Source organism: Poromitra crassiceps (genome assembly GCF_964638095.1).
Source record: "Poromitra crassiceps genome assembly, chromosome: 1".
In the NCBI taxonomy this organism is placed as follows: domain Eukaryota; kingdom Metazoa; phylum Chordata; class Actinopteri; order Beryciformes; family Melamphaidae; genus Poromitra; species Poromitra crassiceps.
Genome location: NC_139623.1, coordinates 88,912,251 through 88,984,339, shown reverse-complemented (window position 1 = coordinate 88,984,339; position 72,089 = coordinate 88,912,251). Strand labels below are relative to the sequence as shown.

Here is a 72,089-nt window from a genome sequence, read left to right as displayed (position 1 = left end):
GACTATTGCTCGAGTGACATCACATCATTAGGTAATTAGGGCAATTAATCTGCCCTAATTCTGATGACCCAAATAAAAAATCCGGCTCTGGTAGGTCACCCGCAGGGGTGCTCTTTACACTTCCTGAAAGATTCAGGCTGATCGCACGTAGAAGAGGAAGGGACACCCACACAATGTCTTCACTTATTTAACTTCACTTAATTTATATTCCTGTTTGAGCAAGTGAAGACGGTGTGCGTGTGTTGCTTCCTCTTTCTAAGTGCATCTACTCCACCTACGCACCTGCCACAAGTCGTCTCAGGTGTACAAGAGTCTTTGGATGAGCCTGAGCGCACGTAAAATGAGATACATCTAACTACAGCGCCGGAGCGCCCATCGCTCAGCCCACCCTGTACATTCTCAGACCAGAAGTATACGCTTCTAGACCCGAGATGTACATTCTCAGACTGGATACATTTCTAGACCTACTCCTTCAAAAATAAAAGCAGTTAGTGCGAGCGAGGCCAAACACTGATGTTAGCTATAGCTAGATAGCAACGTCTGCATTAGCAAGCACACAAGCTAATGTTTGATACATTTATAATTCCCAGGGGACGGCTGGCTGGCTGTACCCCGGGAGCGGTTCTTAAGTGTGGGCCAGCAAGGTCCGGCCAGTGGGTAACGTAGGTCCCTGGAGGATGGTACTAGTACCAGGACAACAACGTTTAGATTGGAATACCAGAGGCACAAGGTCATGGCGGGGCGAGAGTCTGGGTGTACTGTAGCTTGGTAGAGGGGTGCTTAATAGTGGGTATGCAGTTGGGCAGATTCATGGAAGGTGGGTGGTTCCCGGAGGTGGTCTCCCCTGGAGAAGGGGCCTCTTAAGTCGGGGTAGAAGCGAGCTGGAGGGTGGGTGGGGTGAGGGGGCTGGCCTGGGTCTCAGAGGCTGACCATGGAGCTCAAAGCACAGGTAGGGACAGGCTGGAGGGTCTGTCCTGTGTCTGAGTCCGACCATGAAGCTCACAGGGTGGGTAGAGGGAGGCTGGGGCGCTGTCCTGGGGCTAGATAACCGGCCCTGGGGCTCATAGCTTGCAGATTAACCCCGGGAATGTGATCAACGGTGGGGGGAATTGTCTGTTAACATCGGTCATAAATCATACAAACATTCAATCATCCTAAAGACACTAATGCACACAAGCATATAGAATAACATATACCTACACCAATTTAAAAATAAAAATATTGAGTCTTTCATTTTTGAAGGAGTAGGTCTAGAAATGTACTCCGTTCTGAGAATGTACATCTGGCAGGGTCTGAGACTGTACAGGGTGGGCGGGGCGCTGGGCTCTTTGGCTCTGCAGTTAGATGATATAGAGAGCCGCAGGGATGACGTATTTTTGTAGTCGGAATGCGGAAGTCCCGGACTTCATGGTTCTTCACTGTTTCTGCCTATGGGATTTTTGAATGGGTTTTTGGCGCGATGCTTCAAATAAGGTCTCTGGGCTACGCAAGCTTAATCAAACGCGAACCAGTGTTCAGCGGGATAATCTTCACACATGAGGACCACTTTCATGAGCACGTGGGAGGATCACGCTATTCCAACGAGTTCCCATCCCTCCGAACAGGCGCCCCAGAAAGACCAGAGGAGGCACCACTTCAGCGACCAGGATATTGCATGTTTTGGTGTGGGGTTCCTGTATGAAGGAAACCCCCAGGGGGCACGGGGGGAACATGCAAACTCCACACAGAGAGGCCCTTTTTGACGACCCCACCCGGGCGGTGGGCACTCGAGGACATGCGGACGGGCACGCACTCCTCCAGTGCTCACAGCGTCCCAGGCAAGCCCCCAGGAATAGCGCTGGGCTGTGAAGCCATTTGAACATGGTGGCGAAGCTCTGTATTGCAAGTGACGCCATGCAGCCCAGAAAGGAAAATTCCCATCCACTTGCATGGAGACCCCGGCAGCTGTTAAGCCCAGGGAATTTTTTTCCGGGTGTCACTTAAAGATAACCACTCTTTTAATTATCAAAAAAAAAATGATGGGGCATTTTTTTCTTCAGAAGCCACTAAGAGCCGTATACGGGTGTATTTTCTGGGGCTTCATGAACGCGCATTTCATGAATGCGCATTTAGCCACGGGAACGTGGATCGTCAGTGTCATCACTTCCTTGTTGTGAACTGAGCTAATGCTCCGTTAGCTGAACTATACAGTCCGATTTTGCCTTTTAAGATATGAAGTAGTTATTTTAGACGAGTAGCCCACCGGAACATGTGTACAGATAAGTACTGATAACCAAAAATGGAGGTTTGGGATTAGGTGTGTTGTCTGTGCTGTTATGACATGGAGATAGAGACAGCAAGCTAACACTATTAGCTTGCCTTGGTAAGGTAGCCTACCCCGTGTTCTGTTGTGATTGATTGTCTATTATCTAATAAACTATTTTAAATGGTTTACACTGTGCGTGATTCCAATTCAATTCCCTTGACAGTATTGCCAGTGGCTGCTGTAAGCATAAGGAGGGCAGACAGTGATAACTGATTGCTGTTGAACACACACACAGTATGATTTGACATCTCAGTAAAAGTGCTGTAATACTAGTAGGTCCTTGACATATTATTTTGGTTGTGATCAAGTCACGGGAACTGGCATCCATTATCTGCAGACTTCTACATTCAATTGCTCCATTTAAAAATACATTACATTCATCGCTTTTCCATAAACCTTGATCACTGATTCTATTAACCTTTTTCATATCAAGGACCAGTGTTGGGGGTAACTCATTAAAAAAGTAACATATTACATGTAATATATTACTTTTAGCAGTAATTCAGTAATATAACTTATTACTTATAGGATTTCAGTAATATTATGCCAGTTACTTTGTCAAGTAACTCAAGTTACAATTTGAGTTACATTTTATTAAATCAAAGCACATACCGGTATTTAAAAAAAGATAACAATCATTTCCTAATCAAACTGTGTTTTTATGCAAATAACCACTACAGATGACAATAACAAAAGAAAATAATGACATTTAGAATTTTACAAGGCGGTTGACATTATGTTTCGGGATGGTTCCGGGGTGGCGATGTCATTCTGCTGCTGCTGTTGTTTTGGTAAAAGTAATGCAAAAGTAGTGTAATAAGTAACGAGTTACTCTACACAGAAAGTAATATTGTAAAGTAACTTATTACTTTCAAATGAAAGTAACTAGTATATGTATTATATTACATTTAGAAAGTAACTTGCCCAAGACTGTCAAGGACCCCTCACTTTTATGGCATCAACAACATCTAAGCAAAACAGTTGAACTATGCTGGTCTGTATCATCTAATCTGTTATCCTGCCTCCATTGGCTCTGTTAAATCAGTCCATGTAATCAGAAGCTATAGGACCGATATGGCTGTAGGACACTCTTTAAAGGACTCAAAGATACTAGTAATATTTAGTTACATTTAATCAAACAATAGATAGCCACATAATGCCATTAGCAATAATTGCACAGTAAGAGGAGATTTAGAAGTGGGTATACTCAATGATGACGGGAAAATAAGTGCTAACATCTTTGAAATGAATAACAGATACAACTTCAATAATACTTAATTATCCTGATCTTTTTCCCTTGTTATTCACTGATTGATGGCTGTGCAACAGTTGCATGCTACTTTCTGTGGTTAACACATGTACCGTTTGTATTTTAACTGTAAGATGCCAATGTGTTATTGCAAGTTTTGATAACACTAGCCCTTGACAGAACTAAACAAGTCAACTCGATGCAGCATGACACTGCACGTTTAGACTATCATTGACATTCTATCAAACTCAATCACAATAAAACTGGGTGGCATCTAACAATTAAAAAGTAAACACTGGGTAAAAACAATTAGCACATTATCAAGTTTTAGTCAGTAGATCCCATTAATGTGATGTCAACAACTCAATCAATCTATATTTATATAGCACCAAATCATAATGACCACTCAACAGTTAGACTATGGACTCAACAATTGAAACAATATATATCGGCTATTATTAGAGAAAAGGCAACATGTGATGGTGATGAAGAAAAGACACATCTTTGAAAGCTATCTTTCAAGTTTATTATGAAGACAAAAATAAACAACAAAATCCCTGGATCAATCCTGATCCTGGGCATCAGCAGCTGGCCTAGAGCAGTCCTCTCTCGGTCGTCACGTCAGTCACCCTGAGGAAACATTACTCACGGATAAGTAATACTCACGGTTAACGTAAACATTTGGAGCTCATTGTAGCTGCAAACTGCAACCGCAGGGCTAACCACCTCTAAGCTGCTCTAAAGTTGTCCGAAGTGAATTAGTTATCAATTAGTAATGATATCACATGCAGAAATGTCAAGAAACCTACCGCATCTCAACAATGGCTGGTCTTTAACTTTTCCAGGCTGTCTCGTCTCGGGCTGATCATGAATCATGAATCATGAATTATTTTTGAAAGAGCTAAAGCCGGACGACCTACTTACATTCTGGCTGACTTGACGCAGTCTATGCGCCTGGGGTTGGCTGGGCTGTGTGGCGTGCACTGCACTTGGACTGTTGGTCAGGACAAAAGGAGACATTTGAGGATGTTATTTTGGACATTGGGGAAAAAGTGATGGTCATTCTTCATCATTTTGTGACATTTTATAGACCAAACGACTAATCGATTAATCGAGAAAATAATCAACAAATTAATCGATAATGAAAATAATCGTTAGTTGCACCCATAGACTGTAAAATAATATGGACGTATCTATCCCATAAAATTTAATTTTCCTGGCTGAGTTCATCGTCAATGCTGTCGCCATCTTGGTTTTAGTGGTACGGAGGGGGTTGGGAAGGTGGAGCGTGGGATGAGCACCGATTAGCATAGCTTATGGGGGTGAGCTTATGTGCTGACAAACACACCCACCTTAGCTCGATGTGGAATTCCCCAAGCTAGCTGACTAGGTCAGACGAAACCTGCTAACAAGCTAGCTAACAGGCTATGGCTACATCCACGCCATCCACCTCTGCTCTCGTTGCTCCGGGTCTGTGAGGCAGTGGAGTCGTCCCACATTCACGTTACGGTAGGCTTAATTAACACGAAACTACAATAAAAGTTTAACCAAAGATGTATCTGTTATTGACATTATAGCTATTATAACGTACTAAGCATATAAATAGTTGGAAATTGCAGAAATATGGCCAGATATCAGCTACTGTGAAACAACATTAACGTTGATCAATGTAGCCATCCATTATGTAACTTTTTTATATATCATTCCCTGAAGCATATTATATTTTATTTTACTCCTACAGCAGTGTGGATCTTGGGTGAGTGCACGCCACGGTCGTTGGAATATGATATCAATCACGTTAGAATATGATATCAACCCATTAACGTTGTCAGGTTGAGACATGACAACGTTCGGCTTGATATATTCCCAATCAGTCGCATTTACGTTAACCTCTTAACATCTAGCTAGCTAGGTTGCATCTGGAATATGATATCAAGCCGTTAACGTCAGGTCTCAGTCTCAATCGGTCAGTTTCTGAAGTGCAAAAAAACGTTAAAGCAGCTACGAGCAACTTTTTCGATTGTTATTAAACAGTATGAATTTAATATCAATGCATCACATCTTACCTCTAATAGTCGACGAGACCAAAGCCGTGTGTATCTGAGATTGCTCCCTTAGGTGATTATTAAGTCTATAGTCTGTCTAAACTCGCGCCAACAGGGGGCTCTCTAGAGCGACCGGACCGGGTAACCCGGAAGTGAAACGCGGAAGTGAAACCAGGAAGTGAAACGCAGCTGCCTTTTTACGCCGTTTGCGCTGCCTAGCAACATAACATAAACAATGTGAACGCCACGCATACTCGCGGGAACATCTCTCGTTATATTCTAACAGGTTTTTTGGAAGTTATTTTGTGGTTATGGCCGAAGTGGCTGCTGCAAACCGTTTCATTTCAATTCCTGATCTGCCCTGGCTACAGACACACTAACACTGGCCGATTCACTCGGGGTTCAAGCGAGACTACTCTGCGTTGGTATCGTCGACTATTAGAGGTAAGATGTGATGCATTGATATTCAATTTATACTGTTTAATAACAATCGAAAAAGTTGCTCGTAGCTGCTTTAACGTTAATCGCAGAATGCCTGTTATAGCTAATACTATAATAAACTAGAACGACCGCAACGCAGACTTATGCCTCCGACATTAGTTCATTCTTGAGTCCAAATCGCCATTTTAGGCAAATTGGAAGAAATTCCGTCAAGGCGCTCCTGAGATGTTGCGTTACAGAGCTTGGAAATTGGGTGTGTGAGGTCACAGTGACCTTGAACTTTGACCACCAAAATTTAATCAGTTCATCCTTGAGTCCAAGTGGACGTTTGATGCAAATTCGAAGAAATTCCATCAAGACATTCCTGAGATATCGCGTTAACAAGCTTGAAAATGGCATTCGAGAGGTCACAGTGACCTTGACCTTTGACCTTTGATAACCATAATGGAATCGGTTCATCCTTGCGTCAAGTCATCCTTGAGGCCAAGTTAATGTTTCAAGCAAATTTGATGAAATTCGGTCAAGGCATTCCTGAGATATTCCGTTAACCAGCTTGAAAATGGCGTTGGAGAGGTCACAGTGACCTTGACCTTTGATCACCAAAATGTAATCCGTTCATCCTTGCGCACAAGTCGACGTTTGAGCCAAATTGGCAGAAATTCCATCAAGCCGTTCTTGAGATATCGCTTTAACGAACTTGGGAATGGCATTCTTGAGGTCACAGTGACCTTGACCTTTGACCACGAAAAACTAATCAGTTCATCCTTGAGTCCAAGTCGATGTTTGAGTCAAATTTGATGAAATTCCATCAAGGCATTCCTGAGATATTGCGTTAACAAGCTTGAAAATGGCGTTTGAGAGGTCACAGTGACCTTGGCCTTTGACCTTTGACCACCAAATTCTAATCAGTTCATCTTTGAGTCCAAGGCGATGTTTGAGGCAAATTTGATGAAATTCCGTCAAGGTATTCGTGAGATATTGTCTTAACAAGCTGGAAAATGGCGTTTGAGAGGTCACAGTGACCTTGACCTTTGACCACCAAAATCTAATCACTTCATCCTTGAGTCCAAGTCGATGTTTGAGACAAATTTGATTCAATTCCGTCAAGGCATTCCTGAGATATCCCGTTAACAAGCTTGAAAATGACGTTCGAGAGGTCACAGTGACCTTGACCTTTGACCACCAAAATCTAATCAGATCATCCTTGAGTCTAAGTAGATGTTTGAGGCAAATTTGCTTTTCATACTTATATGAATTCTAAGATGGAATCTATAAAGTTCACTTTGTGTTATGACATGGAGCGTATCCCTTTCTTAGATGTCTTGGTTAAAAAAGAAGGTACAGTTTTACACACTGAAATTTACAAAAAAGAAACTGATAGAAATACTTTCCTGCATTATAGCAGTTACCATTCTCCAGCTCTCAAGAAAAGTCTTCCGTATAGCCAATTACTGAGGATCAAGCGGATCTGTGACTCTGAGGAGACTTTCGAGTCTCATGCCATAGAGCTTTTAGACAGCTTCAAGAATAGAGGGTATAAGGACACTCTGCTTGATGAACATTTGCAGAGGGTACGCCAGGTACCACGGTCTGATCTATTAAGACCTAGTTTCAGAGACATCTCTACTCAGGGGCCTGCCATGGTGTCTATGTTTAGCCCTATTTCTAGCGCTGTCAAACAAGTGGTCAATAGATACAGGCACATCTTAGACAGCGATCCTGGTATTGCTAGTGCTTTTGAAACTCCACCCAGATTTTTCTACAAGAGAAACCGTAATTTAAGAAACTTTTTGATTAAAACAGATTTAGGCCCACCTAAAAAGCCCATGCATTTCATGTCGCGGTAATTTCCCATGCCACAACTGTGTCCACTGTTACAATATGTTGAAGGGCAACACTTTCACCCATCCTGTTACAGGGGTGGTGTTTAAGGTTAAAGGAAGAATTACATGTAGGTCCAAGTTTGTGATTTATCTGTTAAAATGCCCATGCAATTTACTGTATGTTGGAAAAACTAAAAGGGAACTCAAAACGAGAATACGGTATGTGAACACAAATGGCTAGGCACAATCACAGCACCAGTGATTTACACTATATGGGCTTGGAGGTTGTGGAGGCGCCATCTAGAGGTGGAAATAGGGATAGACTTCTCTTACAGAAAGAGTGCCAATATATCCACTCCCTTGGTACCCTCATTTCAAATGGGATGAATGAGGAGATAGTATTGACCTGCTTTCTGTGATGCTTTTTCTGTTTTTTCGATCTTTTTGATCTATTGATTGTTTGTACATCCAGATCTTGTCAGATCTGGTTTTGAGTGAAGATTGCACTGTAGGCAATTGATGATCAATTATGTTACATTTTTTTCACCTTTATTTAACCAGGAAAATTACTTGAGATCCAAGATCTCTTTTTCGAGTAAGACCTGGGTGAATGAGGTGACAATCACCACACCTGAGCCAGTGCTGCCATGATATAGTCACCTGTGTGATACCTGATTTGTTTGCTACTGCACTGATGAAGGGTTAACAGCCCCAAACGTTTGCAGGCAATTAAAGTTTAACTCTGAGTGCTATCCTCTTCTCTTTTATTCTTGACATTCATTGTAGGATTTAGCACCCAGTTATTAGTTGAGTTGAGTTGAGTGCGTTTTTTTATTTTTTATTTTATTTTTTTAGGCAAATTTGATGAAATTCCGTCAAGGCGTTCCTCAGATATCGCGTTAACGAACATCGTACGGACATACGTATGGACAGACAACCCGGATCCATAATGCCTCCGGCCTGGCTATCGCCGGCGGAGGCATAAAAAGATAATACTAATGGGTCATGACATTCACGTTAACGTTATAGCCTCTTAACATCTAGCTAAATAGGTTACATCTGGAACCACGCTGAAATGTGAGTGCATTAACGTTAATATTTCTATTAGGTCAAACACACCTTAACGTTACAGTCATGATCAAGTCTAGCATTTCGGTATATTCAGTGTGTGTGAAAAGGATAATGCTATACTCATGCTAGCATTATTAGCACAGATGGTCGTCTGGCTCTGTAAAACATTAGCTGACCACCGACAACTTCATTCACTCACCGAAACACCTTTCTTTGAGGTACGGTTAATACAACCAACTGCATCGCAAGAAGGCATATTTACTTCCCAATATTGACAAAAAGACTGCAACACCACAAATGATGACGGGACCGGCGAGAGGTCAGACAATTAGCCTAATGTTAGCATAGCTACACAGCCGGCTGTGCAGTATGGCCGTCTGTCACTCCACCGGGCCACACCCTTAATTATGCATAACTTTAAACCCTTATCAAATGTAAACAGGTTAGGGTTATAAAAGATATGACCCCCCCACAGGTGTTATGAAAAGGTGACATTAGCTATATAGACCAAAACCGTGTTTGTGTCCAGGCTGTAAATATGTTTAATTACTGTTACAAAGTGGGGCATTTTAACAGGAACAACGGGACTTTGGAGTCCTGCCTCAAGTGGGCATTCGAGGAATTACAGCTTAAACAAAGACTTAACGCATCTTCAGGGGAAAGGGGGTGGGGTTGCACCCCTACTGATTTTTCACTTTCTTCTTCATCTTTGCTTTTTTTCTTCTTTCCTCCTCTGTCCAGGATCGGGTAGCGTTGATATTAGTGTTGTTGTTATTGTTGTTACTGCTGTCGTTGTTGATGCTGGTGTCTCCTCTCTCTCTGTCTCTCTCTCAGGAGGAGCAGGGTGCAGCAGGTCAGTCTGCGGGGACTGACGCTCCCTCCAGGTCTTCAGGAGTAGTGAAGTCCAAGGCCTCCTCCATCATCATCAAGTCCCTCATCACCAGTACGACAAGTCTATACACATTACTGATATTAGGGCTGTCCCCAATGTCATTTCTACATTTAAAGCTTCTACACTGCGGGGTCGCCGCAGCTGGGCGTCCTATCGCCGCAGCTCGGCGGAGGGGGCGTGCAGCTCCTCGGAAATGTGACTCTGCGGCGTCAACTCCTTGTTGTGAGGAATGAGGAAATGCCATTTCCTTATTTAACAGTGCTTGTCCCTCATCTAGCAAAGCCTTCTGCAGGCTCACCGGAATGAGTTTTGAAATGGAGGGACAATAAAATGTCCCCCCCATCGACATGATTGCAAGTTCTTGGTAAACGACACGATAACGTTTTGCACGTGTACCGCAGCCAATGCGCCGAGTTACGTTTGAGTATTCACAGTCTCGCTGTCACCGCTCGTCGGCAGCAAGGCTCCAAGTCGAGGCTGCGCAGAACCTTGTCAGCGCCTTAAGCCAGACAATCCTAAACCCTCTTATTTATTTCTTCTCTCCAAACTTTCCCATCTTCTTCTTCTACATATCTATCACTTTAACTGTCTGTTCTTTTTTTTCTTGCTGCAGGGCAGGAACCCTCTGAAAACCAGCATGTTTGCCGAGTAGGGCAAAAGTATTTTAATTACCTTTTATGGTGTTTGTATGCCCCCCCCTTTAAATAAATAAACTGAAACAGAAGGGTAATCCAATAAGGGCATAAAATAATGATGAAATAAAAATCATGCGGTTTTATAGCAACATTATGCTATGACAGAAAAGGCAATAAATAATGAAAATGACTTTTGCAAAAGATCTGTCTCCGTTCATGTCAATTCATTTTCAGTGAGAGCTGTCCGTGTGGCAGCGCTGATGATGCGTCCATCTCTGTCAGATTCCCGTCCGTTTTGACTTACAGAAAGACAGCCCTGTTGAACTTTTTTCTGGACAGACTGATTCGTCACTGCAAATCAGATTTTTTTTTTTTTTTTATAGCATTGACATTCCAAAACAACCGAACGGACATAATAATAATAATAATAATACATTTATCTTTATATAGCGCTTTTCTAAATACTCAAAGTCGCTTTACAGAAAACACAGAAATAAATACTTTAATTTGGAAACATTCATGAAAGGTGGGGACAGTATGTAGAGTGGAGTGAGGTTAGGAGGAGAAGGCGAGGTTGAAGAGGTGGGTCTTGAGGGCCTGTTTGAAGGATGTTATGGACTGAGATTGACGGATGTGGCTGGGGAGAGTGTTCCAGAGGGTGGGTGCGGCAACTGAGAAGGCCCTGTCGCCCAGGTCCGGAGCTTGGTCCTGGGGATCGTCAAGCAGTTGGTGTCCCCGGACCTGAGGCTGCGGGTAGGGACGTGGCGGGGGAGGAGATCAGAGAGGTAGGGGGGGGCCAGGTTGTTGAGGGCTTTGTAGGTGATGAGTAGAATTTTGTAGTTGATCCGGTATTTGACTGGGAGCCAGTGGAGGTTATGGAGGACGGGAGTGATGTGGTCTCGGCGGCGGGTGGAGGTGAGGAGGCGGGCAGCGGAGTTCTGGACGTATTGGAGTTTGTTGATGATTTTGTGGGGGGAACCGTAGAGGATGCTATTGCAGTAGTCGAGTCTGGATGTGATGAGGGCATGGATGAGAGTTTCAGCAGCGGGGAGGGATAGGGAGGGGCGGAGGCGGGCAATGTTCCGGAGGTGAAAGAAAGCAGTTTTGGTGATATGATTTGCATGGGGGAGGAGGGAGAGGGTGGGATCGAGGATGAGACCAAGGTTGCGGACATGGGCGGAGGGGGTGATGATGGAGCCGTCGATGGTGAGAGAGAAGTTCTGAGCAGAGCGGGTGAGGGACTTGGGGCCAATACATAACATAAAGTTATCGATTAGTAATTCTGTCCATTTTCTAATGGATCAGTGTGGCCACAGCATTCAAATGTTGATTTAAAATTCATACGTTATGAATGAAGCTTCGAACTATTCGATACAGCCCTAATTAGTATTAACTAGACATTTTGCGCGCTCATTTCTAGCGCCATGCTCGCATGCGCAGTTGAGAAATTGTGCACCGCCGCGCGGAACCTCTGGCTGCCTTACTATAGTACTGTAGTGAAATATTAAACTGAGCTAATCATAATATCTGCACAGTTACTAGTCCTTCAGATTTTTTTTTATTGTTATGATATTTTGAAGGATGTAAGCTTCTTTCAGAGGAGAAAAAATATTTGTGAAATATGAAGTGATGAATATATACAGTAGCCCCCTGTTGTCTTCTATCTCTCTGTCTCACAGAGCAGACTCAGACTCAACATGACAGCATGTACAGGTTTGAGCAGAGGGCGGGGCTTACCGACACCGGTTACACGCCGCACAAGGGCCTCACGGCCGAGGAGACGCGCTACCACCAGCGGATGCCTGAATCCATCCAGGTAAGATAGAGCCTGGGCATTCAACCCCTGTCACATAGACCCAATAATCGGACGTCGACCAAAGGCGGAACATTTTGGCCGTTTGAAGCCAGATTTAGAGGAATATCTCATCTTAAATTAACATTAGGATTAGATTACGGTAGTTGTGATGTCATTATTCAGTCTTATGGTCCTTACACATCAAGAGCGATGTGAATATACGGCACGAAATTGCAATGCGAGTTTTGACCCACCTGTCAATCACAGCCACAGATGTGTACACGTCGGAAGCGAATATCTGAAAAATCGACCGTGGTTCGAAAAAATAAACACCGCAATAACGCTGGGCGAAACTTCGCCGTTGGGATGCACGGTTGCATTGACTGATATAGGTTCGGAAAATATTATTGACGTGCGAATTAATCGCACGAAAAAAACGTGCTCGGTGTGTAAGGACCTTTAGTCTGTGAAAGAGCTGTTGCACACCTAAAAAAAACTTTAAATCAGGTGCGTAGGATGGAAAATGAACTAAAAGTAGAGAAAATCCCGCATGACACTGACCTTACTGGTAAACTCTTTATTAGAAGATATATAGGGAAACAACGTTTCGGTGCTAGACCTTCATCAGGTTTTAAAAAGGTTGTTTCCCTATATATCTTCTAATAAAGAGTTTACCAGTAAGGTCAGTGTCATGCGGGATTTTCTCTACTTATTATTCAGTCTTAACCATCAATATTTGCTCCTTTTCTTGCTCACTCCCATGTTACTATCTGCTCTCCCTGCAGGGCTTTCAACAGGGTGATCAACTCTTTTGATCACCAGCCAATATGGCTACCAGATTTTAAAGTTACCAGCCAATTAGAATTTCCACTAGCCAAAATGTTTTTCTTGAAATAAACCAGAATATGAGTACCACTGAATTAATTTAAGCATATAAGTATCAGTAAAAATACTACATAATAAATACTATAAATTGCAGCATTTCACTGACACTCATAAATCGTGTTGATTTAATTGTGTAAAAATGGAGACTTTTATTTATTTAGTCAAGTCAAGTCAAGTCAAATTTTATTTATATAGCACCTTTCATACACAAAGGCAATTCAAGGTGCTTTACAAAAAAATAATCGAAAAAACAAGCAGCAAAGCAATGCACATATAAAAAACACATAAAAAACACAGCCGACAGTTTTAGTTAAAATATATACTCAAATTAACAAACATGAAACATTATTTCTGTTTTAAATAAGTTACAAGGCATTCTTCAGTATTATTATTACATGTACAGTCCATTTGTTGGAAATGTACAGGAAAAAAAAATTAAAAATTACAGGCCGAGAGAGGCAGTAGTTTAGTAGCAGTTAAAAGCAAGAGTAAACATAAAGGTCTTTAGCTTGGATTTAAAAATAGGCAGAGTAGGGGCAGATCTAATGTGTTCAGGGAGTTTGTTCCAGTTATGAGAGGCATAGTGGGAGAACGCGGCTTCACCATGTTTTGATTTGGTCCTCGGGACAATTAGTAGACCTGCTCTCCCTGCAATACCAATGCAATACCAATCCTACCAATTTATTTACATGTAAATTGGTAGGAGGGGAACACTTCAAGTGTGGTTACCAGGTGGAGGTTATTAATGTATCCAAGAGAGGGTGGTCCTCCCTTATTTTTTAGAAGAGATGGGGGATTTTATATAATAATATATATTTTTTTTTATAAAATATCAATCAAATGTTTTTTCTTCGTAAATATGCATGGTATTCTTAAAATGCTTCAACAACAGTGACACCTGTAGGGCACTGATGGAGCGGCATGCAGACAGTCTGTGCCAGTGGGTCTGTCTGTCGTGCCTTCAGGGGTACACTACAATAACATTCCCCTCTTGGGCTGTTCAATTCCTTGGTAATTTATCTCAGGCAAATCTATGATTGGTTGAAAAACACATGCAATTCACAGGGAACAGTGAAACCTAAACCGCCCTCACCAATCACTACCAATCAATTCATTTATTCAACCAAATTGGTTGTTGATTGGATAGTCCACCAAGCAACGCTATTTTTTCATATTAATGTTTCATGCTGCATAGCCTGTCATTTTTCCTAATAAAAACCGCAACCTTAAACTCCCACATTTTTAAACTGAAATTGGCCGTAAATCCATGGCTGACAGCGAGCTCATTTTTAAAGCTAGAGTGGTGATCTTTATACCTGAAAGTAGAAGAAATAAGGAATCGATTGGGACCAAGCATGTCAACCTAGCATGTCGGAAAGGGGGGGTAAATAACGCTCCAAAGTTGGTGAATTGGAATTTAACTAAACAAGTTTGTTGATAGAGGGGAAGCCGCACACGCACACTCTGGTTCCAGATGCAATAAAGTGTAATTTAATGCTATTTGACAACAGTTTCGGCCGTAGCCTTTGTCAAGTCTCATACAAACACAGTGCAAGACAGCCATTATAAAGACAGGTGGGCTGATTGTATGGACAACACCTATCCTGTGAAAGCACACCTGAGTGTGATTACAATGACATCATAGGATCAGTCATGCAGTAATAGACTACATGCACAACTTCTTTACTTCCTGAAATTAGTACAGCTTCTTTATTTCCTGTCCTACACTATTGGATGAACTGATTAATCAGGTGTGCCTGATCATTGTTGTGACTGCAGCACACCTGACATTAATCAGTTCATCCAATAGTGATGACAGGAAATAAAGAAGCTGTACTAATTTCAGGAAGTAGTGGAGTTGTGCATGTAGCCCATAGGCTACATTTTAGACAGTAGATTCATCAAAACATTGATGTCACAGGTAGGCTGTATTCACCCTATTCTCTGGACTTACGTTTCCCATGATTCTCAGCAGTTGCCGGTTGTCGACTTCCTGTTTAAAAAAAATTAACTAGCAAGGACGTGCGCGCCGCTGTCAAAGAGTGGGAACGTTTGGCTTATTTTATCCGAAATGGCTAAAAATAGTAATGTTGTGTGGTTGCATAGCGGCGATATTTTACAAAAACGATGTGAATGTCACTCGTACTGTACGGGCTTATTTTAGCCGAAATTGCTAAAAATAGTATGTGGTTGCATAGCGGCCGATTTTGTTTTGAAGGCTAAACGTCCAAACCGGAACTCTGATTATTTGGTAATTGAACATAGCTTTAGTGGTCTCTCTCTTTCAAGATTCAAGATATTGTCACTCCGTTGTACAATTATGCACGTGTGAAATTATTGTGCTGGGGGCATCATTACAAGACATAGGTAGGTACAAAGTCACAACAATTATTATGATTATTTTTCAGTCTCTTTCGCTATGAATGGTCCTGGGCGGAAACAGGCAACCGGCAGCTGGAAGCAGGGATGGAGGGTGTCATGGAAGCGCCCACGGTCTCAACAGGAAACTCGTGAATACCATAATATATCATGAATCTATGTGAATAAATAGATTTATATAAATAGTAATGACAGCCTAATGCATAGAGATAAATCCTGAAACAAGAAGAAAAAAGAAGAAAAGAGCATACAGTATATAGATATAAGGGTTTGTGGACTACACACAATCTGACCAACTCTAAATTGTGTGTCAGCTGTTTCATCCATCTTATTTTTCTTCAATCTGCATTGAAAATGTGCAAAAATTCACCAGCTTCTCGCAACAGTTGTAGCCTAAACTAGTGGGGTCAAAGTGGGTTCCCAGCAAAACGGGGGGATTATCTATTTTCACTATAATTCCATCCATAAGCAACACAATCTAAGCTAGTGTAGAAGTGAGTAACTAAACTAATAATAACCATAACAGCACAAATAATTGACAAAAATCTCGAAATAAATATACTCTGAGAAATGAAATGAGAAAACGAACAATTATTGATGGTTAAAACTGAACAATGATATCACAACAGTCTAATCCTAATGCTAAATTAAAATAAGATATTCCTCTAAATCTGTCTTCAAACTGCAAAAGAAAGAAAAAAAACGCAAAAAACAAAACAAGGGAGAGTTTCCTCCCTTGGTTTCAAGCTCAGGAGCCGCCACTGTTGGTTACCCTGTGTTAATCCGGGCCTGACTGTATGTAGCTTTATTTTTTATACATAATTTTGAGTGGGGTGCCCCTTTTTCACTCATTGTCATGACCTGGCTCCTAAAGCCATGACAAAAAATGGGAAATACACAGTTTAAGGTGCAAACAGAATGCAATTTATTTAAGAATAATTAAAGTTCTAAGAAAAAAGCAACAAAAACAACAATGGGATGTGTAAGTCAGTTAGTCAGTAGTGTAAGTGAGTGGATGTGTGAGAATGTAAATATGGAGGGGGTGTTGCAAGGGGTGTAAAAGCAACCAAAACGGCCACGCCGAACAAAAGTATAGGTCTGCTGTAAGCAGGGGAGAGCCTCCACTGAATGAGGAGCAGTCAGCTGATTAAGGCCATGTCCACACGGAGACGAGTTAGGTGTATCCGCTAAAGGTTTTTCTCGTATGGACGTTTCGTCCAGATGGAACCAGCATTCTGGGACTATACGTTCTGGGAGAATACGCTAATTTTTTAAACCGGGTCCCAGAGTGAACGAATCTGAAGACGCCACCCTTGCATTTCCGTGTTTACAACCCATACGCATCTTTCCTGAACCGATGACGACATAGCCCCACCTCTCTCTGCCAGCAACGCTAGCTACTGAGCCTCAGGGCTCCACACAGCTGACTCTTCCCATCCACTCCTTCCCTCCCTTCATCGGATATTTCCCAGAAAGCTTAGTGGCGACTACGTTTTTACAAGGACACAAACAAAATCAGGCTAAACGTGTTAGATAGAAATAATATTTATTTTTAATACAACATGCAATTCTGGAATATTTGAATTTTGGACGAAATGAAATTAAATGTAAACCCTGAGTGTAACACACATACTCGGGATGCTCTATATATAGCCCTCGCAAATACAACGTGAATAGTGAAGTGAGAGGTTTGACGACCACATGGTTGCACTGTGATGTCCACTCGTGTCCACTCCAACAAGACTTTAGCTTACTTGACGCCACTTTTTCAATAAAAACACATTTATGCCATGAGTTTATATAATGTATATTTATGTTGCATCATTTAGCCTGTGCTGTGATGTGCAGGAGCGGCCAATACGCTGGGATGTGTTTGCAACATATGTCTAAAGATCATGGAAGTGGATGATATCAGGAACGTTACCGATAGTTAACGCTCTATATTGTAGGCTACAGGGAGACATCAGCCCTGCTGAACAGCTCTGCATTTGCCTGTATAGGTTTAATCATTTTATTCATCGACATGGCAAACCTCCCCGCAAAGCCAAGGGTAGCTGCTCGCTACAGTGAGATACACATTATAGACTGTGCGCCCCTAGTGGTTGAATGCCATTATTGACGAGATTGTCTTATTCTCTGCTTTTGGTGTACTTGTGGCAGCGTTACAGCGCCACTTACCGGCCTGGCATATATACTACAGCGGTTTCAGTGGTATTCAGTGGTTTCATGTGGATACACACATTTCTTGAAACGTTTCCGTGTTTATGGAAAACCTTTCTTAAACGGAAAAAAAAAAGATCGGTTCCGTCTCCGTGGACATGGCCTAAGAAGCCTCTGGGGCACTGGCCAGGTGCTCCCAGTTGGCTTGATTGCTCCTCCTGCCTGGACCTGAGGGAGAACATACAGAGGGAAACAGACAAACATACACACAGGCCCAGACAGCACATAGAGGGCCGTCACACTCATGCACCTGCCCCCCAAAATGTCTGTGCACGTCACTGCATCTCAGCTCTTTCCTTGGCTGCAGCTCACTTTCCTGGTGCTGCTCAACGGAGGTCAGCGGCGACTATCACGACTATCCTTCAGAGGCTGCAAGTGGCATATAATGATGCTCTGAGAATACTGCTAAAAAGGCCCAGGTGGACTAGTGTGAGTGAGATGTTTGTGAGTGCTGGAGTGAACACACTGCAAGCTGTCTTGAGAAATGTAATGTACAGGTTTATCTGTTGGTTAAATGATTCTGAAAATCAACTTGTTGTGGTGCTGGTGAACATTGCGTACAGTGCCACACACTGCACATCTCAGCTTTGGGAGCACTGGTATAGGTGTCTTTTAAAATGAGTCACTAGACTATTTTTATTTTGTGTTTTCTTTTAATCTTTTCTGTATTGTGTGTATTTGACTGTATTTTTGTATGGACCTTGAGTCTGCAATAAAGTCTATCTATCAAGAGGAAGAAAAACTACTCGCCAGATTTTCATGAAGCCTCATGGAAGCGTTATTATGGAATTAGATTTGGGCAGACCACACCCTGCGCCCGCCTACGCAGCAGTCAAGTGCCGGGATTGGCCAGGAGCGAGCCTTTTGTTGTTGCCTTTTCTCAGCTCGAATCTCCCACACCACAAACACTCTGCGCCCAACCCAGCGATTTCATTAACCAACCGAATTACTCTTGATAGCGGACATTGAAATAAATTATGGTCACGCTAATGTGGCTTCATTGGATCAATACCACTCGACCATGCAACCAATATTAGTCTTTTATTTATTTTTGTAATTATGCTACCCAACTTGTACCCAGAAATCGGATTTGTGCAATGATGATCCCCACACTTGTCAAAAATAAATACTCCTGACAAATCCCGCCGCAAGACCGCTAGGCGGGCGCAGGGCGTGGTCTGCTCAAATCCACGGTGGGTTCCATAATAACGCCTCATGGAAGCGTGTAGCCAAGGAAGAGCCCGTTTTGGAGCGGATTCAACTCAAGCCTCACGAACAAGCAATTGGCCTTAAATGGCGGAGGTTTGCTCGTGTGAGCAAACAAGTTGTTACACAGCGCTCCCAGGGGGGTGTGAAAAGTCACCAAATTGGCAGCACTGCTTTGGAAAGTTGCGGTCTCGCACAAAATGTATGATTAGGACTAGGAGGATTGTTTTTGCAGCCTGCTTCAAACAGATATCTGTCTCTTGCTCTTGCTCTCTCTGCCTGTCTCCAGAGGGAGGGAGCGAGCGAGAGCACACCCGTAACTGTGAATTCTCTCTTCTCATCCTCTCTCGCAATGCCTCGACCAAAAACAACAACAAAACATCTGTGGCTAGCAGCGGCGTTGCGCCACTCCAGAATGTATATATGTACCGTAAATTCCGGACTATAAGCCGCACCTTTTTTCCCGTTTTTTGGCCTTTTTTGGCCCCTGCGGCTTATATAACGGTGCGGCTTATCTATGGATTTAAAAAAAAAAAAAAAAAAAAAAAAATCTCTCTTTTTTAGCACTCTTTCTAACTATAAATCCACTTCTGTTTTAATTTCCTCTCTTGCCCTCTTTTCACCACACTGTATGACACTGTGTGCACTGTAAAAAACAACACAGGTGGTGTTGTGTTATGTTGTTTTGTTGAAATGTTAATAAATGGGAGCTTCCTCAAACAGCCATCTCTTTCCCGACAATCCCCTCTGTGCATGAACCCTTACATATGGTAATTAAACATTAAAACACAATAAAAAAAAAAAAAATAATACCATTAAAACACCCGCGGCTTATAGTCCGGTGCGGCTTATATAAGAAAAAAATAGTCAACTTTGCAGGTGCGGCTTATACACCGGTGCGGCTTATAGTCCGGAATTTACGGTATATATCAGACATATTCTGGATTAGAAGTCGCTATATTGTGTTCCTTGACCTATGAAAAGCATTTGATACTGTCAATCATAATATCCTGCTGCATAAACTGCTTAACTTCAATTTTTCCATAGAGCTCCTCAACCTTATCAAATCCTACCTCTCATCCCGCTCCCAACTGTTTTTTTTGCTCATTTTTACTCATGGTAAATCTGCAGAAGAGGTCGCAACTAAGCTTACAGATGCTATGGTGAAGGTCACAGCTGGCTCAATCAATCCTGTCTTCAATTGAATATATCCAAAACTGTCTGTATGTTCTTCTCCAAAGGTCACAGTGCTGACATTAGGCAAGACATTCATATTTCAGGAGAGAAACTACAAGTTGTCCAGGTTTACAAATACCTAGGCATACATATAGATTCAAACCTCTGTTTCAAAACCCACATAAAACAAATCTGCAATAAAGTAAAATTCTGTCTGTCAAACTTCAGATTTACCAGAAACTCCCATCAACTGAGGCAGCCAAGTTATTCTTCCACTCAATGATCATCTCTCACATCACATACTGTCTGATAAGCTGGTCCAATACACACTCCACTGTCTTAAAACCACTGGAATCATTATACAAACAAGCACTCAAAGTTTTGGAAAGAAACCTTTCAGTTATCATCATTGCTACATCCCAAACAAATACAATCTGTTCAGTTGGGAAAATCTCATCAAATTCAAAAATGTCTGCCTAGTCTATAAGATCATGCACGGTTTAGCTCCTCCTCCCCTGTCTGCTTTCATCATCTCAAAATCCACCTCAACCAGAGCCACTAGAGGCGCAACCAGAGGGGACTGTACAATCCCACTCAGGAAATCTGCTTTTAGCCCGGCTGTATTCTTCTTCATATCTTCTCACCAATGGAATTCAATACCACAATCAGTCAGAGAATCTCCATCCTTCTGCTCATTCAAATACAACGCTAAGAAATGGCTAACTAATAACCAAACATGTCAACATTGTCTGCTGTTCAACCACCTTCATAGCTCCTCACTTACCCATTTCCATACCTTGTCTATCCTGTCCGTTTATGATACCTATGTGGGTTTTATTGTTTTTATCCTGTTTCACCTGTACTGTATGTAGGCTTCCTTCTTTTTCCTAACAATGGTGTTTTTTGTTGCTGCTGTTTTTGTTTTGTTTTTGTTGTTTTTTTTGTCTTTTGTCTTTTGCTTTTGTTTTTAACTATTGCAAGTTTTTCTTTCTAGGATGCCAATCAACACCAGGCAAAGGGGCTGCCGACGAAAATTAGCCTTCTGGCTAACTCGGGTATATTTACATGACTGATTGTCAAATGTTGATTAATGTACACTGTCCCTTCACAATAAATTGATTGATTGATAGGAAACCTTTTAGGTGAGTTAAATGGTCAGCAAACTCTGCTTTGTTTCATGTATCCGGTTTGTATATCCACAGTCCTAGGTCTCACGCAGGCGCAGAATGTACGTGCTAGTTGCCCATCGGCTGTAGTCTTTGCTTATTTTTATTTTATTTATTTTTTTGCATTTAATGCTTTATTTGACAGATAGATAGTCAGAAAGTAATGGGAGAGAGAGAGGGGAGGACATGCAACAATGCAGGCCGGATTCGAACCTGGGTCGCTGTGATAAGGACTGTGCCATTATGGTACGAGCTCTACTCGGTGAGCCAGCAGGACACCCTGCAGTTAGCCTTCATTGGTCCTTTGAAGTTGGGTTGGTGTGTTCCAGCCTTAAGAGAGCACAACGCATTACATCATTTTGAATCGCATCTGAACAGTCCCATTGAAATGCCACAGCCATTGAAACCAGTCGGACTGAAGGCTTTGTTGTTGTTGTTGTTGTTTAGAAGCTGCAAATCCAGAGCATGGAGGAGGCCAGAGAGGAGCGACACAGCTCCTCTGCGCAGTCCACTCCCTCCAGCACACCCCACAGCTCCCCCAAACAGCAGCGCAGGTACTGCAATGCTTACTTGTTTTCACTTTTAATCCTGTTTTATTTTGCTTTTGGTTTTTAAAACATTGGGAGATATTCTGAATATCTCTCATATCTAGGGATGGGTACCGAGTACCAGTATTAATTGGTACCCGTTCCGGATTGGTCGGTACCAGGAGTATCAATAAGGTCCTGGACGTTCGGTGCTGCTATCGGTGGCAGACCATGTGAGTGGAGTGGAGCGTGGAGCGGAGTGGGGGGATTTTGGCTTGAGCGGTGAGCGGGGACCAGAGTGGTACCGGAGTGAAAGTTGGAGCAGCACCGATCACCCGCTCAATCCCTCTCCAGTTTCGATCACAACATGTTCAAACGAGAATGCATCGGTGCGTGGCCGTGTGCATGCCCACTATTTTCTTGCCAGCTGCTGTGAGACAAGAAGGAAGAGACTCATGCCATGGACCCTGACTGAAGACAGACGGAACGTTTATTTATTCATGTAATAAAAACATGTTCAATAATAGCCTGAGGAGTCTGAGTCAGACTCCTGGTAAATCTATTAGCTATAGCCACGTTAGCAAGCAAGCTAACGTTATCCAATAGAAAGCCAAAACCACAATATCACAGCACCTAATACAACAAGCTAATGTAAAATGAACCGAAAACACAGCCCCAACTCTACAGTCCCCCCACCCCCCCCATCCCCGACGTTGGTCACATCGTTGCTGTTTGGCCAGATGGGCTTTTCTTTACTGGACTCTGTGTCGGTTGTTTGCCAATCTGGGAATCCATCGGTTAAACAACCGATGGATTCGGGCCTCTGGGGGCAGCCTCGTTTCAATGTGGTGCAACAGGAACTCAAGAGGCGCGGTCGGCAGAGGAAGAAAATCCCTTTCCGCTCCCTGCAAGCTCTGCCATTGGCTCCAACCTCGGTTCTGCCCATTAATGCATTTCTTTTCCGCTCCTTGCGTGTCGCTCTCAAATCCGTCCGTTGCTATGAAACAACAATAACAACTCTAGCTCGTTGCTAGTAGCAAGTAGCAACTTGCTATACGCTGAAAATGGTCAGTTTTGACTACACACCGGTCACGTTCACTTCATTTTGATCGGGTGAAGCGCAGCATGCATGCAAGTGCTGTTACACCCCTTGGGCCTTTAAGCCTCCGTACATTTCACGCAGACCACGAAAAAGGGAGAAACACTGGTGTATAAAGTCTGTATGCAGTCTGGTCTGTAATGTTATGTAATGTGTGTGCGTGTGCGTGTGTAGGAGCTGGTTGAACAGTACAGGCTCAGACCTGAGTGTTGGCTCTAACAGCAGTGTGGACCTGGGAGGAGATGCAGCAGCAGGAGTTCCAGGAGCAGGAGTACCAGGACCAGCAGGGGTACCAGGAGCAGGTGGAGGAGGAGGTGCGGTGGAGCGCTGGGGCGTGTTCGGCCCACGGCCACTTGTCCACACGTCCACCTCTGACCTGGGATCAGAACACACAGCAGGTAAACACCTCTGACCTGGGATCAGACCACACAGCAGGTAAACACCTCTGACCTGGGATCAGATCACACAGCAGGTAAACACCTCTGACCTGGAATCAGACCACACAGCAGGTAAACACCTCTGACCTGGGATCAGACCACACAGCAGGTAAACACCTCTGACCTGGGATCAGACCACACAGCAGGTAAACACCTCTGACCTGGGATCAGACCACACAGCAGGTAAACACCTCTGACCTGCGATCAGACCACACAGCAGGTAAACACCTCTGACCTGGGATCAGACCACACAGCAGGTAAACACCTCTGACCTATACTATGTGCTGTAGTTAGGTCGGATCGAGGTCAGATCATGTTCCCACCACATCTATTTGGAATTAAAGTGCTAAGAGTTTAATTGTAGGCAATGGAGAACATGACACTACTTTGGAAAGTCGTTACAGTTGGAGCATGTCTAAGATCATTCGGAAGTTTGTTCCAGTTGTATGCGGCATAGTCACTGAATGCTACCTCACCATGTTTTGTTCTGACTATTCTTGCTTAATGGTTCATAGTCCAGAACCAGCTGACCTAAGTATTCTCAATGTTCTGGTGGGTAGAGTTCTCATTTTCAGCCCGAGCCCGATGCGACCCGACCCAGCCCGACAGGCTCGGCCTGACAATTTATGCTAAAGGGTTGGGCTGGGTCAGGCTCGGGCTGTGCAAAAAAAGAAAAGAAAAAAGTATGTATTTACAGTAGGCTAGATTGATACTCTCTTTACTGTTCTCAGTTACAGCCTGAGACTGACGGAATCCGACCTGGCCCGACGGGCCAGGTCGGATTGTTAATTGGTCGGTTCGGGCCGACTTCAATTTACTAGGGTCGGGTCGGATTTGAATTTTCAGGCCCGTGGAGAACTCTACTGGTGGGCTCTTTCCAGTGTTAACATTGACGTGCAGCTTTAAAAAGTGACCGACCTTCAGACTAGCGGTAAACAGAGCAGACTAGCGGTAAACACAGAGCAAACACACACTCCTGCTAACAGCCTTTAGATTTCCTCCTGTGGGGACGCTTCACTCTGACTGGGAGAGTTAAAATCACTAGGCATCTCGCTCACTACGCGCGCTCGATGCGTACAGCGGGCGAGCCCGCGAGCTAGTGTAAACCATATAGAAACCCCTTTACCCGAAATGAAACGTCCAGGGATTGTGTCTTTAACTCAAAAAAACAACCAGCTAATGTTATTAAAGAGCGTGGTGCAGGTAATTTTTTTTATTATTATTTACAGTTAGGACTCAAGATTCTTATGAAAATACCCCCAACAAACAAAAACAAAATTAAAACATGCCCCCAGGGCAGAAATATGGAGAAAAAGGTGGCATTATAATGCACATGTTCAAAAAAATGCCATCTGTGCAGATAACACCTGTGACGACACTTGGGCTACTGTACTTACTATAATAATAATAATATAGAGTCAATGTGTACAGCAGAAAACTTTCCAAAACACCAGATAATAATTGTACGATAATTTACCACCAAAACCAATAGCATTTTGACCCTCTGTCTGGTACGATAGTTTGACGGCATTGATGGGAGAAAAAGAAAACTCTGCTCATTTCCCCCCCAAAGGAAACTGTTTACTTTCTGTTTAGTTTGCGCTCTATCTATGGTTAATATGGCACTTTATAGTTTCAGTAGTCAAACGTAACTACTAGTTGACCCCCAATATGCAATCGGTTTTTCAAAATAACGCCTATTTGCAAAGATAATTTTGACCATCTCAGCTCGTGTAAGCCGGCTGCAGAATGGTCTGAGGCGGATAACTTTATCGTCGGAGACGGACACAAGTGGCACTCGCTGGAGCTCAAGAGGAGAGCAGTTTCAGCTACAGAGGGGAGGAGTTTCAGCTACAGAGGGGAGGAGTTTTAGCTGCAGAGGGGAGGAGTTTCAGCTGCAGAGTGGAGGTGTTGTACTGTAGTGAGCGGCCTCTCGACGGGCGGACAGACCGGGACAGACGGTCGGCCTACGGAGGTAATGTTCAGAGGGAAAATTTATAGATTATTGTGTATTAAAATCGTCATAGGTGTTATTGCTAGATTTGAGGGTTTTTATCTGCTTCACAAAAAACAGTCTAGATGCAGCTATGTGTGGGGCCTGGGGGGAAATAAAAAAACAAGAGAATCCTAATTGCTACATAAAAGTCCCACATATGAATGAAAAGTGGTGTCTAACCGGCATCATGCTCTTTAAGCTAACTGGGAGCTAAGTCCCACTATAAACCAAACAGGGACTTTGGAGTTGAGCTATATGCAGCTGTTAGACAGCCATGATCTGTTAAAGAAAACAAACACGCACATTACATAAAAAAACATCAATCAAATCACATAGTGTATTTTCTTAAATCTGGTGACAGCATTTTTCAGTAAAAAGTGAAAGACAGATATGATGGTTTCTAGTGGGACTTTCCATGCCTGCCCCATTCACTTCATAGAACTGGCCCCAATGCAAAATCTGAACACATCAGTAACATGACAATAAAGTCTAAATTACTGTGTCTTCTGTCATTGTGTTTGATCTGCACATTAAGCAGCCATAGGCGTTTGGTTCTATAAAAGGCTTTATTTTTTGACTATAATTGAGTCATACACTTTACTAAAACAATTATATCAGAAGTTTTCTTTGTTTTGTGTCCGCAGTAGTGATGTCAGTTAGATTTGGTTAGGTAAGATGGAATATTAAATGATCCATCTTTGCTCACGACATCTGCCTTTTGTCTTCTTCTTTTTTTACCCCAGGTGTGCATAAAATACAGGTTTTAAATACAAAAATGTGAAATAATTATCGGTTTATCGTATTTGTTATCAGCCAGGAGAAGCAGATATTTATCGGTCATCGTATCGGCTGAAAAATTCCATATTGTGCATCCCTAGTCTCAGTTTGAGCGTGTTTTACAGTTCCTTCACACTGTTTCTGCCCTGTCTTTCCCAGCGGGCTTTGCACTGCAGGCGTACCTTGGCGCCCAGAAACCAACCCCCATGGAGGTGATGAAGGCCCAGGCCACGCGATTGGCCGACGACCCCACCGCTCAGAAGCTAGCCCCTCCCCAGATGGAGATTCCCACGGTGGAGGGCCGGAGACAGGCAAGAAGCCACAAGCTGAAGCCCAGAGACATGAACATCCTCACCCCCTCCAGCTTCTAGACACATCTCACCACCCCGCTCCAACAAGAGCAACTCCAACAGTCACATGGTCCCAGTAGTTTCTCCCAGGCACTGCAGACAGCATAGCCTGGTTTATCGTCAATTTTACTCTAAATGGGGCCATTACTTACAAAATTAACGTCAGTGTATTGAAGAAAACTTGAAACTAGCCATTGAGACCATAAACTCATTAGGGAAGTGTTTACTCAAGTGAGACTATTGACTTCCATACAACCGGACTTCTTTTTGCAGCCATAGACTGTACAACAAAATGGGTGAGGAGTTTTATAAAAATCCACACACCCCATATGCTATAGTTGTTATGAATGGGGAAAATAGCTACAGTATAGAGATCAAAACTGTTTTTTTTTGTACCAGGCTGTAAACATGTTTACTTCTGCTGAAAAGTCGGGCATTTTAACATGGGGTCTATGGGGAAAGGCTTGGCCTTAATACAGTTTTATTGGTTTGAAGCGGTTTGTAGCCTGACAACAGCCCACAGCAGCTCCACGCTTTTCTATCCAATTGTTGAATTTCTCCAGACCTCAGTTTGTTTGACACAGAGGTGTGGCTACGCAATATTAACCTTTGGCTAACTCTTAGCCATGGGTTAGCATAGCATTAGCACAGGCTCACTCTGAAGTGAGGTACCTGATCTGACCCTGGGTGCAGCACGGCTCATGAGGAGACAACCTGAACTTAAATCAGCAGAGGGTGGAGTTGATAATCCTGGTTTAACAGCACGAGTGCAGTGTCCATTCAAAACGTTCCTGTCCGGAATGGCAGATCTCTGCTTGCAGCTTTCTCGAGAACCACTCATCCAAACAACTTCACTGCCTTCGCCCTTGTTTGTTTCTCCTGTGTGCGCTCGTTCAGGAAGTTTGACTGAGCAGAGCACTCCAACAGTTCTTGAGACATGCGATAAACACAAACACAAAGACACAGATTCCTGGAATTAGTAGATCGATGCCGTGTAATAGCACTTTAACCCCCCCCCCCAACACACACACACACACACACACACAGATCCAGTCCTGTAGGAAAGTGTGTTTAATGTGAAACATGATTTGTATATGTTTCCGATGTGTGTATGTTTGTTTTGGATGCCGCTCCTCATTGTTGCACTAATAATCGCTTTCGACCGCATAGTATCGCCTCTACTCAACACTACTCTCTTTTGACTACATTGTAGTACAATGTGCCCACCCCCCCACAACTGGTTGTCGTAGTGATGCCCAGAGCCATTGAAGAGAGAGTCGTGCCAACGTAAGTCCAAAATGCTCGATCATCACGTAACTCAGACGGCTATGAGCTCCATTCTAGCTAGTTCCAAAGATAGTTCAAGGAAGTACGTGGTGGGGGGCGCTGGGCCGTTTTTATATGCACAAATAATGCCGATAATATACAATTTGATTCTTTAAACGTCTTACCCCTTTCAAAGTACATCACAAATGGTCCATTCTATTAAAGCCCCTACATGGAACTTTTAACTGGTTAGGAAATACTGATGCCTCTGTATGAGCTACATCAGCAAAAGTGAGAAGATTGGCTATTTCTATATAGTTCTTCTAAATGCCTGCTGTGCTCCAGGCCGGGGCAGTGGGAGGAGGCTCAGAGTTCAGGCTGAACCTTTGATTTTTCTCAAAAACAACTGAAGACTGTTGTCTGTTGAGCTAAGTAAGAAGACAGGTTTTATTTCACAAGAGGGGCAGCAAGACAAAATACTGCTGGAAATCAGGAGAGTTTCGGAAATCCTACACCCACGAGGGTAAGCTAACCTGGTAGCTAATGTTGCCATAATGTGTGCGCAAGATTCTCTGACAAATCAGTAGTCTGCAGTGTTTTCTCATCACCTTTTGGTATTGCCTCAGCTCGCTTGGTACTAAAAAAAAAACTCAGTTCACCACGGCGCGGTTCTTGCTCAGTGGAAAACCTAAAAAGTCGAGGCGAGATGAGCCGGTATCATGCAGTCGAAAAGCGGCTTATGTCTGTCTGTCTCAATATTTGTGTCAGTAGCAAAATCCACTCACTGCCTTGATCTTATCTCCACTAGTGAAGGAAGTATTTAGTTTTATCTCCTTATTTGATATAATATTTGTGTTTATCTGTAACACTGAACCAACTACTAACTGTACACCTCTGTGACAGACTGACTACCCAGAATCCTTCGGTGCCACTTGAAGTCACAGCAGTAAAAGATTTGTTAAACCTTAAATGTTAATTTAAATGTTTATTTTGTATTTCATCTAGTGCAAAGCCCGTCTGTACAGCAAACTAGCTCTAGATTTAAATTCCCCAGGCTGTGGCTAGTAGATTTCAGACTGGGCTAGTGCAAAATGGCTGTCACTAGCTAGTGTGTGAATGAACACTAATAGAGACAGTATTGAGGGGATGTCGGGATAGTTCCAGTGTGGATTTAAAAATGAAACGTTCCTCTCTGTGTCAGTCATGGTTTCTGCATCCTGTTTGTCTTTAAACAAAGGGGCATTTCACTCAGCAGGCTGGGAAGGCTAACTAGTAACTTACTAGTTACTAGTAACTAGTAGACAGGAGAATCTGAAGAAATCCTTTCATATGATGAGAATCAACCGGACAAAAATATTGAAGAAAACATTTTAAAAAAAGTTTGCGCTCAGGAAGTTTTGGGAAGTTGGATGGCTCCTGCTCGCTGGAACGTTCCACTCGTTACCTTTTTATTAATGTTTTGTTCAATTGTTTAGATGTTTACTATCTGTTACTGCAGCAAAAGCTGTTGTTCACTTGACAATATAAGTGCGGGTCGGGGGGACACGCACATTTACCATATGGTTGTAAAGACTTGAAAACCAGGCTGCATGTGACTGCAAAAGACTCTGCTCACACACTGAGACCCCGAGCGGTTTAAGATTTTTTGGAGCGCTTATATGGCTAAATCAAAAGTCTAATTAAAGGGAATTAGATTCCACTTCAATACATGTACCAATTCACCAATGAGAATTCAGTGTTTATTCACTCCATGCTGGTGGAAGGTCAGGTGAAGTTTTTCAAGGAGTTTTCCAGGGAAACAGAGTTACAGAATTCTCCTAAACAATTCAAGTGAATGGTGACCAACTTTCAAACATAAGAAAGTAGTGAGTAATGATCATTTTTGGGTGAACTTATCCGTTAATGAAGGAAGACAAATGGAAACAAAAACTTAAGACGAGGCTTAAAACGACTCAACATGTCTGGTCATCTTTATTGTGAAGTATGAAGAAATCCTGTTTCTGATGTGTTGGTGACTGTTGCACATTGTCAGTGTCCTGCTGCTTAAAAAAATGTTTTCAATAGTCTGGCTTGTTGTAGGATTAGAAAACATCATATGGAAACTTGTTATTATCATTTCTATTATTGTTATTATTATTATTATTGGAACAATGTACTGCTGGTAAGACTTTCCATGTTCACTTCTACTTGGTCTTCACTTGCGTTCATTGTGCAGAGTGGACATTTCCAAATAAAACACCTTGAGTCATTTGCCATGTGTACCTGTACCCATGCGGTGGCTTCAGCCCAGCTGTTATGGTGCAAAAACACTGGAAACTGAAGCGGCGCCGTCTGTAAATTCAGCTCGAGCAGGAGCCTGGCCATTCACACCAGAAGCACTCTGTTTTGCTCTGCGCCGGTCACAACTTGTACTGACTTCATGCCTGGTGGCTCACGTCATAAATTGACCAGACGCGTAAACTCTTGCTGCGTGAGCCGCCCGCACAGCGGCCGGTATGACCGGTCTAATCTGTTAAGTGTCTGATCAAGTGTGTTTCGACCGTTAAGCTTGAATTACGCTAGACGTATGAACTGTCGCACGGAAATGAGAGACACAGAATCGTAACGAGAAAACCTTTTGAGCGTGTTATACTCTGTGCAGGTTTCTCCTCGCGCAAGTGACCGTTATTTTTGAAAACTCCACTTTGGCCGCCCAGCTGCGTCCACGTAGTTAGAAAACTTGGGGTGTGCAAAAACTCACCGCATGGGAGCCTCGCGAAGGGGCGTGTCGAACTGGTGTGACGTCACTTTGCTGCACGGACACTCACGGTCCTCGCGAATGCATCTAGCATAACTCACGCTTTAGTCGGGGGGTAACGCGGTTTAAACCAGAGTTCAGTGAAGATCTTGTGCTAAACGTTTTTAGAAGTGAGATGTAATCCCCCTCCGATCTTTCCACTCGTGTCCTTTCGTGTGATGTGTGATACAAATGCAAACTGACTGAACTATGTAACATGTCTGACTGATCCTGTTTTCTATCACTCATTTGAAGGGAGTTCTCTGTACATGATTTTGTTTTGATCAAATCTGTTTGAAATTTGAGAATAAATGTCAAATTCTCATCACAGAAGGAGATTCAGTGGCAATGCTTTATTATTTCTGCAGACTTTAACACATGGTAAGGGAAGGTGAGTTCATGTGATCAGGATGCTTGTACCTACAGTAACCTTGCTTGCAAGATGGATAACCTCGCGAGATCAAAAGAGATTATCTCGACGTAATCCATCTTGTCATGCACTGGCAGTTAAGATGATTGGCCGAACCATGCCGGCCCGACGAATCAGCGGCAGCCTTAGGCGGGCTCAGCCTCGTCTGGGCAAGTAGTGGGTACATGGTCTTTGTAGTTCTTTTCACTCGTCAACATGGCTGCCGTCGCGGAAGTGACAGGCAGTCTGAATGAAATTGAATGTAACGTTCCCAATTCTATGTATTAAATTCTAAAAAACGACCCTCAACATTTGGGAAGGCTAAGCCACAACTAGTTCGTTATAATCTAACTTCATGCTTCGAAGGTGACTTTACGACGGTGAGGACTCAATCAATGAATACCACGGAGATCAGGCACAGGCACCTTCGGCAATCTGATTGGTTGAAGTTAACACCCACCAGCGGTGATAGACAGATGGGTCATCCAATCACCTGCCAAGTAGCTTGGAAAAAGTGCCCGCCTCCGTCAGCGGGTCTGGTGACTTCATTCCCAGATCGACTGGTTTAGTGAAACGTATGTGGAGCTATACCGTCCACCTGGCAGCGTCAGGTTAGCTTGTACCAGGCTGATGTCTCATCTGCAGATTATATTTACCACTGATATTAAAGCCCATGAACCCATATCATTCTCAAATGTATTTTGATTGCATAGTTTAACACGTTCACTGCCATTGACGAGTTATCTCGGCTTACAGAATCCAACCGTTCACTGCCAAAGACGAGTTATCTCGGCTTAAAATTTTTTTTTTTTTTTTTGACGGTGGGACGTGGATCAACGCTCCCCACGTCTCCTATAAAAATATTGGAGTCAGCGAACGTGTACAACCCATTCCACGGACCCACTAAGTGGCGACAGTGCTCTCCACACTAGGAAAATCAGAGCCAAAACTGTAGGGTAACGCGCGAGGAAACCATTCTCTACTGTAAAATGGATTGGCGAAAACGCTTTCACTTTCGCGCATTATCGCGCTGGGAGCTGGCGGTGGGGGATTCCAAAAATAGACTGGGTGGAAAACACACTTTGAAACACGCAGCATAAAGCCTAGAATCGCACAAAGCTTCATCAAAGCTCTCAAACCCAAGAAACAAGTGAGCCCTATCCACACTCGCTGCCAGGGAGGGAGGCTGCTCAAACTCGCAGCAGCAGAACACTCGCTTGTGACAAACGCAGGCTGAAAGCCACCAGACACGCCCACGGAGGGAGGAGTTTGAAGGAGAGGGCGTTCAGAACTATATTGTTTAGATGTCTGATCTCTCACTGATGCCAAAAATAAATGGTTAAAGTGACTGTTCTGCCTGTTTGATTGAATTTCACAAAACTGCGATTATCTCAGCTTTCACTCTCAGACGCTGAAACCATGCTGTACTCAACGGCTAATATCTACATAACTACTAACTCTACAAACTAACTCTTTTAGACAGAGAAAGCACACATTCTATTAGTACTTTTGTGAACTTTATGTTCACAAAGTCCAAGCAGAAAATAATCCTCGGCTCTTGTAAAATGAGCCAGAATCCTCAAAAAAACCCTCTGGCAGAACCTACCTACAGTAAAAAAAAAAAAAAAGGCTGGCAGTGAATGTGTTAATGACCCTTGACACGCTTGCAGTGTAAATTGGTTAAGTCGGTTTTATTTTCAGGTACAAATACAAATAGTCTGTTGATCTGTAGTTCATTCCTGCCACTAGAGGCCATCATCAACACATCATCCAGTCATAAAACTAATAATCTTTATTTATACAATATTGTATCAGGCAATATAGTAGAAATGAAACAAAAGTTCAGATGATCAGATTTGGATGTTAGGTGTGTGTGTGTGTCTGTGTAAATGTGTGCAAGTAAGATGCACAGACTGATCATTTATCAAAATCAAAGGCATAATAAACATGTCTTTCTCTAGCCCTCTGATTGGCTGATTTTGGTTTGTTGCTCCTCTGACATCACTCAGAGCATTGCATCCTATTTGGTCGGCCTATCCAGATCCATGGAGGATGAAACTGAAGGATTTCACAGATTTTGAAGGAAAATCAAAGGTAACTGATCCTGAGCAGTTTAGTTAACAGATTACCATTGGAAGCAGGTAATCTGTAATAGGTTATATTCTGTGGACACGTCATGCATATTCTGTACAGGCAAAGAGACATCTCCATTCCTCATCCATCCCGCCCCTCATGGAGTCCACCAGAAACTCCTCCTCGCTCCTAAATTGAACCTTGGCGCTCAGGAGTCAGGCTGGATAAATCCAGGACACCTGCATGCACCTGGACTTATTTGTCTAACGTAAAATACTGTCCCCCATGCAACAGCTAGTGTTATCTCAAAGAAATGTAGTTAGTAAAAAAAACTGAAGAAAACCAACACACTGGTGTGGCTGAATAGGAGACTCCTTACCATGAACTCTCCACACCCTGGTTGGATCCTTGCTTTATAGGACAAGCAAGATGGTCCACCTCAACACAGAGAAGGTTGATGGTTTCTCCCTGATGCAAGCCTCCTGGGCGTGACCTACCACAGATTGCCTGGGTCAACCTCAACGGACTTCGCTCTGGAGTTGCTAAGCCTTTGTTCACACCATATCGCTAAAGCCACGCTGAAGCTGAGCTCACGCTAAACCAGTCACACAAGAAGCACTCTCTTTTCCTCAGCGCCTCGCTCGGTGCCCCTTTCCCCCGCCCACAACTTGCATTGACTTCATGCCTGGCAGCTTCACGCTTCATGCTTGGAAAATAGAACAGAATCCTGAACAATCGCTTCAGCGCAGCTTCAGTGCAACTTCAGCGTGGCTTCAGTGTGGTGTGGCGTGCGGCTGGTGTGAACGGTCTCACCTGTTGACAAGGATGCTGAAATGAAACTGCGCGGCTTCAGCGTGGCTTTGGCATATGGTGTGAACGAACGCCAAGACCCAACATTGTCTACTGTATGTGGATGGAGCTTCTGCTACAGATCTTTGTTAATCAGTGGCCTCCCTGACTGATATCCTAACCTCCGGTGTCTTCATGCACACCTTATACAACACACTACGCCAAACTGGTGTTTTGATGGATTTAAGATGCTGTGATGCTAAAAATCAAACTTTGGTGTCTTTAGAGATGATAAACTTGTTAACAATAATGCTGCGTAGCCCATCTCTGGAATGCAGCATTTATGTTTTCCAAGTCTCCGTTTTGATCTTCACACGTTAAGTATTCCACTAGATCAGCGGTTCCCAACCTTTTCCAACTCATGGCCCACTTGAAAATCTAAAAAATCTTCGCAGCCCACATCCGACTAAACTACTGAGTCAAAATAATGCGTTAACGATAAAAGAAGCTGTCCATCAGCACCACACAGAAATCAGAAACTACAAGTGAGGGACTCCCTGTGTTACAAAGGCTCAGAGCCAATACCGATTTGAGATGGGATGGCCACCCCCCCGGGGCATATTCTGCGCCTCCGAGTCCAGCTACAGTAGGTCCCTGGAAATTGTTCCTGGATCTATAGAGAGGTCCAGGAACGAGTCCGGAAATCATCGATGCTAACAGCCCTGGTTCTTCACAGTTTTCGCCTATGGGAGTTTTGAATGGGTTTTTGGCGCGATGCTTCTAATAATCTCTCTGGGCAACGCTGGCTTAATCAAACGCGAACCAGTGTTTAGTAACATCATCTTCACACATGAAGACCACTTTTATGAGTTTTGAAGCTTTTATGTGCCGTTAAAAGGGTGGCTAGCTAGCAAACGGCTAAATGAGACTACAATGTCGACGCGGATATTATACGTCATCACGAGTGAACGCGGAAATTCTTTCACTCGCAATCAATGCGTGGACGCCTATGCGACACTGTGTAGTTCTGGATTAGCTTAGCACGAGCTTTTTACCTCTAGGGCTTGCAGTTATGCTTCAAAACTCATGAAAGTGGTCCTCATGTGTGTGAAGATTATCCCGCTGAACCTTGGTTCGCGTGTGATTAAACTTGCATAGCCCACAGACATTATTTGAAGCATCGCACCAAAAACCCATTCAAAAATCCCATAGACAGAAACAGTGAAGAACCAGGAAGTTCGGGACTTCCGCATTCAGCCTACAAAAATACGTCATCCCTGGAGCTCTCTATTGAGAGTGATGACAGAATCACCGCGGCGATGACATCACAATGGGACCATGTTATAGCAACCAACCAGACATCATTGGCAATATGACATCATCGGCAGTGTGACATCACCAAAACTGGGACGTGAGATGAGTTATGACATCAGCAGTGATGTCATACCCCAGGCCAGTGAAGGCTATCTACCAATGCGCAATAGTGCAAGCCACGTTCGACGCTCAACGTTCAGCGTTCCACATAGCTTCAATGCCGAGCAATGTGGATCCAACATATTTCTTGTGGAACTGGAACAGCTCCCCTCGGAGTAATACCCCAGGCCCACATCCTGGCCGAGACGAGACAGCCGGAGGTGCTTATAGACCAGACCATCCAGCAGGCGCGGACTGCATAATCGGGCACGTCGGGCAAATGCCCGGTGGCCTGACCTGGCCTGGCCTGCAATTTTTTTTTTTTTTTTTTTTTGTGCCCGCAGTCAGGCCACTCACTGAACAGCAGGCCAGGCGCCGCCTACTGGTTTACTAGTGGTTTTATTACTTTATTCAGGGTTAAAGTGGGAGCATCTCATTGTAAAATTAAACTCGGCCCAAATTGGGCTTCAAACGGCCCAAATTGGGCTTCAATCGGCCCAAATCTGGCTTCAAACGACCCAAATTGGGCTTCAAACGGCCCAAATCTGGGCCGTTTGAAGCCGTCTGGACGCCGGCACGCGCGTCGGCCCGTATCGGCCTGGCCTGCTTGGTATCCAATGCCCGGCCTGAATTATGATCCCAGTCCGCCCCTGCATCCAGGTCATGAGTGGTGGGGCCGGTGGGACCTCCAACATGTTCTAACGGACATGCCTCCGACAATGCAAGCTACGAGATACGAGCCAGCTTCATACCTACCAGAGGAGAAGGTTGGTTCTCTGAACCTACTTGCGCATTCGCAAACCTCTTGAGACCTATTGATCGCTAGTCAGGTGAGACCTGCTCCGCTCCGGGCCCCACAAGCCCGATCTGAACTCTCTTAACACCCTGCAATAGGCTAATTAATGAATAATTGATTACTAATTAAACAGTGGATCACTCAACAGTGGAGAAATGCATTATCATACACAATAATAATAAAAGAAAATGCACAAAGACAAAAATTATATGGCGGCCCACAGGTTGGGAATGGCTGCACTAGATCTTTGTTGCTCAGAAATGGTTCATAGTGATGTTCATGTCTGTTGGACTCTACTTCTCAGCATGTATACAGGAAACACCGTGGCAACACACCAGCCTTTCTTGAAAGACCCAGTTTGGTGACTGAATTGAAAACACAACTATCCCAGTGTACATCAGTTCCAGTCCAACATGACAGGGATGATGGAAACCAGACTCCATCCAGTGTCCAATACTATTCAGCAAAGTCAAAGTGTCCTGGCTGCCTCTGGAAACTATGGAGGAACCGTGCAGCCTGGGAACCCACCGTCGTCTATATCGGTCTGACAACGATTAAACTCTGGGGGACGACGGACAGTATTTCTGAGTTTCTGGTGTAGCCAGCGGACTTTCGGACCAAGACTCCCTCATCTGTGCACCGGTCACAGTCTGATGAGCAACTTGAGACATGAACATCGAGTGTTTCTCCACACGAGACACAAACATTGATACTTTTTGTAGGTGTTTTAGGACGACATATCGGCTATACCGATATCTGCATTATGAGATGTTGGGCCCTAACGTCGTACAAGCGCTATCTGCTTTTTGCACTTACGAGCTGGTTTGCACGCCTTAACGCGTGTCTTATGCTATCTTCCCTGCCTCTTATGCGATCGTCCACCTTGCGCAAGTGTCAATTTGCCCTGCCGGCACCAATCAGTGTGGCCTGCATAATTCTCATTATAAGCACGCCTATTTAAAGCTTTTGCGCTGGCTGCACAGGGAGAATACCAATGGGCTTGGGCACGCCCACAATTTGCGCTGCGCTCAGCGTTAAACACGTGCAAGCGCTAAATTACCGCTTTTGCCACGATCGGGCCCGTTGTCTCAACTCCAACTCCATTCTGGTGTCTCAAATTGCTAATTGGACTTTATAAAACGGATAGTTCTGGTCCTTGATTGTGATGCCACATTGCCATTGTGTGCTGCGTTCAAAGCCGTTGTAAAATACTCTCTATGAACAACACACACCTGTGACCCTATCAAAGTACAGCATTACTGTCCCATGTTAGCTAGCTACGTTAGCTAACCCGTTAGCTGGCTGTAACAATGTTCATCAGCCTCAAACCACCAACTGAATGACCAAAACATTAGCTTGTTAACCATTTCGAGTCACACTCTTTCTATGGGGGGCATCAGCTTTAAAATCTGTTGCCTGGTTGTTAATATCTCAGCAATAATGCGGCTATCCTTGTAGCTAAGCTACGGAGGGAATAGTGTTTCCAGGGGTAGCCTGCACTGTTTTTCCGGGCGTACCTCCTTGGCATATAGTGTTAACACACGTTGAACTGATTGGAGGGGGGCTTGAAGGACTACATTGCTTGGTGAAAAATGATTTGTTGCATATTTATTGCATTTTTTTTGCAGCTCAAACCTTACCAGGTAGGCTATATGACCATTTTATAAAAGCAAGAAGCCCCTTGCCCCTTACTGCTTAAGTAAACAATGACCGGTGGATGGAATAGCAAGTCTAGGCCTGGACATCCGCTGGCTACAGCGGAATTCCCCAATTGCCCCCAGAGACTAATCGTCGGAGACCGATAGACGATGGTTCCCAGTTTGGCCTGACAACACACAGCACCTTCTATTTAACACATTTTCTTCAAGGTAGGACATTAACTTATTCATAAATGGGCCAATGAGGTTTACTATGTTCTTTTCAAGCTATTTCCACCTTATGACCAGTCTAACTGGCTTTTAGAATGTTTGTTTACCTGCATAGAAACAATATAGAAGTGAATGGTAAAATCCTACACATTTTCTTAATGAATGTATGGTCTGAAATGCTAGTTTCAAGTCTTCGTCATTACAGAATGATGTTCATTTAGTAAAGTATGGCCCCATCTAGACTAAAATAGATGATAAAGATTTGGGGCTTTGGGGCGTGATTGACAGGTTCGCACAGCTTGCCGATCACAGACCAATAGCAGGCGGCGCTGTGGCTCTATGGGAAATCCCTGGTCTCGCGCTAGCTGCTTCTGGCTTAAAAAAAAACCAAGACGGTCAAAATGGAGGCTCCAAAATGGGAGTCCAAAAACCAATGTGTGATGTCATCGTGGCTACGTCCATATTTTTATATTCTATGATCCTTCCATCGGAAGCTCTGTACAGTGAACTCTCCCTTCCTCTCTCCTCGTGATCTCTCCAAACATGTTGAAGTACCTCTCCTCCCATCCCTCTTCTTGCTATCTATCCTTTGTTTCCCTCACTCCGTCAGAGGCTCTGTATGCTGCGCTCTCTCTTCCTCGCTACTCCTGCTCCGCTGATCTCTCCGTACATGGTGAAGAACAGCTCCATCTCTCTCTGCAGCGTGGCATTGCGGCAGTCGGCATCGGCTCGGGCTCGCTCCACGTTGCGGATCTTGATCTCGGCGACGCTGTGGCAACGCTTCTGCCGCTCCAGGTCCACCCGCAGCACCGCAACCTGGGATCGCAGGGTCTCATTACAGCGCTGCAGCCTGCACACACACATACCCACACATGCACATACACGCACACACACACACACACACACGCGTGAGTTACAGTATTACGCTATTTCAACCAGGAAGACCTACCTACATCGACTGGGAGCTCCCCATGGTCCTCTATGTTCTCAGGGTCCTATGTTCACAGGGTCATATCATATGCTCCTCTATGTTCTCAGGGTCCTATGTTCCCAAGGGTCCTAAGTAAATTGCATTTGAAACAAGTTAGCCTACCAAAATCATTAACATTACATTAAACATTATATTATTATTTTATTATTTCCAAACTTCAATTCGAAGTAAAATTTTCCAACTCAAAACTAAAGTAATGGATAGGGTTAGGAGATAAGCCAGAGGGGCTCCTGGCACGGCAGCTCAAGAGCGCCCAGGCCTCCAGGTCAATTCTTTCTATTAAATCAAAGAATGGCGCCCTGCTGACTAACCAAAAGAGATAAACGATGGATTTAGGGAGTTTTACAGTGATCTCTACTCATTTAAATGTGATGCCGCTCAGCCCGATTTGAACGACTTTTTTGACCCTCTTGAAACACACAAACTTAACGCTGCCAGAGAGGACTTAGACTCTGATTCTACATTGGAAGAAATAACTTCTGCCATTAAGTCATTCCCATCAGGCAAAGCAGTCGGAGCGGACGGATTCGGTGCAAAATTCTACAAAAAATTCTGCGACATTCTCGTCCCACTCCTCCTCAGAATGACATCTAGCTCTAAGAAGGACAAAGTCTTGCCTGAAACATTGTATGAAGCTAACATCTCCCTCATTTTAAAAAAGGGGAAGGAGGAAGTGGACCCGGCGAGATACAGACCCATAGCGCTCCAGAATGTTGACAGAAAGGTAATCACTAAAACGGGCTGGCCTTGCCAGTGTTTAGACACTACTATTGAGAGCCGAAGGAACGATTCCGGAAATCATCGATGCTAACACTCCTGGTTCTTCACTGTTTTCGCCTATGGGAGTTTTGAATGGGTTTTTGGGCAGCTAGCTAGCAAACGGCTAAATGAGACTACACTGTTGAGTCGATGGGGATATATACGTCAATAACGTCACCACTTCAAAGGACGAACACGGAAATTCTCTTTCCCTCACCTGGTTCAGCCCGGGGTAATCAGTGCACACATCAACAACAGTCCAGGTTGAGTGCTGACGTGACGTGGAAGCCTATGCGACAGTGTGTAGTTCTGGATTAGCTTAGCTCGAGCTTTTTACTTCTAGGGCTCGCATTTACGCTACAAAACTCATGAAAGTGGTCCTCATGTGTGAAGATTATCCGACTGAACTCTGGTTCGCGTTTGATTAAGCTTGCCTTGCCCAGAGACCTTATTTGAAGCATCGCGGCAAAAACCCATTCAAAAATCCAATAGACAGAAACAGTGAAGAACCAGGAAGTCCGGGACTTCTGCGTTCTGACTACAAAAATACGTCATCCCTGCGGCTCTCTATTGGGCTGCTAATCTTAGGGCTTTGATGTCCTGGCGGCAGGGAACTCCTGACAATCTAATTCTTGGGGCTCCCCTGTGGCAGAAAATGGAGGCCAGCTCTATAGTGAACTCCTCTCTGCCAGACCAGTTATGTTATTTTCTAAGCTAGAGCAGCGCGGGACTTTACAACATTTAAGTTTTGTTGTGAGAAATTCAGTCAGAATTCTAAACCAAATTAGAAGTGTTGAGCTGAGTCTATCTGATGTTTCTGTCCTCACACCAATTTGTTTTAATCATTCTTTTTCACCACCATGGTCAGACAAAATCTACCATGCCTGGAGTGAGAAGGGGCTGGTTTCCATTAGGGACCTGTACATAGATGGTAATTTTGCATCCTTTGATCTTCTGAGAAGGAAATTTGAGTTGCCCAACACATACTGGCTTAGATACCTACAAGTCAGACACTACGTTAGATCCAAGATTCTGGATTTTGAGGCTCTCCCAAGTGAACATGTTTTTTTTTACGTTTTGTTAAGCCCCCCTCACTCTCGGCATCTTATCTCCAGATTTGTGTGTCTGTTTGATGATCACATCAGGGTCCCCACTGAGAGGATTCGAGGAGCTGCAGGAGGAGCTTGGTGTTGACCTGTCTGGTACTCTAAGGCCTACAAAGTAGCTCTTCAACAAGAGGCAGAACTCGCCATCTTCGGCTGCTCAGAATCCTCGTTGTTTCTCCCTATGGCTGTGCAGCAGTCTCTGACACAGGGGACGACTGTCGCCAAGAGACTTATTCTTAAGGAGCGGAAGTCCAGACAACATTTCAGCTAATCTCTATAAACAGATATCTCTCAACTCCAACTCCATTCTCGCATCTCAAGTTGCTAATCGAACTGTAAACGATGACCGCAGCACAGTGAAGAGGAAGTCTTTGCCTCGCTGGCTACACCAGAAAACCCAAAATATTGGTCATCGCCCCCAGAGTGTAATTGTCGTCAGACCGATAGATGATGGGTTCCCAGATTGTGGTTGAAGAGGTACCCCCTCAATTTCTCGCTGTGTCGGTCTCACCTCTGTATCCTGGTCTGGTACTCGGCCTCCTGCCTGGCCATCTGCTGCCGGAGCTCGGCCAGGAGATTGCGGGCATCGCCGGGGGGCGGCTGAGGCTCCCGGAGGTCTGGAGCTCCGGAGGGGAGGAACACCTCCGAGCTGCCCGTACTGAGAGGGTCATCACTGGGCACGGAGCAGGAGGCTGGGGAGGTGGGGTGGCACTTGTCTTCATCATCATCATCATTGTTGTCATCTTCATCGTCGTCACCATCGTCATCGTTGTCCTCCTCCTCTGATCCCTGATTTGGGGGAAACCTCAATCTCCTTGGTGATGAGAGAGGACTAGCCCCGCCCACAACAGTGCCATCACCCTGACATTTGCTTATATCCAATGGGAGTATCTCACAGGAGGACCAGGAAGAGGAGGAGTTGACTGTCTGCCCCGCCTCCTTTAGCTCCACCCCCTCTTCAGGAGTTCTAACATGGCTTCCTGCTGCAGTGGAAAAATGTCCCTCTGAAGCTTCAAAATGGCAACTGATCTTCCCCATGCTCTGGTGCAGAGAGGCTCTGTCCAGGTTGTCGTAGACAGAGGGCGTGCTGTCCTCCTGCACCTCACTGCTGCCCCCACTGGCCGACTCTGGTACTGCAGCCTCTTCCTCACCAGCTTCTGCACCGGAGCTCCAGAAACAAGCCGCCCCCTCCCCCAGGCCTGACCGAGGCTCCGCCCAGCCCGGAAGCCCGGGTCTGGGCTCGGTGCCGTCGGACAGCGGCTCCTCCAATTGGAGGCAGGCGGAGGCTCGGGCCGTTGCCGGGGACGACCCTCGGCCAGAGCGATGCCGGTAGTCCGGGTGGTGTCTGTCGGAGCAGTGCTGGAGGGGGTAGCTGGTGGAGGGCTGGGGTGAGAAGCAGCTCTCTGGGTAGGAGGAGGTGTAGCTCTCTGGGTGGGAGGAGATGTAGCTCTCCGGATGGGAGGAGGTGTAGCGGTGGCCGAGGAGTCGCTTCTGGCTGATGGAGTCTGCAGCAGCAGAGGAGCTGCAGCTGGAAAACCAAGAGAGGGACGGTTACATCACATTCATTTCATCTGTCTCTAAGTATGCGTTTACACTGCAGGTCTCAATGCCCAGTTCAGATTTTCTTCCCTATATCCAATTTGTGTGAGCGCCTGTTTACATCTACTTTTAAAAGTGACCCATATCTGATACCTGTGTTTATGTAACGGTAGCCAGTAGGGTAGTGCTGTGCAGTGAGTAAACCTCACTCCCCGAGACATCAAGAGACGCTCTAGCGACAGACACTAGGGCCCATGGGTTTTAGCCTCCTCACTAGAGCATCCACCTCCCCTGCCGGAGGTTACGAGTTCGATTGCCAGCTGTGGGGACTACACAACGTGGGTTACATTTACACTTGCTTAAAGGGATACTCCACTTTTTCGGGAGTTTAGCTCATTTGCCACATCCCACCCACACATAACCAAGATACACCATGCCTTACCGGCACTGTCCGCGCAGTTTACAGTGAGCTACAGTCGTGAAGTTAGTTAGTATCGCCATAGAATGGAGGGTAATGGTACATAATCCAAAAAGGTTCATAGTGTCTATACTTTACTTAGATCATTAGATTTTCTGACACAGGTTATCATTCCTACCTGACATGTTTCGACGGCAACACTTCCGTCTTCATCAGAGGTGTCACTAGATGGTGTGTGATGTGTCTTAAACAGCTGATGTTGTTTACAGAGGCGTGATCGTCCTGTCAGATTTGACAGGACGACCACGCCCCCCGCTGTCATTTCGCTGACGATCACGATCAATTAACTAGCCACAACTCTTGTCTGCTGCTCTTGAATATAGCTTTGTCTCCCACATACAAAACCATTGTCTGACATATTTTAATCACAAGTGTCATGGCTTGTTGTTGCAGGCTACAGGCAGCACTATCTGGATGCTGGTTAGCATTATAGACATACGTCACAATGACAGATCCGTTCTGTGCCACATGTGAACAAAAAAAAATCTGAATTGGGTCACTTGTACCAGGCAAACTAATTGTGGCCTAAATCTTAAAACTGGATTTGTTTTATTAAAAACAAGTGAAACATTAATTTGTATTTCACTATCGTCAGTGGCCAATTTAACTCAATTTATGCAAGATTTTTCCTGAAATAATTGAGATTTAAGCAGATCACATGACTACTTTTCAATATATTGAGCCATTTTCCAACAAGGTCTTGCGTACCTGGGGTTGTGTTGGTCGGGGGGCAGGGCCGGCTCTCGGGAGCACTCAGCGATGAGAGGCAGGGAGAGCTGGCGGAGGCAGGGAGAAGGGTGGAGCTGAGGCTGCCGGCTGGGAGCACTCGGTGCCGCGTGGGGACCTACAGGGGGGCACGTGGAGAAGGACAGGGGGGCTCTGCAGAACAGAGACTGATGCTCTCTGATCAGTTCCAACATCAGCAACTGGACCAACGCTGCACCTGAGACACACACACACACACACACCCACGCCCCAAAGCATAGTTTGTTTTATTGTCTATTTTACTCTAAATGGGACCCTAATTTACAAATTTACATTTGGAAAGTGTTTAATGAAGTCAGTAATCAATGAGAAGTAGGGTCATTTTCCCATTGACTTCTATACAATCAGACTTATTTTTGCAGCCAGTGGACTCGCCCCCTGCTGGCCATTAGAAGGAATGCAAGTTTAAAGCACTTCCACATTGGGCTGTGGAACTTCCAAACCTTGAGAGGTTTTGGAGGTTGCCCCTTAGTCTCAAACACTAGTCTACATAACGGCAACATTGAGCATCGACATTTTCTGCCTGCCTGCCTACCTCCCTTCCTGCCTACCTCCCTGCCTGCCTGCCTCCCTGCCTGTTAGCAGTGTTAGCAGTAACACATTACTTAGTAACGCGTTACTGTAATTACTTTTTTACTAATCCAAGTAACGCATGCGTTACTGCGTTACATCATTGCCTGCCAGAATGCAGTGTTTTCTATGTAAAAGAAGAAAAGAAAACATTTTATCCTCACGGACTCAGGTAGACCTGTCGCGCACACATATACGCCATCTATGACGTGTATGTGCGCGCGACAGTGTCAGAGCACGCCGGCTAATTCAAAACAAACCGAAGCATGATGGGGTCAGAAGAAGGAGACGAGCAAGAGAAATATGCGTTCAAAAGCTGGAACATTATTGTCCTTTGTAAACTATGTGCGACCAGCTTGTGCAGATGCTACCTATTTGCACTGTTGACTCGCCCTCATAATATGAGGTATATTATTATATTATATATTATTATATCGATATTATCGATGAGAGAGAGAGAGAGAGAGAGAGAGAGAGAATGCGGGGATGGAGGCTAAATTGAAGGCGACGCCGCGTGAGGTAGACTTGGGTGGTGTAACAGTTCACTGGATTAACAGATACACTTTGGGTAAGTGTTGTACACTTTGTTACTTCCTAACCTTCTCGTCAAAGCCTTCGTAGTCAGACGGCCCAGGGAATGTTGACAGACATCATCACTTTTCTTTCAGCAACGAAGCTTGAAACGTTTGCATTGAGGCTGTGTTGTTTTATTACCGATCCTGTTCTTTCTAACCGAATTTCAAAGTAAAATGCCTTTGGCGTTTCTTTTAACATAGCCTAATACCAAAGCGAAAATAATTAATACAGTGACATGCTAGACATGTAACAACTTAAGTGTAAGGTATTTGGGGTAAAACAAAAGAAGTAACTAGTAACGTAACTAGGAACGTAACTAGTTACTTTTTGAAAGAGTAATCAGTAAAGTAACTTTTATTACTTTTTTAAGGAGTAATCAGTAACTAATTACTTTTCCAGAGTAACTTGGCCAACACTGCCTGTTAGTCTGCCTGCCTGTTTGTCTGCCTGCCTACCTCCCATGATGCTGTGCGGGTCCTCGGCCTTGGCTCGGAGGATGTTGGGTCCGAACACGGTGGCCAGGTTATGACAGCTCATCTTGTTAGTGCTGGAGTAGCTCTGCACCTCGTTCAGAAACCTACACACACATACAATGGAATCAGAGGAGAGATTATGAAGAGAGCGACAGATTGCAGACAGCTTGGTCTATTGTGCTGATACTTCATATCTTTACATTTTACGGAGTCCCCCAAAGGTCACGGCGAGAATTGTATTTTTGCGTTACCTCGCAATATGTTTTACGTTCTCTCGCAATACTTTTGCATTCCCTTGCAATAGTTTTGTGTTCTGGGGTTGCATTGACTTGTCGACACCGACGCTTATCAGGTTGCAGCCTGTAGAGCTCCTGTTCTTTATCTTTTGTCTTTTTCACTCTTTTCTATATCTATTTACTTTTTATAGTTTTATTGTTATTTAAAGTAGTAAGCTACATTATTCTTTGGCTTATTGTTGGATCGTTTTTTGCTATTCACACAGTACTTTTATTGTTGCGAGTGTAACGGCGTTGTGTAGGTGGTATACTTACAGCAACCCATGTTAAGGGCTTGCCCAGGGGTGGATACGAACCGCCGACCTTCGGCTTGGGAGTCAAAGACATCAACCACTCCACCAAGAGAGCTAGCTCCCTTGGCAGAGCTGGTTAACATGCCTTTATAGTAGGGAGTGAGTTTAACCAATCCACTCGCTATCACACTGGACTCACGAGGAATCAATGCTGATTCACCTCACCCCACACCCACTGGGCATCCGGGTCACGGCACCAATGTAACAGGTGTAGGTGGTACTTGCAGCAACCCAGGTTAAGGGCTTGCCCAGGGGTGGATACGAACCGCCGACCTTCAGCTAGGAAGTCAAAGACACCAACCACTCCACCAAGAGAGCTAGCTCCCTTGGCGGAGCTGGTTAACATGCCTTTATACTAGGGAGTGAGTTTAACCAATCCCCTCGCTACCACACTGGACTCATGAGGAATCAACGCTGATTCACCTCTGTTACACGATCGGCTCGATTGTTTACTATGGAGATCAGCTGATGAGCCGAGAAGCCTTTGAGTGCATTGTGACCCATGGTGACCCATGGTGTGAGACCTGAAATGCCTAAGGAGCACAGGAGGAAATACAGGAGCTGCAGAGCTGGGAGGACACTATGGTTAAGGAAGAGGATATAAAGCAATATACAAACACACGGTTTCTATCCAGAGTTTAGCAACAGTTTGTGCGAGAGGAGTTGCAGCGAGAGCGACGTATGATGAAAGGAAAATAAATAGACACACTGCGTAATGCATCATCATTCAGAAACCACGCCCAAGACGGGGGAAAACGGAAACGCCCCCTCCAATCCTGTCGTTCTCCTATGTCACCTGCATGGTTGCATGTTGCACAAAAAGATCGTATATACGGAAGATGAACACTCCAACTTACTTCTTGAGAGCTAGATCCACATTCTTCAACAGGCTTCCTTGTTTTGCTCAGGAGTACAAAAAAACTTGAACTGGCGATTTTTTACATTTGTTGTCTGCGCAGCCCACCACACAACAGCTTTTAGCTATGTTTAATTCAAGGAAAATGACGCTGGTGTGTGGAAATGAACGGAGCTTTTCCCCCGTGATGGGCGTGGCCTATTTCATGCAGTGTCTCTATGGCAGGGGGAGACACTATTTACACGAACAACAGATGGAGATGGTGCAACCATGGACACATTATTACAGTGAGAGAATGTGTGTGTGCAGCCTGGACACATTATTACAGTGAAAGAATGTGTGTGTGCAGCCTGGACACATTATTACAGTGAAAGAATGTGTGTGTGCAGCCTGGACACATTATTACAGTGAAAGAATGTGTGTGTGCAGCCTGGACACATTATTACAGTGAAAGAATGTGTGTGTGCAGCCTGGACACATTATACAGTGAAAGAATGTGTGTGTGCAGCCTGGACACATTATTACAGAGAGAATGTGTGTGTGCAGCCTGGACACATTATTACAGTGAAAGAATGTGTGTGTGCAGCCTGGACACATTATTACAGAGAGAATGTGTGTGTGCAGCCTGGACACATTATTACAGAGAGAATGTGTGTGTGCAGCCTGGACACATTATTACAGTGAAAGAATGTGTGTGTGTGCAGCCTGGACACATTATTACAGAGAGAATGTGTGTGTGCAGCCTGGACACATTATTACAGTGAGAGAATGTGTGTGTGCAGCCTGGACACATTATTACAGTGAGAGAATGTGTGTGTGTGCAGCCTGGACACATTATTACAGTGAAAGAATGTGTGTGTGCAGCCTGGACACATTATTACAGAGAGAATGTGTGTGTGCAGCCTGGACACATTATTACAGTGAGAGAATGTGCGTGTGCAGCCTGGACACATTATTACAGTGAGAGAATGTGCGTGTGCAGCCTGGACACATTATTACAGTGAGAGAATGTGTGTGTGCAGCCTGGACACATTATTACAGTGAAAGAATGTGTGTGTGCAGCCTGGACACATTATTACAGAGAGAATGTGTGTGTGCAGCCTGGACACATTATTACAGTGAAAGAATGTGTGTGTGCAGCCTGGACACATGAGTACAGTGAAAGAATGTGTGTGTGCACTGTGCAGCTTGGACACATTATTACAGTGAAATAATGTGTGTGTGCACTGTGCAGCCTGGACACATGATTACAGTGAGAGAATGTGTGTGTGCAGCCTGGACACATGATTACAGTGAAAGAATGTGTGTGTGCAGCCTGGACACATTGTTACAGTGAGAGAATGTGTGTTTGCAGCCTGGACACATTGTTACAGTGATTTGATTTTGATTTTGATTTATTTATTTAGACGGGACAATGCAAAATTAATGAACACAATAACCATGGAACAGATAAAAACATCTGGAACATAATAAAAGTGTAAAAATCGCCGGATTTAGCACAAGGCTAGTTTCCATCCGTTGTTCCCGAAACATAAAACACAAAAACATAAAAACAGAATATATAAAACAACAAAACATAGGCATCAAAGTGCATAGTATACATGTGCAAAACAGCAAAACACAAGCAGCAGTAATACACTCAAAAAACACAACAGTATACATTAAAAAGAAGAAAATAAAAAAATAAAAAAATAAAAAAAAGTTCAGAAATTGACCTTTTTACCTGTGGCCACAAGACTGGTGGCTTTTCAGCCATTCCTTCAGTGAACCCTTAAAAGTGGCAAGTGAGGGACTTTCCCTTATGGGGACTGGCAGACTGTTCCACGTTTGGCTGCCTTTGACTAAGAGGACGTTCTGACCAAACGTGGTCAGTCTGCGCTAGACCTTGCAGTCGCCTCTAGTTTCAGACCTGGTGCCAAGTCCACTAGTTCTGTTTCTGTGAATTCATTCATTTATGGGCGGGGGAGCTAATCCATGAAGGCATTTGTAGAGAAAACACGCACTCTTTAAGACCTTGATATTCTCAAAGGTCAAAAAGCAGTGTTGTTCCAGAATGTTACAGTGGTGGTATGACAATGGTTTTCTAGCAAATACCTTGATGGCTCTATGGTAAAGTTGTTCAATGGGTTTTATGACAGTGGCACCTGCGAACGACCAGTTTGTGAAACAGTATTCAATGTGGGAGAATATCATGCAGTGAAGATACGATTTTGCTGCATCAGTGGTTAGGAAAGGTCGAATTTGTCTAAAATTAACTAGATTGAAATTAATTGTTCGTTTAACTTTTTTGATGTGTTTCTTGAAGGATAGGTTCGAGTCCAAGATGACCCCGAGGTACTTGAACTGGGAGACTAGTTCCAGTTCCTCCCCCCCCCAGAAACACATTGGACCGGGTGATGCCAACTGGTCGTTTGCTGAACATCATACATACCGTTTTTTTTGTGTTTAGCAGCAGGCACGTATCTTGCAACCACTGTTGGACCTTGCTTAGCACATTTGTAAGGTTACAAGAGATCTGATCAGTTTTCTTACCGTGTACAAAAATGACCGCGTCATTGAGAGAATGTGTGTGTGCACTGTGCAGCCTGGACACATTGTTACAGTGAAAGAATGTGTGTGTGCAGCCTGGACACATTGTTACAGTGAAAGAATGTGTGTGTGCAGCCTGGACACATTGTTACAGTGAAAGAATGTGTGTGTGCAGCCTGGACACATTATTACAGTGAAATAATATGTGTGTGCAGCCTGGACACATTATTACAGTGAAATAATGTGTGTGTGCAGCCTGGACACATTATTACAGTGAAAGAATGTGTGTGTGCAACCTGGACACATTATTACAGTGAAAGAATGTGTGTGTGCAGCCTGGACATTCGTAAGGTCACTCTGGAGTTATTTCCGGTGTTGTTGTGGAATACAAGGTTCGCTCTCTTATGGGTTACCGTAACCGTTACGGCCACTGATCAAACTCAATACAAAAACCTGTCCGTTTTACTGTTGTCTTGCTTGTCACTAAGTGCGCCCGACTGCTATAACATGACTTTAGACCTGTTATGAATCAGTGGGGTCTTTTGTAATATTCGGTCTAAAAACTGAAGCTCAGACCACGTACATGTATTGTTTATTTACAAAATTCACATCTGCGCTAATTGTTTTGAATGGCGGGTTACCCCCAGTTCCGGGTCCCGTGCTGCCCCCCTTGCTCGCGTGACGTCAGAGTGAACTTACAAATCAATTCCGGCGATAAAACCAACACCTCATTTCCTGTTTTTCTAACCATCCATACCACTGGGCCAATCCCTGAAATTTGGACCAATGACAAATATGACAGACATTCAAGCCTCTTCGGGGGCAATAGGCTTGAACCCCTGGTATTGCCGCTTGCGGCTATTCTTCTTCTTTTCCTTCCGTAAAACGTTAGGGTTGCGAGTGAGAACGAGAGCTCTCACTCTAGTGCCATCTCGCTGCGCATGCAGCCGTTGGAAGACTATCATTTTTTCTCCAAAAACTATCTTTATATAAAACCAAACCACCTACCGACAGGTGGCGTGGTAACCCTGGGACTGAGGCGGCCACCCACATTCCTTTCCCCGTGACAACGTCACGTCCGCCCAGATCCCAGGAGGCCACTCCTTCTTCCAGCCCGCCTGCGCAACGACGCATCGACGCAGCAAGGCTGGGTAGTGAGAGCTCTCGTTCTCACTCGTAAAACCCGGGTTGTAGCACAACCCTAACGTTTTACTTCGTTTCGAACTCAAGCTCTCACTCTAGTGCCAAATTCAACCGCCCTTGCTGCCGGGAGCACTCCTCAGAGTTAATCGGTTATTAAAATAACCGATAACGTAGCGGGAGTAAGTAATAAAACACATATTTTCTGAACTTACTACGTCATTCCCCAACCAACGTTACTTCCTCGCACACCTTTCTCAAAACAATGTCCTTTTTATTGCGGTCCATCGATATGTCTGGTAGATAACAGATCAAGCAGTGTTTTACCAAGCAGTACTGTGTCTTGTCTATGTAAAGCTAACGCTAGATCTATAATCTGAAGAGCCTTTCCAGCCAATGACGGCTTGAGACTGGCTGCCAGCCTGCCACAGCTGTCAATCATCCCTTTTTATATCGTCAAATAATAATTAAAAATAAACTGATGAGAAAAATGACCACTTGCACAGGCATTAGCATGATAATAACTATCTAAAATGATACAAACTAATTATCTGACGTGTACTGTGATTGTTTCGCTTGTCCATTTCCCCATCCACTAACATGTGGGAGGCGGGCCTTGTGACCTATGGATACAGCCGCCAGAGTGGCGATCTAACATGCAGCGGCTTCACTAAAAGGGACCAGATCCTCTGTCCATCTTTTATATGTCGATGATCCCAAGCCCCTAGTACTACAGTATGCCTGTGTCGCCCGCAGAGCAGCGCATGTTTTTTTTGATTGATTGATTGAGAAGATTTATTTCAAACAGTTAAAACAATACATAAAACAAATACCCTAAGTAAAAAACAGGAATAAAACCAATCACAACCAAGAAAATAAGTAAACTCCATTAGAAAACCGTTTTCAAAAGGGGCAGGAAGAAGCCGAGGCTTATCGAGTCCTGCCCCCAAGCCATCCATAACTATATTAAATATCCATATCCATATAAACACATATGCATACACACATATACATAACAATTTACATACATACTATATATACACACACACACACACACACACACACACTCTCACACACACACACACACACACACACACACACACACACACACACACACACACACACACACACACACACACACACACAGATAATAAGATCTATAATCTAATAATAAGATAAGATCTATAATCTAATAATAAGATATATATACACTGATCTATAAGATCTCTCTCAATAAACAATACATACAACAAAAAACAAAAATTTACTTTTCAAGCTCCTCTTTGTTATAATTGTCCATGAAAGACTGTTTGTAACTGCATTTAAAATGTTTAATATTATTACTCAATTTTATCCGCGTGAAGGCCGTTTAGAGTCGTACGGACCCTTGGGTGTTTTAAGTTCAAATTCTCTCTTAAGGGGAGATGCTCACAGTCATTTTTTGCAAGTCCAAGTCAAGTCTCAAGTCTTTGAGCTCAAGTCCAAGTCAAGTCTCAAGTCTTTGAGACTTGAGACTATCTCTGATTAATATCACTTATGATTTCTTGTCTGAAGGGTGTAGTGTAACAGATAATCGGAGTAGAATTGGTCAATTGTACAATAAATATGTAATCAGCCCAACTGCATTATATCCATCATATCAGAAGTGGGCGACACTGGTTGGATGATAAATTAATTTGTAATAAAAGGCTATCAGCCCCAGATATCTGTCCTACGCCAATATAGACAGAAGAAGAAGAATGCTGTCTTACTGGCAGATGAAGTTGAGCAGGTTGAAGTTAGCCACCGGTAACTCATGAAGAAGATTCCTCAAGTCCATCAAACCCTGAGAGGAGAGGAGGAAGGAAGGCAGGCAGGAAAATGACAGACCTAATTAAGGATGAGTTTATTAAAGCTGCATTAAATGTAGGAATTCAAATTGTCCTCTATTTCTATCAATAGATGATCAGAGATGATTAATGACTATATTGTTAATTGGATTTTGGTAGTATTAGGGGTTCAAGCTCCGAAGGGGCTAACCCCTATTGTTTTTGCTCAGATTCTTATTCTTATTATTTTTATTTTTCCTCATCAGCCGCGACGCAAATTCCCGTGAATTGTTACATCGCAGAGACCTGAAATTTGGCCCAATGACAGATATTGGTTGTTATAGACCTATTCGCTAACCCTGGATGGCACCATATTGTTGACATACCGTCCTGCATGCACAGCGCTGCTGCAGCTGACAACTAGTAACAGCCTTATTGTCGTTTATGTTCCATTACAAAATAGTGATGGTGATGACAGCAGTAAAAAACCCAGAGTTGTTGTTTGTATGCTGCTATTAATGCCTGTAATAATAAACAAAAGAAAAAATGAGGTGAACAGACTTTGCTGTCAGAAAGTTTCACCTGTCTCTCCTAACTATCCACACATCTCCTGTGTGCTGACGTATCCTCAGTCTCGCTCCCTTCACGTCTGTGGATCGTAGGTAGAGATAGAAACAAACCACGGGGACTTTATTGCTGTCATTACTACAGCCATGTATAACGCAGGTCACCATCCGAACACAACAGGAACGATACAGGTAACGCTAACGGGGGCTAGCTTTCTATAAACGCTGCTCTTACATAGGCTATCACCTTAGAGCTACAGCGCTATGTCAATAACATGGCGGCAGTGGGCGTGCCTGTACGTGAGTTACGTCAAACGAATAAGGTCGCCCACGGTGGGTACTACAGCGATATTTTGGTTTTAGGCCTTTGCAGGCCATTTTAGGGCATTGTGACATCATCACCATAACCCTTCCCTGTTTTTCTATTGCTGACTTTGCTCATATGCACCTGGAGGTCAGTAGTCGATCTGGGTGAATCCACCTCGTGTAAAATAGTGTGGTCACCTGGAGGTCGGTAGTTGACCTGGGCTAATGCCCCTTGTGTAAAAGAGTGTAGTCACCTGGAGGTCAGTAGTTGACCTGGGCGAATCCATCTCATGTAAAAGAGTGTAGTCACCTGGAGGTCAGTAGTTGACCTGGGCGAATCCATCTCATGTAAAAGTGTGTAGTCACCTGGAGGTCGGTAGTTGACCTGGGCGAATCCATCTCATGTAAAAGAGTGTAGTCACCTGGAGGTCGGTAGTTGACCTGGGCGAATCCATCTCATGTAAAAGAGTGTAGTCACCTGGAGGTCAGTAGTTGACCTGGGTGAATCCATTTCATGTAAAAGTGTGTAGTCACCTGGAGGTCAGTAGTTGACCTGGGCGAATCCATTTCATGTAAAAGTGTGTAGTCACCTGGAGGTCAGTAGTTGACCTGGGCGAATCCATCTCATGTAAAAGTGTGTAGTCACCTGGAGGTCAGTAGTTGACCTGGGCGAATCCATCTCATGTAAAAGTGTGTAGTCACCTGGAGGTCAGTAGTTGACCTGGGTGAATCCATTTCATGTAAAAGTGTGTAGTCACCTGGAGGTCAGTAGTTGACCTGGGCTTATCTATCTCATGTAAAAGTGTGTAGTCACCTGGAGGTCAGTAGTTGACCTGGGCTAATCTATCTCATGTAAAAGAGTGTAGTCATCTGTGGGTCAGCAGTTGACCTGGAGTCCAGGTCCTGGACGAATCCATCTCGTGTAAAAAAGTGTTGTCTAGGTCAGCAGTTGACCTGGATGAATCCATCTCGTGTAAAAAAGTGTAGTCATCTGTAGGTCAGCAGTTGACCTGGACTAATCGATCTCGTGTAGAAAAGTGTAGTCACCTGTAAGTCAGTAGTTGACCTGAGCAAATGTTATGCAATTGCCCCACTGTGATGTCATCAGCCTCCTATGGACATTAGGGAGCAGTGATGTCATCAGTGATGTGACATATTGATGACATGATCAGTAGTGTCACGATACTGAGTGACATCATTAGGGAGCAATGGCTTCACAAGCAGGGACATATCAAACTGTTGCTGGATGTCACCACTGATGATGTCACAATGTATATGATGATGTCATATACCTTATGCTAATGAAGTCATAGAGACTGATGATGTACTGTATATGTGACATCACTGATGACTATTATTATTTTATTTTTTTAGACTCAGTGCGATCGTCAGGCGTAAGAAGACTTTGATTATACTAATACTACACAAGGCGTGCGCGCGCGTGTGTGTGTGTGTGTCTGTTTGTGTGTCTCTCAGAGTGATGATGTCATCACCTGTGTGCGGTTGTTGGATACCCTCTGTCCACACCGCAGAAAGGCTTGGTAGCAGCTGAAGGGGACGAGAGGCTCCGGCAGCAGTCTGAGGTAGAGCTTCAGCAAGGACGCCACCGTGTGGACGTCTGTGCTGCTGCACGAAACATGCACGCGCGCGCACACTCGCACGCACGCACGCACACACACACACACACACACACACACACACACACACACACACACACACACACAACATACACACAACACACATACACCATAGACACACACAACATACACACAAACAGCACACACAACACACACACAAAACCCATTTAACAAACAGTTTGGTCATAAAACACAAACCAGACAGAACAGACATCATGGAGACATCCACTTTTAAGGTATTAGGCAGCTCGATTCCTAGGCTCGCCCTGCAGCTCGCCGAGCTGGCTCTGCAGCTTGCATACGCAGCTCGGCCACTCTGGCCCATGGAGCTCTTGCTTTTTCTCAGTAGTAGTCATAGCCGTTTTCTCAGGAGCTTGAGTTGATGATCCTGAGGTAGCTCCCACTGATGATGTCACCATGCCTATGACATCATTAGTGCCTATGACATCATCAGTGATGACATAAGATGATTTTGGTCAATGTCACTGATGATGTCATAGACGTTGTGACATCATCAGTGAAACAAACAAACAAACAAATAAACAAAGCCCAATTGCTCCCTTTTATATGACGATGATGATGATGAAGCTGTATGTGCTTATCAGAGATGGGAAGTAAGTACAAATACTCCGTTAAATAATAATAATAATGAATTGTATTTGTATAGCACACTTTCAAATCAAAACTGACATCCCAAGGTGCTTCACAAGAGAAAGTACACAGAATAAAAATAATAAAATAATAAAAACACTTAAATAGAGGAATTTAAAAACAGGCCCTAGTCGAACGCAGCGTGAAAAAGGTGGGTCTTTAGGCTGCTTTTGAAGGCAGCAAGGGAGTCCGAGGCCCGGATGGATCCTGGGAGCAGATTCCACAGGCGTGGCCCCAGTGCACAAAAGACACGATTTCCCATGGTTGAGAGCCTTCTGCGTGGGATTGCAAGCAGGTTTTGGCTGCCAGATCTGAGAGTCCGGGATGAGGTTTGGGGGGAGAGGAGGTCCCGGAGGTAGGTCGGCCTAGGTGGTTGGTGGCCTTGTAGACGAGCAGGAGGGTTTTGTAGATGATGCGCTGGTTTACTGGTAACCAATGGAGGGAGTGGAGGACTGTACTTAAGTAGATTATTCGGCTATCTGTACTTTACTGAGTATTTCTTTTTCTGACGACTTTTTACTTTTACTCCCTACATTTTAACACAAGTATCTGTACTTTCTACTCCTTACATTTTCAAAACAGGCTCATTCTACTTAGTTTTAATACACAACAATGATTAAAGAAAGACCGAGAAGAAACAGGGAAGAATGAATAGAAATAGCTCATTCCAGGCTCCGCCAATAGTGTGAAATGGCATTCTTCCGGTGCGCTAAATGTCAGCTTGTGATTGGCTCTCTGTCAATGTAACAAAACTTCATTGGCTAGACAGTCTCCTAAGGGTCGTGGACGAAGAGAAGTGCACACACACCACATGTATGAGAACGACCCACCAAACTTCGAGAATGCGGCAATAAAAGAGACGGGAGACGGACACTCGGTCGTGCTGAGAAATTGCGTCTGTGAATAATGTGATAATGTCCATGTCACTCAGAAGAACCAGCAACATGAGCTACGCAGACGAAAGTGAGGTTGAAGTTGTCAACACTGCAGATTCGGACGAGCCAGAGGCTGTGTAGCATTTTTCCCCAAGTCTCTTGTTTACTGTACATGTCGTAATAGTTATCTGATCAGACACTAGAGTTAGTAAGATATTGAAAAGCATGGTGCATAAGGGTGGTGAAGATGGAGGCAACTGAAAGTGAAAAATGGATGAGCGGGGGAAGAAGACAGGCAGAAGAAACAGAGGGGTGGATGACAGGGAAGGGGGAGAAGATACAGTAGGTGGAAAATAAGAGGAAGCAATGTTTAAAGTGTTCAGTGTGCTGAAGATTGTCCTTTGCACTTCATTGTTTTACAGAATGCACGGCCATACAGTATGTCCCTTGCACTTTATTATTTACCTCCTTTTAGGGGAGAGAAGGAAACAAAATAATAGCTTAAATTTAATAGCCGCAAGCGGCAATACCATGAACCGAAAATACAGCCCAGACTAGTTTCCCCCCGACGTCGGTCACATTATACTGTTTGGCCAGACAGGTTTCAATCTTTTTTTCTTCTCTGTGTACTTTTTATTGGATTCTGTGTTGTTGCAGGTTATTTGCTGAAGTTGGTTGACTGCATTAGCAGTAACATTAGCCTGTGTGTATGATACACACAGATATGATACACAGTGCTGAGAGGCAGGCTCGTGAACACGCAGAAACACCACATCCGCCCGATTTTGCGCGAAACCTCGTCCTGAGAGGAGCCTGGTCTAATTTTTTAAGTTACGCTACGGAGCATTCACTCATTTGTAATAAAAACACTTGCACATTAATTTCTTCCCAAATCTTACATACCGGTCATTGGCCTTTAATTTTGGGAGCTTCGAGCTAGGTGGGCGTGTTTTTTAGCCGGTTGGACCCCGGGGAGCTCCCCAGCTCCTCACTCTGGCTCCAAAAAATAAAAGATAGTGAAATACCAAACTCAAGGCTTCAAAACCGGAGTCCACAAAACCAATGGGTGACATCATGGTTGCTACGCCCATATGTTTTATACAGTCTATGGGTGCCACCAGCTACCTCACACACACACACACACACACACACACGCACACACACATTCTCACTCTCTCTCTCTCCCCCTCTCTCTCTACCTGTCGAAAGTGGGCCTCTCTCCGGCGTCGAAGGCCTCCTGCAGCTCTTTGACCAGGCTGGCCTGTCCCGGCTGGCGAAATAAGCCCACCTCAGTCAGGCCGCGCTCCTGGATAAAGGCCACGCACTGCTCCACCACCAGGGGGACCAAGCGCACCCCGTAACGGCGCTCGTACAGCACCGTCTCCTCCAGACGCTGACCAAACACGCCTGAAATATGACGCAATATTCCTCAAACATGCATACATGGGTTTTTACTTTTTCATACAATTTTCATTTTTAATTTCATCTTAGCTTTAGTTTCCAACACCTTCTTACTTCCATGGCGTTGTTTTCTTACGCTTTGTCACTTTTGGATTTGGACGCACACGGTTGGGGTGAGGCGTTAGGCAAAGGTCAGCCACTTGGTTGGGGTTAGGGTTTGGATATGGGTCAAGTTTAGGGAAGGAAGAGCATCAGTCTCACAGTAGCTAGCCATAGATACATATCTATGGCTATCTATCTAGATACTATCTGGTACACAATTCTTGAAAAGTGGTTCAGGACTGCCCCCTGAGACCAAAACAAAATGCATATGAATTGACCAACCACGGCCCTCCTTATTTGTGTGATGCAACTCATGGGCGGTACATTTTGAACGATGCATCAATGCACGCAGAGAGCCGTTCTTCCGCCATGATACTATTGATGCCAGGGGATTTCCTCTGACAAAACCCGTAAATGCTGACTTGTGATGCTGGAAGCGTGCTGACCTAAGACGTTGGGTCTGACCATGTGAGACTAACCAGGGCTAGAACACCGAAGGCTCCGCCTGGGGGTTAGGAAGTCTCTGCCTGGGGGTTAGGAAGTCTCTGCCCCGGGGTTAGGAAGACTCTGCCCCGGGGTTAGGAAGACTCTGCCCCGGGGTTAGGAAGGCTCTGCCCCGGGGTTAGGAAGACTCTGCCCCGGGGTTAGGAAGTCTCTGCCTGGGGGTTAGGAAGACTCTGCCACGGGGTTAGGAAGTCTCTGCCCCGGGGTTAGGAAGTCTCTGCCTGGGGGTTAGGAAGACTCTGCCCCGGGGTTAGGAAGTCTCTGCCTGGGGGTTAGGAAGACTCTGCCCCGGGGTTAGGAAGTCTCTGCCCCGGGGTTAGGAAGTCTCTGCCTGGGGGTTAGGAAGTCTCTGCCTGGGGGTTAGGAAGTCTCTGCCCCGGGGTTAGGAAGTCTCTGCCTGGGGGTTAGGAAGTCTCTGCCTGGGGGTTAGGAAGTCTCTGCCCCGGGGTTAGGAAGGCTCTGCCTGGGGGTTAGGAAGTCTCTGCCCCGGGGTTAGGAAGACTCTGCCCCGGGGTTAGGAAGTCTCTGCCCCGGGGTTAGGAAGGCTCTGCCTGGGGCCTTTCAAAGCCCGCTGGGGCACGGTAGCAGGCTGCCCGGTGCCTCAGTCCCAGGGCATCACTGCAGCAATGTGGGTCCAGATCCAAAGAGCAACGTACCGCCCGGTCCCAGTGCATCCGGACGGATGTGCACACATCCACAGCCAAAACCTGTGCCAAATCAATGCCAAGCGGGTTGTAATTTCCATTGCAGGTTTGTGTGTGCGTGTGTACTCACGTGGTCGGAGGCTCAGCGCCCTCCTGATCCTGCGGTAGGCAGAGTGAGACAGATAGCTAACCTGTCTGCCCTCCCTCATTCTATCTGTCTGCCTGCCTATCTGTCTGTCTGGATCTCTGTCTCTCTGTCCGCCTGTCTGTCTGCCAGTTGATTATATTTTGGTGTTGGTCTGGATTTGTGATTTCCATCCTTAGTCGATTTTCATGTTTTCAGCTGCATTCAGGTGCGGCTGGGATAGTCCGACATCAGTCTTCCGAGTCGCCTGCTGAACAGCGTTGCTTTTCACGTCCCTTTTTTTTTTATCAGAGAACCAAACCAACAGAAACCGTTAGATCCAGACGTTTGAGCTCTACTGAGTCTCTACCAATTCTCTAAGTCTGTACTAAGTATCTCTACTAGGCTTCTCCCACCTCCTCTTCTCCTCAGAGCTTTTCCTCTGTCTGTCTCACTCTTTTCTTGTGTCGTTTATCGCTCAGGGCGATAGGCTGAAGCGGTGTGTGTGTGTGTGTGTGTGTGTGTGTGTGTGTGTGTGTGTGCGTGTGTGCCTAAACACCCCTATCCATCTAACTGACTGTGTTTAGTAAACTCTTCAGGTGTTTGTGCTGCCTGTGACCTAGACTTCTCTCCACCCCCTCTCTCTCCACCTCTCTCTGTCTGTCTGTCTCTGTCTGTCTCTCTCCTTCTCTCTCTGTCTCTCTCTCCATCTCTCTGCTACATGATAAGATGAAGCAGCATTCCAGGAATTCAACTTTCAAGAACAGCCAGCTTTGTGAAATACCTCTCTTCTCCTCTCTTATCACTCGATCACTCTCTCTTTCTCTCAGCCTCTGTCTCTCGACCAGTGTGTGTGTGTGTGTGTGTGTGTCTCTCTCTCCCTCATTCAGCTGGAAAACACTGTAACTTACAATCAGCTATTAGTGATGCATTTTCCATCTCAGCTCCTATACATCAGATCGGCAATACATCATTTTGTAGTAGGCTCTCATGACCGAGGGATTTTCGGGGGAAATCCACCATAGCAAAAGACTGCAAAAGAAGCCGGAAACACTTCAAAGAAATTATTTTAAATGGTTTAATTTAATATTGATATGCCAAAGAGTTGCTGTGTTATTGTTTTCACTAACAATTAAAAAAAAACGGATCTGCGTTTTTTTTTAAATTGAGTAGCAGTAACAGAGGGCGGCTGTAGCTCAGGAGGTAGAGTGGGTCGTCCACTAATCGCTTTGGATAAAAGAGGTCGATTGGACCACCCTGCACGTTGTGGGAGTTCTATAGAAGTCTATTGGACTACACTGCATGTTGTGGGAGTTCTATAGAAGTCTATTGGACTACCCTGCACGTTGTGGGAGTTCTATAGAAGTCTATTGGACTACCCTGCACGTTGTGGGAGTTCTAGAAGTACTGTAGATTGGACTACCCTGCACATTTTGGGAGTTCTGTAGAAGTCTATCAGATTACCATGCATGTTGTGGGAGTTCTCTAGAAGTCTAATGGACTACCCTGTATTACAGTATTAGAGTCAGATGTCATGAACCTTTTTGGATGACTACCCTGTATGTTGTGGGAGTTCTATAAAAGTCTATTGGACTACCCTGTGACTGACTGACTGACTGACTGACTGACTGACTGACTGACCGACCGACCGATGCGTTACAACAGTAGTAAGATCAATGACAGCAACAACAACATAACTTATATCAAAAACACACAAGAGGTCGGTGAGACCTTAGAAAAACAATATATAGACCAATATTGACTATAGACTAACAATATATAGAAATATATTGGACTACCCTGCACATTGTGGGAGTTCTATAGAAGTCTATACCCTGCACATTGTGGGAGTTCTATAGAAGTCTATTAGACTACCCTGCACATTGTGGGAGTTCTATAGAAGTATATTGGACTACCCGGCACGTTGTGGGAGTTCTATAGAAGTCTATTAGACTACCCTGCATGTTGTGGGAGTTCTATAGAAGTCTATTGGACTACCCTGCACATTGTGGGAGTTCTATAGAAGTATATTAGACTACCCAGCACATTGTGGGAGTTCTATAGAAGTATAATAGACTACCCTGCACATTGTGGGAGTTCTAAGTCTAATGGACTACCCTGCATGTTGTGGGAGTTCTATAGAGGTGTGTGTGTGTGTGTGTGTGTGTGTGTGTGTGTGTGTGTGTGTGTGTGTGTGTGTGTGTGTGTGTGTGTGTGTGTGTGTGTGTGTGTGTGTGTGTGTGTGTGTGTGTGTGTGTGTGTGTGTGTGTGTGTACCTGTAAAAGGGATCCAGACTCCCTTGTTGAGGGTCTTTAGCCACTCCTCCCCCTGGCCAGCGCTGTTAGACAGGAAGAAATAAGAGCCTGGACTGGCCAACACATCTCTGTTCCCTACAGACAGACAGACAGACAGACAGACATAGCTGAGCATAGATAGCTGAGCGGCATAGCCTTGATGTAGACAATGCACTTACATGCATGCGTATTGCGTAATAACATCTCCGTGGAGAGGTGTGAATGAGTGAGTGAGTGAGTGAGTGACTTTTTACGCGTGGGTAAAATCTCTTCTCTCAGCAGGTGTTTGGGCTTTTCTCTGCCACCAACATTTCCACTCCACTGGAGAGACATTAAGCGCTTCTTTTGTCCATCATGTTGCTTATATTTGCATTTGCAATTATATTTGATGATCTGAATTTAAATTCTGTTTTCTGAATTTCTATGGAATGATTGAGTTTGTTGAAGTTGGACTATTTGGTTCAGGTTTGGTTTCTATGATAATTCTCGCAATATTCTATCACTCATTGGGTACATATTAGTCGGGATATGAAAATGCACTACTGGTATGCTAATTATACATTTTCCTCTAGGTTTTTTGTGAACCCCCAACCTTAAAGCCCCAATCAGTAACATTTTTGATTTTTTTTACTGTAATATAAGAGCTTTTTAGTCATAGGACATGGTAGATTGACTTGTAATAGGGAGACTCTCGCCTTTAATTATCCCACACCGCCCTCCATTGGCCAGCACTGGGACTAAGCAGTTTGTCTCCCACGTCCCTTAGCGGCGCGAACTGCGCATGTGTATCGGTCCTGCTTTACGGCCATAGCTCTTTACGACTCGCTCTCACCACAACACAACAAGAGAGCCACAAGGAAGCTAACGTTAGCTCTGGATTCCCCGCACGGGCGCTATCATGGCAGAGCCGAAGAAAAGAGTCAGGAAAGCATTGACAGAGTCAGCTAACAAGAGAAAAAAATAATGTTACCGAGCAAGAGACAAGACGAGAGTAAATCTGGGACCCTATTTTACCTGTTGGCGGGAGCTTCGGGAAGAAAAAGGCTGCAAGACTGACGCTGATCTGGCCATATTGCTGTTGAATCAGTAAGTAACTAACGCTAGCTAATCAGCTGACTTGCTAACATTAGTAATGTAACATATCCCCTCTGTTGTTGTACTTATTGTTGTACGAGTTGATTTACGACGGTTTACGACAGTGCTATTGCACCTAGAGGGCGCAGTTTCCCCAATAGCTCAACTTGGAAAACCTGCTGAATGGGGCTTTAAAGTTCAAACTTATGGCTTCATATACTGGGCAGCACAGCACTGGAGCAGAGGTAACGTTACGGCTATCACCAGATTTCAAGTTTTCAGAGATTTGAAGCATGGGCAAGGTTTGTCTTTCTCTTCTGTATAACGTTACAACAGCTATGAGGAGAGGAAGCTTGTGATCAACATCCCCACATTCAAAGCACTTCTATATTCCCCATATCATATCCATATGAAAACTCGCCTCATGCTTTACCCACGCATCAAGCACATGGTTATGCTAAGCTATCCTTGCACTTCGGAAAATCTGGTTTGTTTACCATCCATGAAGGTTAAAAAACAAATTTAGCCCCCATGCCTCTCACGAAATGCGGATTTTTTTTTGAGAGCCATAAATCCAAAATGGCTATGTTGGAAATTACACTTTTTTTATGGTTTAGCCTACAATGCTGGAAAGTACATGGTTTCTGGGACTTTTTGGGAGGAGGAATTCATAATTGATGTTGTTTTGATAATTTGATCTTCAAATCCAAGATGGCTCCCAATTTTCATCTCAAAAAGGTAAATTTTTCAAAATCATCATAGAGCCTTTATATTGGGGTGTAATGAAAGCTCTGCTCATGCTGAGTTGAGTTATAAACAGTAAAACAACATGCAAGTACACCAGCTCAGTCTCATGAAATGCGTATGTATGACACGCGGGGTGTTATCTCGTGTCATACATACGCAGAAATGCGTTTTGGCGTGCAGTTTGGCGGCAACAATGGCGGCAAGTAACGTTAACAAACTCACAGCCACTAACCCATCCCTAACCCTAACCCTTAACCTAACCCTAACCCTGACCCTAACCATAAACCTAACCCCCATAACTTCCATGTAAAGTTATTATGCATGTTAGATTTCTAATGTGAGTGGACGAGGCGAAGTTGCGTATGAACTGCACGAGAAACTGCGTTAATGCGTATGTATTCCACGAGATAACACCCGCGTGTCATACATACACTCTCCCATGAGGCCTTCAAAAGTGGAGACAATGATCTCAATAAATCTGCCAGATATGAATTCGAACAGGCAGCAAAATCAGCTAAGGCTAAATACAGAGAGAGCCTGGAGGATAAACTGAAATCTGGGGACATCAGAGGGGTCTGGCAGGGTCTGCACACCATCACTGGGTCTAAGAAAAAACCTAAAGTCCAGGATGAGGATCCCCTACTCCCTGACAAACTAAATGCATTTTACTGCCGCTTTGATGTTCAGTCAGGTGAACGCCCCAGAATAGCTGACAGCGTGGGGCCTGTAACCCCTCCTTTCATAGTTGAGGAGCACCAGGTTAGAGCCCTACTATGTAAGCAACATGTCAGGAAAGCTGCAGGGCCAGACAATGTTTTTACCTTTACTTTGAAAAACTGTGCCGACCAACTTGCCCCCGTTCTTACTGATCTCTTTAACTGTTTTTTGTGCACACTTAAAATCCCGGCATTGTATAAATCTGCCACTGTCATCCCTGGGCCCAAAAAACCCAACCCTTCTTGTCTAAATGATTACAGGCCCATCGCGCTGACCCCTGTGATTATGAAGGTTTTTGAACGACTTGTATGCGACCACCTGTCTAGCATTGTAAAACTAGACAAATATCAGTTTGCCTACCAGCCTAACAGGTCTGTAGAGGATGCTGTGTCCATGTGCCTCCACACCATCCTGCTACATCTAGAGGCCTCTGCCACTTACGCCAGAATTATTTTTATTGATTTTAGTTCCGCGTTTAATACGATTGTGCCTTTTAAATTATTTGAAAAACTTAAACTGCTGGGTATTGATGACTCTCTGTGCCACCTGATCTTGGACTTTCTCTCAGACCGAGAACAGGTGGTTATTGGCCACCTGCTCTCTAAGTCCCCGACCCTGAACACCGGGGCCCCCCAGGGCTGTGTTCTCTCTGCTTTCCTCTATCTTGTTTACACAAATGACTGCGTCTCCCACTCTGACTCTGTCCATTTCTTTAAATACGCTGACGACACAACAGTAGTGGGTCTAATCAAGAACAACGATGAATCAGCCTACAGAGCTGAAGTACACAGGCTTGTCGACTGGTGTAAAGAAAACGACCTGCTCCTAAACACTTCCAAAACAAAAGAAATGATTGTAGATTTCTGGCGCGGTGAAGCAGTTCACCCTCCTCTGCTCATCAATGGCCAGCAGGTGGAGCGAGTGAAAAATTCCTCTGCACAACCATTTGTGAAAACTTAAAATGGGAGGCCAACACCGACCTCATTATTAACAAGGCCCACCAGAGGCTCCACTCACTGCGACAGCTCAGGAAGTTTGGAGTGTCCAAGGAGGGGAAGCTCTGCTTTTATAGAGCCACTGTTGAGAGTGTCCTCACTTTCTCAGTGTCTGTGTGGCACGGCAACACAAGCGAGCACGATAAAGCTCGGCTAGAGAGAATAGTACGCACGGCGTCAAAGATCATCGGCTGCGACCTTCCTTCTGTGGCCTCCCTATACGCCACACGCATCAAGCGAAAGGGGGAGAAGGTGATGCGAGACCCCTCGCACCCCGCTTACTCCCTCTTTAAGCCCCTCCCCTCTGGTAGGAGGCTCCAGAGCATTAGGTGTAGGACATCTCGCTTCAAAAACAGTACATATCCTGAGGCTGTCCGACACCTCAACTCTACCTCAAGAGCACAGGCACTTTGTGCTAGAAGGGTCAACACCAGTTAGGTTTTTTTTGCACTTTATCACTAAAAAAGCACTTTAAAAATAGTTTAGCACTTTCTTTTTTTTTTTAAATACTTTTTAAGCACTTTATCGAGCATTATTTTAGCTTTCTGTGGCACTGTGGCACTCTGCTTTTTTAACAGGTTCCATGAATTGTTTTTTTTAAATGTCGTTATTATCCTTTTTATTACTTCCTTGTTTTTGTATGTATGGAACTCTCTGCATCTATGTCTCCTGTGATTCTATGTGATTCTATGTGAGCACTTCTGCACCAAGACAATTTCCAATCAACCATGTGTTGAAATGGCAAATAAAGTTCTATTCTATTCTATTCACAGTAGGGTGACCAGATAATGATTCCAGCAAACCAAATGTGGGACAAAGGGTACGTTTGTGTGGGACAATGTGGGACACGTTGCCGATGCTTTGAGGTTGTCTAAAATGTTGATATATTGTCTAACTTACAAAAAATATACATTTCTATTCACCCCTCTCTATGCTTTGCCCTCTGGTTGATTCACACAATCTGCAAATAAAAACATAAATTATTTTATTTGAATGCAACTTTCGAAACTCCCACGCTGGGTAAATACATTAAGCGTAAAGGGAAACTTAAGTTTCACAGTGCTTCTTCTCCAACACTTCTGAATAAAATGTGTAGGCTACAATAAAACAGACCAGACAGGTTAGTGACATAGGATTTAAAGGAGAATTCCTGTTTTTTACACCCCAGACCTTATTTCCAGCTTAAAATATGATGTTTTACTCACCCAAATAACTTTGGTGTCATTCTGATCCCCCTAGAAGATATTCAGATCCGAGTAGAGTCCTGGAACTGGCCAAAACTGGCGTAAACGGGGCATACATCGTTCACACTGTAAATAACGTATTTTCTGTCACATCGCGGTTCATTATGGTTGTTATATAAATATGACAGTGAAAAAAGATACGCACATCCCAACCAGTTTAAAAGGCAGGTGCTGGACCCAATAAAAACTGCAGTGAAATAAACAAAGAAAGGCCGCACACTGTAGCTCCCGTTTGCTTTTGTTTTATTCCAGGTGTTACGTTTCGAGCTTACACTCTTCTTCAGACAAAACTGGCGTAAACGGGGCATACATCGTTCACACTGTAAATAACGTATTTTCTGTCACATCGCGATTCATTATGGTTGTTATATAAATATGAGAAAATGAATTAGCTATGTAACGAACCTCCCATGCTGCCAACTGCCTGCTATGTTTGCTGTCCGAGTGTCCGTCACATAGATAACACCTCCCGCTTTATCTCCCGCTGCTGTTTGTAATATATATATATATATATATATATATATATATATATGTGGCCTTATTCCATACGAGCGGCAATTGAATCGTCCATAATCTTGAAATCAGATCATATCTCTAAGCGAGCCTGCTAAGCTAACACAACACAACAGACCGAGTTAACTCTGACCTGCCCCGGATGTGCATGTGCCTATGTACTTCTTCTGTGGTTTTCTCTTCCTCTGTTACCAAACAGAAGCGCTTCTCACTGCTTCTTCTGAAGCACATCCGGGGCAGGCCAGAGTTGACTCTGGTCTGTTGTGTTTGCATGCAAAAGAACTGGAGTTTGTCCCCGGGCGTTGCTTTGCACCTGCCCACTGCTCCTAGTTCTAGGAAGTTTCGTAGTAGAGGATGGGTCAAATGCAGAGGATGAATTTCCCCATGGGCATAAAGAAAGGATAACTTAACTTAACAATACTAATCTCTGCCTATGCTAAGCTGAACACCAGGAACTACACTGGAACGGTTGTATTGGACTGTGAGGACACAGACATGTTTGTCGAAGCAGCTTATGTCTCACAACAACTCCCAAGGTGAGCTGCTGCTTAAACACAAGCATGCATTCTGCATTCATCAACTACCGTGCCATGCTCTCAAAAGAGGATTCAGACATCATCATAATTCTCTGTGTGATCACTGGCAGTGACCACACCTCAGGGTTCTATGCGCATAGGAAGAAGAGGGTGTTGGAGAAGGTAATGACTGATCCTGAGGCAAGAGAGCTCCTGGGACAAGTGGGTGAGAATCTGCAGTTAGAAGACGGAGTCAAAGCTGACATGAAAGCATTCCTGCTCTCCATCGCCTATGGTGAGAGTGCAGATGTTACCTGCGGGTAGGCCAGAGCTTCCAAGTTGCACAAACTCAAGAAGTGTCCAATCCGTCTTCCACCTGATGATGACTCGGATCTTCATGGGGAAAAGACAAACTATATTGCATATTGCCAGCTCCATTACAATCTGCTCGAGCATCCCTCTCGCATTGGTCATGGCTGGGAACTCTTGACTGGGAAGTGCCGACCATTGCGTCACACCCTTCCCCCTTTGCCCCAGCAGCTCACACTTCATGACTGTTCAGATGAAAGTAGTAGTGATGATTAGAGGAGTGAGTGTGGAGAATCAATAGATTCAGGTGAAGAGTAGCAGACCTAATCAATGTAAAGTTGCAAAATTAATTCAGTTTAAACCTCTGTGTACTAGGGTGACCAGATGTCCCGTTTTGTGCTGCACAGCATTTTCATGATTTTTCACACATCCCGCAAATTGAGAAGATGTCCCGCATTTTGGGCGAGAGAGAGAGAGAGGCAGCATGATCAGACCAAGGCAGAGAGAGAGACAGATGGAGAGCGGGGGAGAGAGAGACATGGAGACAGAGAGAAAAAGAGAGAGAGAGAGAGAGAGACAGAGAAAGCGAGCGAGACAGGCAGTGAGAAAGAGACCAATGGCCAAATACTTACCCATACTAATGATAATAGCTACTACACATATTAATGCAACAGTGCATCTTTGCACAAAGCTCTCAAGTGTTTTTATTTTTATTTTTTATTTATTGTGCTTTCAACTGTTCCTTCACAAGCTTCTGTCAGCAGCTCCTGGGAACTTGCCTTCAGGCTTGGGGAAAACATTTGGGATGTGTGGATGTTTTGTAGCCCAATGATCATGCTCATCATCCTTGATGCTGAAGGGAAAGTCATACTTGTCGTGGATGAGGATGATGAGGCATGCATTAGCGTGGAGGAAGAAGATGATGCAGATTTGATCAAGATAGTCCCTCCAACGGTACTCGGAGTGAAAGGAACTCCTCAGTCACTCTCCCCTCAAGGGCTGACTCTAGTTGGATCATACTTGATCCCTCTGCAAGGTCCACCAGGGCCACCAGCCCTAATGGCCACCTTCATATGTGCACCAGATGCACAGATCTTGCTAAGAGAATTCCGTTTCTTGTTCCTGTGGATGGTTTCAATAAGGCTTGATCTTGATGAACACTCGCTCTTGCAGGAGGGTTTAAATCTGATTTTGGCCAAGTGGAAGTGCGGTCTGGAGGTCATGCACTAACTCTGGTGAGGCAACCAGGCCAGACTGTAGTAACCCCAGTTTAGGTGAGGAGATGTCAAAGGGCTCAGCATCAAAATGCTTCATGGATGACTGCAGGTCCTAAACTCCCTGCTCATCCTTCTTCATCCTTGCTGGCTGGTATTCAACATGCTTCCTATGGCAATGCTGGCACTTGAGGTTCCGCTTCAAAGTAGCCTTCACCCACGTTGTTTGCATTTCTTGTTGTTGAGAACAGTCGTTTCTCATTCTGTAGGAGCTGAAGCCATCCTTGCTTTAGCTCTGAGCTCAGATTCACAGTTGTTTCTATCCAAAGGTCCAGTGGCTGGCAGGAGTAGGGTAGAGCTATCAATTACTGGGTGAAGTGATCATTGAAGAAGGCCATTTGCTCATCTGACAGCACAGATAGCGTTGCCCAATAATCTGGCAACCACCTCCCATAGTCATGGTTGTCATATGCCATCAGGCCAGGCAACATGTATGTTGATGATAGGTACTCTGAGCTATTTATATTTATATTTCTTGCATGACAAGCATCAAGAGTTTTGTACAAGAGGGTCGGACATCTCCATGAACGAGACCCAGAAGTTCCCCATGTCTGTGTCAGGGTGGAAAATGACGTCAGGGGCACAGTAAAATGATGAAAATGGTACTATTTTAAATGTGCATTGTTGATGATCTGTTGATGTGATAGATCTTAATCTATAGTTTAAGTGATTTGTTATAAATATTTTACACATTTCTGTTTACCTTTACAACCAAACACCGAAAGTACCAAGCAGGCGCATTCCAGATCCAATCGTTTTCAGCCTGTAGCAACGAGCTCGCATTGTGGATGTTGTTTCACAGCGGCGCAGGCATTTCAGATAGACAGATTCGTCACGGAGGGAGCGGAAAGGAAATCCATATATGGTCGAAGCCGGTCAGTCAGAGCGGGTCGCAGCCAATGGAAGAGCTGGCAGGGGGATTTTCTTCCACTGCTGACTGAAATGGACGGCACCAATGGCAGAGCTTATACCAGCAGCCTGTTTCCATGCAGCCAGACTTCTCTCCCGGCAGGGAGGGGGGTCTGGCAAGCGAGACGAGCCTCTTGGCAGACCCAACTGTAAAAGTGGATTTCAACCCCTACAGGGCACTCTCGCTGCATGAAAATTATACAGTGTGTAGAATTCTAACAGTTTACTCTCAAATGGGGAAATCTTGATGAGAATCCTTCACCAACACTACTCAAAAGCCATATACATTGGTTTAAAGCTGAAAAATGTATTTTACGGTTTAATAACTTCCAAATCCTAAAATCTTAATAACCACCAGTAATACTGCATAGTCTTTCACTATTGTAACACTCACCTTTGTGGCCTGTGCTGTCATGTTTCCAGGACTTGAAGCAGCTGAGTCCCATGCTGCAGCGGCGCTAATGCTCCGGTTGCTATAGTAACGGTTGCAGATGCTCGACGCAAATCACATGTATAAAGATCCGAAAAGGTTTCCGCAAAATAATCCTAAAAGTCTTGAGGCAGACCGTCCAGCCCGCAGCTGCGCCCGAGTCCACTCCGGGTTTTAGATGTTCATCCCACAGCAGTCATCATCGCCCGGGTCTGCCGGTTTAGCTAGCAGCTACACAGATGCATTGTGGGAAGCAGCGGGTCATGTTGTCGCTAGGAGACAACCGAAGCATGGCACTGTTTTGCAGAAACTTTACATACTGTAAGTGTCACTTTTGTCTGTCTGGACCCGCCCCCGTTTTCTCCTTAAAAGTCCATCGCTAACAAGATACAAGATGAACATGTGGATTGACTCATCCTGATGTGAATCTCCTCTTCTTGCACTGCTGGTTATTCTGTAGGTTCATTTAGTCTTTACCTTTATTAGAATATCTCACGACGAGGCTAGTTGAAACGTGCAACTACCTGCAACTACTTGCAACCAGCCCCTGCGATTTGACAATCTGAATGGCTGACAACGCTATTAGCCAGCTGGAGTTGAGATGAGACAGGCCAGTTTACACCATTGCAACATTTCCCTGCAACTTTCTAAAACTGTTTCATCTCGTTGTGAATCATTGGTGTAAACTGGGCTTTACAAGTGAAGACAAAATATACCGACATTATCAGGCGGCTGTTGCTCGTCTCCCTCCTCCTCACCACAGACATCCTTCTAGAGAGTTCTGCAACTAAAAACAAACGTCCCAACAGCTCGGAATAATGACTGGGTTCATGTTCATACGATGACCAGAGGTCCCGGTTTGTCTGGGAATGCTATGGTGTCAACACTGATTTGTCTGTATGTGTGTCAATCAATCAATGTGTCCTAATTGCCAAGGCTGTTGCTAGCCTATGACGCTTGTGGCTCTGACAAAATCTGTCAGTACACTAACAGCTAGCTGTCATGCCGAAGAGGAACTCTCCTGAAGTCACTAGGTGTGCTGCTAAGCGCTGAAATAATCGCCCCCCATCCCGATGAAAATGCCTATGGCGCGTGCATGAGTGCATACATGTGTGCGTGCATGAACGTGCGATACACTTAAGGGTCCCGGTGTGTAGCGCAGCAGTAGGTTCCCTGCCTACCAACACGAGGGTCACAGGTTCAAGCCCCCGTGTTCTCTCCGGCTTGGTAGGGCGTCCATACAGGGAGAAATTGCCGTGTCTGCGATTGGGAAGCCGGATTAGGTATGAATCCTGGTCGCTGCACTAGTGCCTCCTCCAGGGCGCCTGTTCAGGGGGGAGGGGAACTGCGGGGAATAGCATGATCCTCCCACGCGCTACGTCCTGCCGGTGAAACTCCTCGGTGTCAGGTGAGAATAAGTGGCTGGCGACTGCACATGTATCGGAGGAAGCATGTGCTAGTCTACAGCTCTCCCCAGATCGGCGGAGGGGGTGGAGCAACGCCCAGGACAGCAGCGGGAATTGGACAAGTACAATTGGGGAGAAAACAAGAGAAAAATCCAAAAAGCCCTTGGTTAAAAAAATATATCCAGGAAGATGTTCGGATTTGTGATGTCTTCTCTGGTCTGGTTCTCTGGTCTGGGTCAGGTCTTTACCAGAGGATACCGACAGGTTCTGGATTCAGTAGGTCTCTTCCAGAACTAGAGTAGAAGGCATCTGGGTCCGTCCCTCTGATGTGTTTCAGTACAGAGGGCGAGAACTGAACCGCGGTCCGCCGGAGGAGTGACACATCCCGCTCGACCTCCTATCCCCGAAGTAACTCTTGAAGAAGGTCAGGTGGAAGAGAGAGAGGTAGTCCCAAGGTTCATCTCTCTCTATCTCTCTATCCTCCTCTTATCACTCCATGAGGATCTTCTCCTTGTCTTCTCGTCTTTTCTCTCCCCTGTTTCTCTCGACCGGCTAGTTGAACATCATCCACGAGTAAAGAGATGATCTCTCTCTCTCTCTCTGTCCTTCTAGTCTAGACAGTCTATACATCTGGGTATCCACTGCTTCATCATCTCTCTCTCTCTACCTCACCCTACCGTCTTCTCTTTCACCTCCTTCCAATTTTCTGTTCAATCTCTCTCTATTCCTCCCTTCATCCCTGTCCAGCTCGTCCTTCTCTCTCTCTATCCCACCATCCTCTCCCACTCTCCCTCTCTCTCCCTGCCCCA

At 44.6% G+C, this 72,089-nt stretch overlaps 2 protein-coding genes across 2 annotated transcripts in view; one reads left to right on the top strand and one right to left on the bottom strand.

Moving 5' to 3' along the window:
• Positions 1-26,495, top strand: part of LOC310778809 (putative monooxygenase p33MONOX) — a gene marked incomplete at its 3' end in the record, with an annotated part of 35,051 nt that extends 8,556 nt beyond the window's left edge. Inside the window, exons 4-8 of the mRNA XM_083639254.1 lie at positions 9,769-9,877; positions 12,141-12,277; positions 21,736-21,842; positions 23,089-23,312; positions 26,284-26,495. Of these exons, the coding sequence (XP_083495380.1) occupies positions 9,769-9,877; positions 12,141-12,277; positions 21,736-21,842; positions 23,089-23,312; positions 26,284-26,495 (789 nt within the window). The remainder of the gene's footprint in view (positions 1-9,768; positions 9,878-12,140; positions 12,278-21,735; positions 21,843-23,088; positions 23,313-26,283) is intronic.
• An 11,975-nt stretch (positions 26,496-38,470) lies between these two features.
• On the bottom strand, positions 38,471-69,890 carry LOC310798129 (rho GTPase-activating protein 24; the record flags this gene model as incomplete). Its single annotated transcript, XM_083660615.1, has 9 exons — positions 38,471-38,714; positions 41,232-42,248; positions 43,446-43,680; positions 45,104-45,225; positions 51,987-52,060; positions 54,409-54,541; positions 57,278-57,485; positions 61,130-61,243; positions 69,839-69,890. The coding sequence occupies 9 exons, from the start codon at positions 69,888-69,890 to the stop codon at positions 38,471-38,473; spliced, it is 2,199 nt and encodes a 732-aa protein (XP_083516741.1).
• Positions 69,891-72,089: the final 2,199 nt, after the last annotated feature.